The 69,169-nt window shown below is 51.2% G+C and overlaps 8 protein-coding genes across 11 annotated transcripts in view; 5 read left to right on the top strand and 3 right to left on the bottom strand.

Moving 5' to 3' along the window:
* Positions 1-1,439, top strand: part of LOC122378384 — an 18,441-nt gene extending 17,002 nt beyond the window's left edge. For all 3 annotated transcript variants that reach the window (XM_043359391.1, XM_043359390.1, XM_043359392.1), the window contains one exon: positions 1-1,439. This exon is cut by the window's left edge and continues 1,916 nt beyond it. The gene's annotated coding sequence lies outside the window, so the exon portion shown is untranslated.
* Positions 1,440-16,774: 15,335 nt separating this feature from the next.
* Positions 16,775-20,140, bottom strand: LOC122378386 (DNA-binding protein inhibitor ID-4-like). Its single transcript, XM_043359394.1, has 2 exons — positions 19,795-20,140; positions 16,775-17,820 (listed from the first exon to the last, which is right to left on the bottom strand). Exons 1-2 carry the CDS (start codon positions 20,062-20,064, stop codon positions 17,797-17,799), a joined length of 294 nt encoding a protein of 97 aa, XP_043215329.1. The 5' UTR covers positions 20,065-20,140; the 3' UTR covers positions 16,775-17,796.
* Positions 20,141-32,227: 12,087 nt separating this feature from the next.
* On the top strand, positions 32,228-33,670 carry LOC122378337 (hornerin-like). Its single transcript, XM_043359293.1, has 2 exons — positions 32,228-32,623; positions 32,936-33,670. Exons 1-2 carry the CDS (start codon positions 32,228-32,230, stop codon positions 33,668-33,670), a joined length of 1,131 nt encoding a protein of 376 aa, XP_043215228.1.
* Positions 33,671-38,515: 4,845 nt separating this feature from the next.
* Positions 38,516-43,457, bottom strand: LOC122378336 (uncharacterized protein K02A2.6-like). The gene is made up of 4 exons (XM_043359292.1): positions 42,703-43,457; positions 41,888-42,483; positions 38,924-41,596; positions 38,516-38,541 (listed from the first exon to the last, which is right to left on the bottom strand). The coding sequence occupies exons 1-4, from the start codon at positions 43,455-43,457 to the stop codon at positions 38,516-38,518; spliced, it is 4,050 nt and encodes a 1,349-aa protein (XP_043215227.1).
* Positions 43,458-46,721: 3,264 nt separating this feature from the next.
* LOC122378385 lies at positions 46,722-48,769 on the top strand. The gene is made up of 3 exons (XM_043359393.1): positions 46,722-46,790; positions 48,013-48,162; positions 48,362-48,769. Exons 1-3 carry the CDS (start codon positions 46,730-46,732, stop codon positions 48,592-48,594), a joined length of 444 nt encoding a protein of 147 aa, XP_043215328.1. The 5' UTR covers positions 46,722-46,729; the 3' UTR covers positions 48,595-48,769.
* A 1,225-nt stretch (positions 48,770-49,994) lies between these two features.
* On the bottom strand, positions 49,995-57,165 carry LOC122378383. The gene is made up of 4 exons (XM_043359389.1): positions 54,283-57,165; positions 52,763-52,902; positions 51,215-51,394; positions 49,995-50,815 (listed from the first exon to the last, which is right to left on the bottom strand). The coding sequence occupies exons 1-4, from the start codon at positions 56,864-56,866 to the stop codon at positions 50,636-50,638; spliced, it is 3,084 nt and encodes a 1,027-aa protein (XP_043215324.1). The 5' UTR covers positions 56,867-57,165; the 3' UTR covers positions 49,995-50,635.
* An 876-nt stretch (positions 57,166-58,041) lies between these two features.
* On the top strand, positions 58,042-65,910 carry LOC122378382 (phospholipid scramblase 2-like). 2 transcript variants are annotated; one of them, XM_043359387.1, is made up of 4 exons: positions 58,042-58,363; positions 63,567-63,802; positions 64,108-64,374; positions 64,719-65,910. In XM_043359387.1, exons 3-4 carry the CDS (start codon positions 64,111-64,113, stop codon positions 65,184-65,186), a joined length of 732 nt encoding a protein of 243 aa, XP_043215322.1. In that variant the 5' UTR covers positions 58,042-58,363; positions 63,567-63,802; positions 64,108-64,110; the 3' UTR covers positions 65,187-65,910. The 2 variants fall into 2 exon arrangements, with proteins under 2 accessions (XP_043215322.1, XP_043215323.1); XM_043359388.1 differs by having other exon boundaries at positions 58,064-58,363; positions 63,548-64,374.
* Positions 65,911-67,387: 1,477 nt separating this feature from the next.
* On the top strand, positions 67,388-68,833 carry LOC122378381 (blastula protease 10-like). Its single transcript, XM_043359386.1, has one exon. It carries the CDS (start codon positions 67,431-67,433, stop codon positions 68,745-68,747), a length of 1,317 nt encoding a protein of 438 aa, XP_043215321.1. The 5' UTR covers positions 67,388-67,430; the 3' UTR covers positions 68,748-68,833.
* The last annotated feature ends 336 nt before the right edge of the window (positions 68,834-69,169 follow it).

Raw genomic sequence — 69,169 nt, 5'->3', positions numbered from 1 at the left:
TACTTTGTGTAGGTATTTAGCCTGTACAGTGTACAGGTAAGCAACAGTTTAGCGTAAGGATTCTGTCAAATGTTTAAGAAGTGATGTTTTGTGAGATATTCAGCTGATAAGGTAAATGTAAATAAATTATTCCATCATTGTTTGTAATGAATTCGAGAAACGGCACTAGTTTGCTTCAGTGGAATTTGCCGCAGTGTTAACCCTCGCCCTGGCAGGGGGGGTCGATGCGACCCCCCCTAAGGTTTTTCGAAGATAGCGTAAAAACGGCGGCGCGCAGCGCCGCCAAATTTGACACAGTCTATGGGGCAGCCTTTTTACATATGACCTGAAAATTTCAGATCCAGGTGACCTTGGGTCAGGTCACCAAATCAGAAAAACCGGTACAAGGTCATGGTCAAATTTCAATTTTCTTTTTGCACCTGTCCAACTCACAGTTTTGCACTGATTTCCTTCAAACTTTCAGGATGTGCTAAGTTAACCGAGTTGTATGACATATAGTTCGGGTTTTTTGAGGTCACTGACCTGAGGTCAGTTAGAGGTCATTATGTCGTAATGTTAAGCCTATGGGAAAATACTAAATTCGGAAAATACTGGCGATATCCGCTTCGTTCTATCACTTTTTTGCTTTGAAACCACAGTACTTAACAGCAGGTCACTTGGTGCTTCTTTGTTTGGTGTACTTATCCATGGATCAGGTCAAATGAGGTCAACTGAGGTCAAATGACGTTTTTGCCAATAACTTGGCACATAATGACGCTAGAGCTTAAAAAATGGTATCATTGTGTTTCTGGTGATCAGCCGAATCGAATGATATGCAATATGCTGCAATTTGGTTAACTTGAACTTAATTAATTAATTAAAGGTTACTTAAAATTTAAGAAAAACTTTAAGTACACTTAAGCAAGCTAAAAAGTATATCATTCGACGCGCCTTGACGTGCTGAGTTCACTGGTGCTTTTCTTTTTGCTCTATCTTAATTAGATCAAAAGTTATAAGCGAAAAAAAACTTTTGACCTGTTTTTAGCGAAATTTTTACATTTATACCCCCCGAAACCCCCTAAATATTGACCTAGAGCAACCAAATTGGCACAGGGGAGAGAACATCAGGGGACCCACCTACCTACCAAATTTGGTGTTTCTAGCTTAAGAAGTTGCGTAGCGAATTCAAGAACCTTAATTAACCCGCGCATGACTGGGGTATTTTTTCATAACGCGAGTGACTGGTGGGGGGGGGGGGGGCTCTACAGAGCCCCCCTGCCTATCTCCGAAACTAACTGGGCCGGTCGTCAAAATTCAAACGGCGTCTGTTCGTGAGAATCGTTCAGTTCACCCGTTCGATGCGGAAATGTTCGTGCGTGCTCGTGATCGTTCACTCGTTTTCGTACTCGTTCTCTCTCGTCACCCGGAGGACCATAAAGTTATTGTTCATATATGAAAAAGTCTATTCTTGAATGAAACGGAAACGATTAAAATGCACAAAATACGGCGGTCACAAATGCGGTTCACTGAATCGTTCTCGTAGGGCCACGTCGGCCGCGTCGTACGTAAGGCCACGTCGGCCACGTCGTGCACCGGGCCGTCGCGCACCGGTGGAGTCCCGTCGAAGACTGTCAGGCCCCCGTCCCGTCTCAGCCCTCGTGGTACGCACAACACGTGGGCATGAGAACCAGGACAGGGGCCAGATGACACATATGTGAGCGGCGTGGCGCGGCGGACCGACCGCCGCGCTCCGAGCGCCGGCCGTCTTTGCGAAGGTATACAAAATGCCTATTTGCTCGCTAACATAGCCGGCCCGGTTTTTCGCGATCATCCGCGGAAAATCCAACCCCTAGCGAGCAATCGTTCAAGCGCCCCGTACGCACGCACACACTCGTAACGATCCGTTCAACATGCGCGATATACATACACTCACATACAATGCACATTACGCACTACACAATGTCTGACTGAGGCAGGCATTATCCCCGCCAACAATCACCCAGTCATAATACTGGTGACGGCGCGGTTTCGGCAGCCGGGTGCCGTCACACACTGACGCATGTCGTAAACTACACACGCTGGGCCGAGAGGCATTGGCGGCAGTGACATTGCCGTCACATGGCCGACACACAACAAACACCCATCACACAATGTACAACACGACACACATTACGTTACCGAAGCGGCGAAGCGAACAAACGCGGACGTACAATAGCCGGCTAACACGGTGCGTATCATAAACGAATCTACCACTGCTATGTTATACTCTAAGGTCGTAAACTACTAGCGCGTCCAAGAACTGTCACACGGCTCACAGCTGATAGCTAATGGCTGAACACTCAACACAAATGACCATTCGCAGCGGACAGAATGAGCGGCTCACTCTCTCACGCACACACACACGTTAACACCGCGAATGGCGGGCGCAGGAAGCATTAATAAACGCTCCGATCTCCACACTGCTCGCCGGCGGCACAGTGCGGTCGTAGACGACTCACTTTAGCCGTCCCCCGTGCCGCACATTATCTCTCCGAGTCCGTTTACTGTTCGTCGCCGTCGCACTCGAGACGGCAGAGACGAGAGACAGGCCGCCTGTATTGGCCGGTATCAGTCGTCACGTCAACGGCGGGAATAAGACCGCCCACACCAGGGTCACACACTCCGCTCATCTCACCGACCAATGTCCACGTGCGTTTACATCGGTCAGTCGCACTAGTTCGCCAACCCTGACCTCGGTCGTGTCCATGATCGACATGCAGTGTGCGGTCAGCGTGCGCTGGGAGACACTCTCGCCGCCGGCGTCGCCAGGAGCGATCCTGCGGCTGCGTGTTCTTCCGCTTCCAGCGACGGCCAACGACTCTGAGCAGGCCGCCGGAGTCCATGAGGCAGGACGAGAAGTCACTGCCGTTTACGACCGGCTCCGCTCGCTCGGTGACGCACGCTGTCACCCTCGTCTCGTCGTCGGAGAGGGCGGCCGGGCCGGACCGCGCAGCTGGACCTCGTATCCACAGTCCGCCGGGGGCGAGGTCCGTCCCCGGGTCGCCTCTGCTGAAGATGTCGGCCGGGCCCTGCGGCTCGGCTGCGTGACACCACTGGGTCGTCTCTGATGATTCCTGGGTGTGAAAGTCAGCGACTGCACTCGTTTTATCACTGACACGAACGTGATTGACAACGTGTTCACCATCGAGCACCGAGCGTTCCGACGCCCGCCCGGTCACCGTCCATCCCAACAGCGTCCTCACGGCGCACAGCGTTCCCGTCGGTCCCTCGATCACTTCCCGCGGCACAATAAGTTCGATGACGTCGGTTCCCAGGAGCACCTCCACTGGGCCGTGGGTGGCGCTGGGGAGATCCAGGTCGGCAAGGTGCGGCCATTTTTCCTTTGCTACTGTGCAGTCCATGGCCTTGGCTGACACGTTTAACGTCGGCGTCGTTTGGGCGTTTCGTATACGGTGTGCCCTGCCGTCGCCGCCCACAGCCTCGACGGCGAAGGATACGCGTCGTGACGTCGTCGTTTGGGTCCCACTCAGCGTACTCAGCACCAATTTGTCGGTGGGCCCCGAGATGCCGAGCCGGTCACACAGGTCGTCGGTGATCAGTGTGACCTGACTGCCCAGGTCGAAGAGTGCGTTCGTGGTGCGGCTACCTGCCGGCCCATTTACGGTGATGGGCACCACCTGCAGGAGAATATCACTGCGAGGCTCGGCCGATGCGGTGCCGACATGTTTGGCAGATGACGGCGTACCATCATCGGAATCGCGCAGCGGAAACACTCGTCCTCCATTGTGTAACAGCGTGTGATGACGCCTGCCGCAGTGCTCCGCGTCACATCGTGCATCACTGGGACACGTGGCGCTGATGTGATCGCGACCCAGGCAAGCACAGTCCGTTTCTGCCGACGAACTCTGCCTTCTCACTCACAGTCAGCGCGAGAAATTCGTCACAGTGCTGGAGCTCGTGTGTTTGCTGACACATGGTACACCAGTCACTGTGTCCGTCCGCTGATGACTTTATGGCAGCTGTCCTCTCCCGCTTTACAGCCGCCGGCGTGGGCCGCGCCGACGCGGTGGTAAACACGCGTCTCGGGAGGCACTCAGCGTCATTAGCCTCGACCTTCATCAGCTGCTTGGTGGTCACGTTCAAGGCCAACCGACCAGCTGACACATGACGGCGAAGCCATTCGTCGAGATCGACGAGCGTCGGACGAGTGATGCCGTTTTCCACCATGTGCTCGCCCCACCTCCAGGCGAGGGAGGCTGGTAGCTTCCCAGTCACAGCGGTGACGTTCGTGGCGGCAGCGAGGTCGTGCTCGTAGTGCAGACACTGTAGGACGCTCACCGCGGTGTGGAGCTCACGAGACAGCTCTGTCAGCGCTGACAGGTCGCCATCTTTCACCGGCCGCGCTGTGAGCAGTCTTTTCATCGTGGCGTGTATCACACGGGACGGGTCACCAAACTCTCGCTCCAGCTCACACAGGGCGGTGCTGTAGAGACTGGCGTCGCAGAGCATGCCGCGCACAGACTCTCTCGCCGGTCCCGTCAGGTGAGTCTGCAGGTAGGTCAGCCGTTCTACGTCGGTGAGGTCGGCGCGGTCGTGTATGTACAGTCGTGTACAGGTTGATGGTCCCCTACTCTTTATCCACCGGGTTCCTATGGCTCAGCATTGGCAGCAGCCGCCTGGTACCGGTAGGCTGTGCCGCATGACCCGAGAGTGAAGCGGCACAGTCTACCTACGCCGTTTGACATCGGCTCGGGTCGCCGGGTGGAGCGCTTTGTAGACCAGCTGTCGCGTCAGACCAGCGCGGGGGAGGGGCTCGTCTCGGTGGTTGGCGTGGGCTGGCGAGTGGTGTGGGGCGTGTTGGTGGACCATGGGGGCTGGGCGGGTGTGTCTGGTTACTTGCTGCATTGCACATTTTGCGTCGCTTAACAATTGCATTCCTGTTTTTGCTAAGCACAATGCACGGAAGACCCAGCGAATATAATTTAATTTTGCATTGTGCGAAACGTGATTTGGCACGGTATCGAGGCAACCATAGGTCTTGTGCCACATATATGCATGATATTTAGGCAATACGCTTATGAAAATGGTAGATTGATCGGATTGATCCTGGATGTCAATTCGTATGCTAAATGTCGACATGTATTAAATGAGCGAATGAATGAATGAATCAATCAATCAACAATCGACATGTAGATATAAAACCGTGTAAATGGCTCGCAACCACTAAAATCAAACCAGATCCTAACTGGGAAAAGTAGCCGGTGCCCCGATGAGGCTCGAACCGGGACACCACGTTGAAAGTTTTGCCAATGATTCATCATCATTCCACCTAGCTAGAGTGACCGGCACCCGAAACCACAAAAAAAAACATTCATTGACTTTGCTGCCGACCAGGGGCGGATCCAGCCGATCCGTTTGGGGAGGGCAAAAGTTTAGCCGACCATCGGCGACCCCAACCCACCACCGCGCCAGTGACCAAGTTACTTCACAACACCAGTTACACTTTCTTACCGTAAGATGGTGTAAAATGTCTTATGTTAACCCGTGCCAGCCGCGCTGGGGCTCCTGGATTTTCACGCCCCTGGGGGATGTTTGAACACCCATATCCCTTCTAACTCGGCTCCTGGACCACGTAGCAACACGCGGTAGGCGGCGTTTGAAAGAGTGTCAAACATAATGACCAAATTACCCCAGTCACTTTTAAGGTCAGGTCAGATGTCAGATCACCAGAGCCCATCAAAGGCCAAATCCCGATAATATTTAGGTCCAGTTTCACTCAAAACTCAAATGATTCCTTTTTTGGTGTAAATGGGGTGTGGTCTAAAACGATACCCACTTTACGCCCTACTTAGACCAGAAGAACACCATCTTAACCCTCTCGAAACACCAAACATACACCCTGTACACCTGTCGAACACCGTTCATACACCCCTCTTGCACCCTTTTAACACCACCAGTAAGCCTATATGACACCCGTATCATACCCACTTGCACCGGGTTTACACCCCCTGAACCAGCTTTATGCCACCTTTGCACCTTATGTGCACTCTTTTTACTCTTGTGCTACACCACCTTGCACCCATTTTACTCCTGTTCTACACCCCCTTTGCACCCATTTACTCCTGTTGTACACCCCCTTTGCACCCATTTTACTCCTGTTCTACACCCCCTTTGCACCCATTTTACTCCTGTTCTACACCCTCTTTGCACCCATTCTACTCCTGTTCTACACCCTCTTTGCACCCATTTTACTCCTGTTCTACACTCCCCTAGCACCCACGGTACACCCGGCTAGCACCATCCATGCACCGCTCCCCAACACCACCGCTCCCCACCTTTTTCATTCGCAGACCCGTCACCAAAGTCAGCCAGCTGGTGCAACATTTATTACAACGAAACTTAAAACGAAACGCATAACGGAACTTAGCGCATGATGATCTGCTCTTCCTCTAGGATTCTCATGAGCGAGAACACCGCTTGCCCTAAAAAGAAGGAGATGAAGCGTCACTAAAATGCATGCCGCGATAATGGGTTTGATTACCGAGCGAGCGAGTTCATACTGAATTAAGGGAAAATCCTGAGTATGAGCGGCCGGCCATACTTTAGGTTGTAATCATAGTGTCTTTTCTACTTTCAATATCGGCTGCACGTTGGGGTAAATTTTCTCATCTTTTTGGTAAAAAATCGGTTAAAATTTTGTGGTAAAATTTTTACAAATTTTTCAATCGATTCTTGTACAGAACCCAACCCTATGTTATAAATTTTATCGAAAAATTTCGACGCTTTGTGTGCTTGGGCACAAATGGGTTAATGAAATTACGGGAAAACTTTTAGAACTACAAGTTTGAACCATTTACGGAAATGGTTGCCAGGGACTGGCGATCATTTCCGTAATTTGGTTTAACCCTCGCATGTGTAGGGGGGGTCGGATGGACCCCCCCATGGTTTTTCGCGAATAACTCGCGTAAAAAGCGGCCGATCGCGACGAAACTTTCAGTACCCTCGCATTAATCAATTCTACACCTACCCTGAAAATTTCATGACCCTGACCCAAATGACCTTTGACCTGTGACCTCTTTTCCGAGACCATGTTTGGCCGGAATCGCGATTTCGCGTATGTCGGCTCGCACTAGCCGCGTGTTTGCCAGCTTTTCGTGGTTTCAAACGTTCAAACATGTGATTTGATGTTACTCCCGTGTGTGCAAGGTCACCTGAAGGTCAGGTCAGGTCATTGACCTTTGGTGACCTCGGGTGACCTCGGGTCACTTTTTCGAGTTTTACATGTTTCTAGGCTAGTTTTTGGAGCTGAATTCGAATTTAGCAACCATTTGAACATTTACGAAGTAGTTTTGGTGACTTCGTAACATGTTACGAAGCTGTCAGAGGCGGTTGACACGTACTACGAATACCCGTCACGACGCCTACTGGTTGACCTGACCTGACCTGACCCGACCTGGTCTAAATGCTTCAAGACATCATCTGTGATCAAAACTAACACGATATTCGTGATCAGCACCCCGAAAAACCCCTTAGCAGCCACACTTTACGACTTTCTAACAGGTCCCGATTTTCCCGACTTTGGGTCATTGACCTGACCTGGAAGGTCAACCAATGACCTAGGACCTTAAAATTGGGTATCATCGGCTTCCTCTCGTCACGGGCAACACGCTCGTTTTTTCCGCGAAGCTCTAGCTCGATCAGGGGCCAAACGGCAAGGGGGGGGGGTCCAACCGACCCCCCCCCCCCTACACATTAGAAGCTGGCAAACGCCGCACACATGCGAGGGTTAAACTTGTAAGTTGTAGCTCTTACAGTTTTCCCGTAATTTGAGTTGAGTCAGGGCTGAGTAAATCAAGAAAATTTCAGTGGTTTATCGAGTCAGAGCTGAGTCACCTATGTTTACACATGAGTCAGAGTCGATACAGCCCGAAAAGAATGAGCCAAGCACAGCCCTATTCCTTAGTCCTACATACATTATTAACCCTCGCGGGCCCGGGGGGGCGTTTTTCGCCCCCCCCCCTGGCGAATATTTGCGATAGCTCCCGAACGCTTAGGGATAGGAAGGCGAAACTTTCAGTACCTTTTCTCCCATCAATTTGACATCTTCTGAAGTAAAAAATTTGGACCTAGCTCCCTTGATGACGTCACAAGGTCCATTTTTCTAGACCCCTGCACGGCAAACTTCGGCGTCACAGACGCAAACTTCAAATAGCTGCTAAAAATAGAGTTTTAGAGATAAAGACAAATTACGAGCACGGTTGTGTAGCGTTTGTCCTAGAGAAAAATAGAAAAATAGTTTTGGTGACCTGAGGTCAGAGGTCAGGTCAACGACCCCGAAATGTGGTTTTAGTTTTCCGCAAATAACTTCGATAAAAATGGTCCTAGAGCTACGGCAGTGGTACCATCGCATTCGCCTTGTCAAGCCGCGTCGAATGATATATATATTTTGTTCGGAAAAGGTCAAATTTTATGTTGACCTCATGTGACCTCGAATGACCTCTGGTTGACCTTGACACATGAAAGGTCGTTTATGATGGATTTGTACCCGCTGATCACGAATCTGGCATCTATTTTCCTCTAAGCCTTCAGTTAGAGCTTCCGGATGGCAAAATTGTCTTATTTATTATTACTAACTTGAATCAGTGAAATAGCCTCTAGCAGGGATACTCTTCTGTGACCTTGACCTTTGAGCAGCCTTGTATCGTAAGATGAACCACAAATATGGAATATTGATAAGCCTCAAAACATTTCAAAACATCTTGGAAGTTAGCACGCAAGATATGCCAAAAAGTGCCAAGTTTGAGGTCAATTTTGAGCGTGACCTTGACTTTGACCTTTCATTTTGAGCACATTTTCAGAATCCTCAGATTCTCTTCTTTCGTTTGACATCCAATTTTGCCGGTTTGATGCAGCCTGCCGTCCTCTAGAAGGCTTACTTTGAGATCACTACACATGTGGCGGTTTTTGCCTTTGACCTTGACCTCTGACCTTGAAAATTGACATGAGGTCAAAAATTCTAGGTGCATTAGAATCGTCTCGTAAGGACCTTTCGTTTGGTATCGCTTTTGTTTCCGTAGCTCCCTTATTTACGGAGTTAGACAGGGGGCGAAAAACGCCCCCCCCGGGCTGCGGTGGTTGGGATTACCCCCCGGGCCCGGCCGGGTTAAGAACACTCACCTCTTTTGCATTTGGCGTGTTCACAGACTTTTTCGAGGATTTCATTCAGCCGGCGCTTGTAGTCTGTTTTCAGCTCTGGCTTGTCAGCCATCAGGGCCATCTCCATCCACAGCTGAGGAATATTTGAAGAACATTTTAGGCATATATACTAACGATGAACCATTATCATGGGCATATAAGCATTTAATTTTCGAACGTGAACAGCACTCTTTTAACCCGGGCCGGGCCGGGTGACGGTTTTACGCCCTCCCCCCTCAGGTTTTTCGCAGGTAGCGAAAAAAATGGCTCCGCTGATACACAAATAACATTAAAACACTTTTCCACAGATCATAAACAAATAAACAATCTTTCAACATCATAAATTCATATAACAGTATGGTACTTACCAGTGCAGACTTCAACGTTCGGCACGCCTTGGCACGAATGGTTGCAAAATGGCGTTGCTTCCTTGTTCAATGAGAGTAAAAGAGGTGTTTCCAGAAAGTTCTTATCCCGATCTATTCCCTTATTACACCCCGATCTGGGCATCGCCATATGGTGTACAGATGGTGTTTCAACGATGGTGTTCGTATAGTGTAAAAGGGTGTTTCCAGAAAGTTCTTATCCCGATCTATTCCCTTATTACACCCGGATCTGGGCATCGCCGCCCTAGGTGTACAGATGGTGTTTCAACGATGGTGTTCGTATAGTGTAAATGGAGTGTTTCCAGAAAGTTCTTATTCCGATATATTCCCTTATTACACCCCGATCAGGGCATCGCCATATGGTGTACAGATGGTGTTTCAACGATGGTGTTCGTATAGTGTAAAAATGGTGTTTCCAGAAAGTTCTTATCCCGATCTATTCCCTTATTACATCCCGATCTGGGCATCACCTAGGTGTACAGATGGTGTTTCAACGAGGGTGTTCGCCTGGTGTGTTGATGGTATATTTAGCGGATCGGTGTATGAGCGGTGTTAAAAAGGTTCATGGGTGCAAACAGGGACTAACAACGGTGTATAATGGGCATCAGGTTGGCGTACTTCTGGTGCATATCTGGTGTAAAGTGGGTGCAATCCCAACTTAAGGTGTCGATGGGGTGTAAATCGTGTTTTCAGTGTTCGGCAATTTTTGAAGAACTGGCGTATAACTCGGAAACGAATAATATAGAGCGCCCCAGAAAAGCTAATTTGATAGCACTGTTACTGCTCTTTCTGGATAATTCGCTCAGATTGGACCTAAGATCAACGGTTTAGCCTCCAGGGGAAACTGCCATAACATATACTATTTTTACGGGAACGGATTTTCTGCGATAACTTCTGAATCAAAGTCAAACCTTGTGCGATCTTACTTTTACCGGCATCGTGTTCCTCTCGCGAAGACGCGTCGAATGAGTTATAATTTGATCTTAAAAAGTGAACTTACAACTTTGACATTTGGTCAAGTCATGACCATGGAAAAGGTCGTGTTGCATATCAGTCGATCCGTATCGTAAAGCTGAACACATCAAAGGTGTTTCTATTGCTCTAGAATGCCTCCAGCAGAAGTTATCAGCGAATTGCTGCAAACTATTGCATATCTTTCGAGACCTGAGATGATCTCAGGGACATAAGGAGGGGTCACGGGTGCTATTTTCCGGTTCACTGTGTGCTGTTTAGGTTGTAACTCGGTATTGTTACGAGGGACGTTTCTTATATGTAAATTTAGCACTCGAATGTTTGAAAGGGCGGATTGACGGGAGCCGGAGCCTACGCTAAGCAGAGCTTGTTGCGTAGAGCCCGACCCCTACCGTCCGATCGCGTAATTCCGGGTGACAGGAGAATTTAGTTGAACGTTTAACAATGCCAATGTTTAACGTGCCCTTCAAAGCCGGACACGGCCTGTCCCACTCCTGACTTTGACTGGCTGCGGCTGCTCCCACCAACCTCAGACCATCCCCGTCAGGAGTCTCAAATATCGAGCGCCGGAGCGACTCAAACCCGGGCTCTCACTACCGGGAGTCCCATGCATTGCTTTACCAACTGAGCTACCGGACAGGAGGTTTGCCCCCAAAAAAGGTGCCTTTCAATTTTCTCTTATTGACTTATAGTGGAGAGGTTGCAAAAATGACCTAGCCATAGGTCATCGATATAAAAATCATGTGACTAACATTTTGTACACAGGTACTGTTACCCTTATTAACTGCTGAAAGTTTCAAAGCGATCCGTCACTCGGTTTAGCTATGGCAAGCATTGGAAATGTTTTTAGGTTATGTCACTTGACGTGCAGCTATAGTGACTTCGTGACCTTGAGAGACCTTGGTCTGACATTTTCAGAACATATGCAAAAAATAGGTATAAAATGGCGGCTAGGCACGTCGCCGTTTTTTTACGCGGAACGCTCCACAGCAATGAGGCTCCCAACAAATGACAATTGAACTGTGGATTGCTTAGGTAATTTCGAATATAGGGTGGTGGGCGTCTTACCCGACTGGGCATCTTGCCCCGTGTTACCCCACACCATGGCCATTGGCCACACTGCATATGCTTATGCATGCATTCAGTTCAGGGGGTTCAATCTAATATCAGCATATCGACCCAAAATATCAGCAGCAAGTGGTCAGCTCCTTCCTTCGGAATGGCCGTCACGGACAGAAGCCCTGCTTTTGTCCATATAGGCATCGACGCCGTATTAGATTTGCTCATCGCTACATGCTTTGGGAGGGGCAAAAAGATAGTCTTGCCCACACGATTTGGCTTTGGGGAGGGCAAATGCCCATTTTGCCCTCCCCTGGATCCGCCACTGCTGCCGACCTCCCGGCCCCGCCGCCCGCCCGGCCAGACTTTGCCCCGGCCACGGCCACCATCCGGTGTAGCTCAGCGTAGGAGTGCTAGACTGTCAAACTGACCGGTAGTGAGAGGCCCGGTTCGAGACGCTTCGCGTGCTGGATGTTTATTTCTGCGTCCGAGGCTATGCGATCAGTCCACTTTTCAGAAAGATTATTTGACAGGTGACAGGTCTGTTTTCTTTCTTTGCTGCAATTCATGAGGAGACCGTATGGACCCTTACCTGTCCTTCTGCACCCCACTTGGGAGGTGGGTGTTTGAACCCCCTGGGTTTTGTGAATATCTCTAAAGCGAATTTTTGGAGGGTGGATTACGATCGGTTCTATGCGACAAGTCACCACACACACCCAGCCCCAGGTCCGCTCACTCCCTCCCCACATCACCCCCGCCCCACACCACACTCCAGCCCGCCTCATCCACCGAGCCGAGCCAAATAGACAGGCCTGACCCTTATCCCCCCTCCCCCCAGCCGGTGTAACGCAGCGTCCGGTCAAATCGCTCTACCAGGCGACCCGAGCCGGTGTCATACAGTGTGGGTAGGCTGTGCCGCTTCACTCTCGGGTCATGCGGCACAGCCTACCGGCCACCAGGCGGCTGCTGCCAATGCTGAGCCATAGGAACCCGGTGGATAAAGAGTAGTGGACCATCAACCTGTACACGACTGTACCAGAGCTTTGAAAAGGGCTATCCACCGCGGCCACTCGATGGCAGAGCCGCCGAACTTCTCCAGCGTGATGCGCGGCAGATGTGGGACCGCTCTGGTGTCGTCACGGGACGGGCGCTGCAGACGCATTGCAGGTGGAGGCACGGCGCTGACGGGAGCCGTATCCACTGGTGGCACGTGTAGCTGAGACTGAGTCAGCCACTGTCGGGTACGCGTGACCGACTCGTCCGTCTGTCGAGACACGCATACCTGCGCCGGTGGCTCTGTTGCAACCACCGGGAGGCCGGCGCCGGATGGTGCAGCGTAAGAACGAGCGAGCTGCGAACCTCGCTCCTCCTGCTCCAGCAGCTCCAACTCCAGCTGGCGGCATTCTGCTTCATCCTTCGCCGCCTGAGCTTCCAGTGCTGCCTGCGCCTCCGCCTGCCGCCGGGCCAGCTCAGCCTGCCGCCGGGCCAGCTCAGCCTTGGCGGCGGCGGCGCGCTGGGCCTGTTCCGCCTGGAGCTGGCTAAGTGCAGCTCGGCGGCGGCCTTCACTCAGACCGGAGGACGCCGTGCTGAAGCTCGCCTCGCTCCTCGTGTGATACGAGCTTCGGCGGCTTTGATGTGATTTCGCATCACTGGCATGTCGTGACCGTTTGTCAGACATTGCACTCACAGTTCACACTACCGCGTCGTCACTGTAAATCCATTCGCACACTAGTTCACTGATATCCGGCCCGGAGGACCAGAATGTTCGTGAGAATCGTTCAGTTCACCCGTTCGATGCGGAAATGTTCGTGCGTGCTCGTGATCGTTCACTCGTTTTCGTACTCGTTCTCTCTCGTCACCCGGAGGACCATAAAGTTATTGTTCATATATGAAAAAGTCTATTCTTGAATGAAACGGAAACGATTAAAATGCACAAAATACGGCGGTCACAAATGCGGTTCACTGAATCGTTCTCGTAGGGCCACGTCGGCCGCGTCGTACGTAAGGCCACGTCGGCCACGTCGTGCACCGGGCCGTCGCGCACCGGTGGAGTCCCGTCGAAGACTGTCAGGCCCCCGTCCCGTCTCAGCCCTCGTGGTACGCACAACACGTGGGCATGAGAACCAGGACAGGGGCCAGATGACACATATGTGAGCGGCGTGGCGCGGCGGACCGACCGCCGCGCTCCGAGCGCCGGCCGTCTTTGCGAAGGTATACAAAATGCCTATTTGCTCGCTAACAGCGTCTTATATCCCGGGAAAAACTGTCGAACAAAACCTAATTTCATTTACCTCGATGCTACTGATGACGTCACAGATCAGGTCAAAGTAAAAATTATCAGCCATTTGGCTTGTTCACAATTTAGGTTCTGGCCACCGGCTTAAGTCCGATCAGGCTCATTTTTGATTAACGCACTTCTTGATTAATGCCTTACATACCATGAGGGTATCGAACCTGTACTACGAATTTTTAAGGTCAAGGCCAGTTCATCCTAGGTCACGGAAATTTTATACCACGTATCGGTCACGTGACGCGTGTTTTATTGTTCATTTCACTCAAATATTTCGAAAACAATGTCGCCTGTGCCATTTGAGGTCATTTGTAGCTGAATTTACCTGAGGTCAGGTCACTTCAGGTAAAACGGTCAAATTTTGAAAATGATTTTTTTCAACAAAAAATGTGCCTATCAGGTACAGTTTGAGCTCAGGAACACGATGCTGCTATCTATGTTCGTGTATGATGTCAACAACACACTGAAAAATGGATTTGAAAAATCTATAATTATGAAATTTTTAATTTAATGCGTAGTTATAACTTGGCTATTTTTGAAGACATTGGTCTAAAACTTACTATAGCAAGTCATCTATGGGTTTTCTATTACATATATGCCTTATTTCGAACTTTAAATAAAATCGAAAAAATCAAAATATATTTTTATAATTGCATGTGTATATTTTTCGACATTTTCAGGATTTTGAAAATCTGAGATAAAAGTTTGATAGGCACGTTTATTTCAAGCCCATTCATTCAAAGAAATTAGATCTAGTTTAAAAACTGAGCTCTTGAGAGGGCTTGCCGTAGTCCAATCTTTTCCATAAAAATCGGCCGACATGACGTCACTCTGACGTCATTTTCGGACGACCTATGGTAGCTAGAAAGCTGAAGTTTGGACACAAGGTGTCAAATTGATGCTGGTGAAGGTACCGCAAGTTTTGTGTCGCTATGTTAAACGGTTTGGAAGATATGGCCGAAAAACGGGAGGGGGCCCTGTAGAGCCTCCCCCCAGTCATGCGCGGGTTTAACTGCAGGCTGCCTTGAGTCGTCAAAGACTTTGCCTGTAGGATGGTCAGCGACCATCTGAGACGAATGGCGCGGCACATCCGGCGCCGGGCCGAGCGCTGCTGCGCGGAGAGGGGAGGGCACTTGGAGCACCTTTTTGACTTTCGTGCGTGTGATGTCAAATGACCAAGATTTGTCAAATGACCAAGGTTTGCAACTATTGGCCATCAGATTTTATTAACAATACCGAACAGATTTTATAAATTTGTCATTCTAACAATGTGCTGTTTATATGTAAAAAATATATATGTTACGGGTCATATGCTAACTTGGGCAGTATGCAAACTACCCGGGCAGTATGCAAACTACCCAACAGCCCGGGCAGTATGCATACCGCCCGGGTAGTATGCATACTACCCGACCCCTTGGGCAGTATGCATACCGCCCAAAAGCTCGGGCAGTTTGCATACTACCCGCTTTTTGTCTTTAAGTTATGCATTCCATGTCCATTTTAGAAATATTAATGGCTGTCTGAGTAACGTAGTTTAACCGCGAAGCCTTATTTGCGTCAAACGTGATCTTTGAGGGGTGGAATAAGGATTGGAACATGACAACTTAAAATCATTTTCCCCAGAAATTCATTGTTAACCCGCGCCCTGCTCTGGGGGGGGGGGGGGGGGTTGAACACTGTTTTTAAACACAAACACAAGGCTGTGTTTTTTCGCGAATATCTCAAAAACGGCGACGCGGAGTGCCGCCGTTTTTGGCACACCTAATCATACATCTTCTACCTATCTTGTAAAAAGTTCAGACCAAGTTCATTCAAGGTCAGGTCACCAGTCACCTGAAGTGACCTCACCTCATAAAAAGTTGCAATGTCTGCCATAGCTACACCGAGTGACTGATCGCTTTGAAACTTTCAGCGATTGCTAAGAGTAAGAGCAAATACAAAATGCTTATCTCAGGATTTTGATATCAATGACCTGTGACCTGGTGATGACCTATGACGAAAAATGACTGGAGTACTTTTGTCATTATTTTTGACGCTTTTTAACGCTGCTTGCCGCATCTTACATGCCGCTTAGTTCTGTGCCGCTAAGTGACACAGGAACCGAGTTAGGGGTTTCTACCCCCCCCCCCCCTTCAGCCCGGCCCGGCTAGCGCCGAGCATCGGCCCGGCGCGAGTTAAAGTGTCTCATTGACATATACAGCGAGCTATTGCATTAACTAGTCTCACGAGCCGCGGTCAGCATATTGCCCGAGTAAGCATCTTGCCCGTGAGCTGAAAGGTGGGTAGTATGCATACTACCCGGGCAGTAAGCAAACTGCCCGGGTAGTTAGCATACTGCCCAAGTTAGCATATGACCCGTAACATATATATATTAAAATATATATTAAAAATATTATATGCCTTTCGCGGAAGCTAACTTTATGTCATCTGCTAATTAAAACCCTGTATATTGTGGCTTGGAAGTGCAGTTGGCAGCTGATGTCGAGAGCCGAGAGGCGCTACGTTTTGGTAATTTGGTGCTCGAAAGCGTTGGAATGCATGCTCTTTTAGAGATCGGCCGTGGTATGTATGTACTCATGTTTTGGACACCGTTTTTTGTGCTGGTCTTGGCGACAGAGTGCATTGCTGCTGAGGTGCATTGTACAGAATGTACACACTGAAATAAGTGCATTTTGTCCAGCGTCGAGAGGCTGTGATTTTGAAGATCAAAGGCTGGAAGTGGTGCGTTGCTGAATGTGCATCGCAAATTCCTAAATTAAGCATAATGTGTTCCGATTGAGGTCTGGGGGTCTCTTTATCTCTCAATAACATATGTTCAACTTCTCTGAAATGATGATACCTCGTTAAAAAAAAACATCGCGAGATTGGTACAAAGGCCAGCAGATAATATTGATCAGCTCTTTGGTATATTTGCACAGATATGACTACAAAGTCAGATCCAAGTGTAACCAGTTCAAAAAACAATGCAAACAAGCGTTGTAAGTTACCTCCCTGCACTACCTGGCAACCTACTCACAAGTATCTACTTTCTCGTGGGTGCTTTGAGATTCATTTCATATGCACTGACACATCACTCCGAGAACAATCTAAGCTCATTGTAACAAAGAGGGGACTGATCGAAACTCCAGTGTGCCCGAGGACTGAAGTCGAACAACTTAGCTTCTTCGGCTTGGTACATAGCACAACTAAGGATTAGCATCTACACCTCTAGCACGTTTAATGCACGTGACAAACACATATACGCTGAGCGTGCGCTCTCCGTTAAACACGTGTTTGTGACGTTGTGGAATGTAGCGCTAGCATTAACGGTGACTTCCGCACAAAACAGGGCTGGTGCTGACCGGCAGCACGATGCAACAAAGCCAACCATCGCTGCTAAGTCAACACTAAGAACACGCACAAATACGGGCACAACATACAGTGGGAATATCACATACAGCAGGCCCCTGTCTGCTGGCTTCGCTGTGACCTCGTGGTCATTAGCACGGGCCGTCGGTCCAGGGCGGCGGGTCTACGGCTCACAGGAGGTGGGGGCCTGAAGAGGTCGGCGTTGCGGCGCCACACTCCGAGCCGGGGCTAACGATGCAGTCCGCTCTGCGATCGCCGACGGACCAGGGACGTCGTCGGCACCTGCGTGACCTCATCGCGGCGGGCTCGAGATTCTGCAACGCGTCGCTTGGAGCTCCTCACGCGGGGAATGCCATTATTAATGTTACCGGCGGAATTTTTCATTGAGCCCGACTCCTTCTCTCTCGTCAGCTTTTTCTGATGGCCGTATTCGAGACGTGGCACCATCCTGTGCCGCCGGGTGACCTCGGGTCGCGGCCCTGACCTGTCAGCCTGGCTCAGACTGGCCGATGCCCGGTCACACCTCCCCCGGCCTGTGACTAGTGGGAGCAACACGAACCGGCCGCTTTACACCAAACCTCTAGGCGGCACCTGAAACAGCAGAGAGTAGAGTTAGTCGGGTAAATAAAGAGAGCGCTTTATTATCTATCCAGCCAAAACATCCGGATGGTGTTTTATATGCAGCAGAAAGTGTGAGACTACAGCTAGCGATCTGTATGTTTTCTTTATCACCACGGGGCCGCGGGGGCAAGAGTGAAATGTGACCACTGCCCTCCACTGTACTCTGAGGGCAGGACCACCTCTGTAACCCTGCTTTCCTGACGTCTTTGGTACCGGGAGTACGGCTGGCATTCTTTCTTTCTATACCATCATCACCGATAGTCTGCCGCTCCATGCAGTTCCGATTGCGTTTTGTGCTCGTTTAATTTCGACCAGCTCCCCTCCGCCAAAAGCTCCGTGTGAAATCTGGTCCTCTCTTTATAGGATATGTTTATTCATGCTATTAGCCAGAGGGACAAAAGACCCATTTGGTGATTGCCGCGAAGCCCAGCGAGGGGAGCAAATGAGAGCCGCTCCTCGATATTAGATTACATGAGCGCTGACCGTGGCCGAGCTAAATGAGCTTCCTCGCCCCTGACGTAATGAAACCGGACAGGTACTGGGATACGAACTGATCATTGACGAAGATAAACAGAATTTGCATGATAAAGATGATGCGTCAACACGAAATAACAGGTGAACATTACCTAATACCGGTTCGTTAGTTTGTTTGCCTAAATGAATCAAAACGAACAAATCGTTGCTTGGTTCGCAAGGAGAAGAAGCTTAGGCATCTACCGTCTGACCTGTCTCTCTGATACAGATCCACCCCCTGATCTGCATCTATCCCTGAGACAGACTTACTGCAGGACTGCGCCCCCTTTCAGGCACCCCATGCAGAAGCCTTCAGGCACCGCATCAGGCAAACACGCTGCAATGGCTACACGACTGCATGGCAGCTCGAAATGAGTAGTCCAGAGGAATCAGCCTGAAACTCATTGGCGCACTTTGGGCCAAGTGGTGCGAAGGACAGGTATGAATGGTGGCATCAAAGGACGAGTATCAGCGACACCAAGGACAGCGTTTCCCAGTGGAGGGGAGGGACGGTTATACTCGGCGTCAATGACGAGTGAGGCGGACGGCGCGGACGGGTTCCGGCGCCGCGGCAGATGGCTCGGCCGGCCGGAATGCCGCGAGGTAATCATATCAGGGCGTCCGGAGCGGGCCGGGCATCTGGCGCCCCCGGTCCGGAGGGGCGACAGGTGGGCCACCGGGCGACAGATGGCGACCGGCCGGCCCCGGCGGCACCACCGGGGGACCGGCACCGCCACCGCCGGCGGAACGGGGACCGCAGACCGGAACGGGGACCCGTGACTAGAGACCAAAGACCAGGCCCGAGACCAGAGACCAAAGACTGAGACTGGAAGCCAGGGCCGGACACTGGAGACCAAGCCCGGGGCCAGAGACCCGGGACCAGGACCGAGAAGACTGGTGGAAGCTGTCATCAGGGAGCCTCACTTTGGGCATCGGGCAGTCTGTGCTACCCTGCCGTGAACGACTATTCCGTGCTTACCCAGTAGCCATACACATTCATTCATTCATTCATTCATTCATTCATTCTTCATTTTTTTTTCTTTCGTTCATTCGTTCATTCATTCACTCATTCAATCATTCATTCATTCATTCAGTTTTTGACCAGATTTCCTAAGTGTGACCCTAATTGCTTAGGTTCATTTGGCTTCAGCAATTTATCACCCACCGCCTTATGAGCTCATGAGGCAAATTATTCACTGAGCACAGATTGCCAAAAAACATTAGCCAATATAATGTTATTGCTGAAATTATTCCAGTCAGGCAACTGAGGCAAAACCTTCAGCCACGTAATTCATATTTCATATACATCTTGTGATGTTTAACAATCAAACAAACTCCATGGGTAGACATCGACAGACGGGGCCGCTCGAACCGACCGCGACTCCCCGACGTTAGGGGTCAGCTACCGTCGATGTCGGCGTAACCACTGACCTGTTTGAGCGGCAGACTGGCGGTCGTGTCGGTCGCCGTGTTTTCGGTGACCTCCCGGAGCGGCTGGCGGCGCTTGGCGGGCGGCGCCCTCGTCTCCAGCTGCCGCTCCAGCTGGCCGATGTAGTCGATGACGTGCCGGATCACCTCCAGCTGCGAGACGGGCCGGTCGGGGGGCACCAGCGGCACCAGCTGGCGCAGCTGGGCCAGGTAGGAGGCCACGCGCCGGCCGCGCCGGCCGCTCTCCCCTGCGCGCACACCGTCAGACTTCATGGCAGCTGGGTCGGTACGGACAGCAGACACCGCCGGACTCACAGGGGCCGCCGCCGGTCCTGGACTGCCGCCGTGCCGACCCGTTCCAGGGGAGACTCCAGGCAGACGCTGGCTCCGCCCACCGGCGCCGAGTCGCACGCCGATTGGCTGCTGCGCGACCGGCCGCGTCGCCCGGCAAAATGAGCGAGCAATGTGTGCGGGTCTCGGCTGGCAGACGACCGACCTCCATTACTCTGCAACGGGACTGAGGCCGGCAGATAACGCTTCACCAACAACATTTCGCCATATTCTCCCGCTTTAAGATATTTTGAAAATGTGGGAACGCCGTACGGGTCTCGTATCTACCTCAATGTTTGGTACTCTGTTATTCATCTGAGAATGTAAAGACAGCATGTTTTCAGCATGTATAAGCATAACAGTAGGTACTTTTTTACATGCACCGGGAAAACAAGTCGTCCCTTGTTGAAGCGATGACGTTTCTTTCTCGATTATACCGTTAAGTAGCCCTAATCGATGTCAGGTGACCACAAAAGCAGGTTGGTGTGTTCTGGCCTGGGAAATATTGTGTTCCAGAAATATTGGAAATATTTTGAGGGAAGCTTAAACACAGCTTTCTATCTTCTCTGGCTGTACCCGTCCCAAAGTAACCAGCCTCTAAAATGTTGCTAAGAGTGACCGCGGGTGGAATCTTCCCTCGTCCAAGAAGGCCACGAGTGACGCTTTTGATCAAGAGAGTTGGTAAGTGACTGGCCCTTGAACTCAATGTGCATGGTAGGATAATGGTTGTGAAAGCAGCATCTTGGTCAAAATGCCCATTTTTTTATCGACGCCGAGGACATCAGTTATACGGTTGGGCATACAGCTTCAATGGATAATGGCGTTTTTATGAATTATTATAAGCTTGTGGAGCTGAGCTTAGAAGGGTAACACACAACAAGCAGCCACCAAAAACCCTAGGCAAAACTGCAACCAGTGCAACGCGCTGGCTGCAAACAAAACAAAACGAGCCTGGCGTTTGTACAGCTCGTTGCAACGACACAAAATTCAATCAAACTCGAAAAACTCAAGTCACGAGGCGAATAGCGATAAATCGAAAAATCGAAAAACCGACGCGAAAAAGCGATAAATCGAACCGAAAAAGCGAAAAACCGAAAAATCAAAAACCGAAAAAGTGTCCCGTGTAGCTTGACCATAAGGGCGAAACGACCTATTTCATTAAAGACGAGATTTCCTACGGAACTTGCGTTACAGTCCTGGCATGACAAACAAAATTTAGGCATCATATTGGCGTGAACGGCTCCATATCATAAAACGTTTTTTTTTCAATTTTGAATGGGTCAACCCATCCGACAAGGCCAGCAAGAGCGAATTTCACTTATTGGGGATAAGAGTTACACGCATCTCAAGAGCATTCCACAGATTGCGAGAGAGAATTTCACTTATTGGACTAAGGATTTCCTATTGCATTCAGTGTTGTCACAACCATCGCCTATCATTATTCAGAAGCTGCCGGCAGTTCAAGCACAGCAGTAGACCGGCGGCGGTGCAGGCTTGTATCAAATTATGTGATACGACGATATGTCGGCAACACATGGCAGTGAGTCAGGTGCAGACAAGTGGCAAAGCATGCCGATAGTGGATGTTGTATGTACGAGTAGGTCCACTGAATATGCTGTGCAAACAAGTATTGCTATGCGATAGCTGATAATGTCTCTGATACTGAGTGAAGTGAAGGCCAGCCGACCACACCCTAGCGGTGGAAGAGACGTGATCATTGATTTGTAGGACAACACTGACGTCCTAAACATTGAACAGATTATGTTTTTTTCTGACAGGCTAGGTGATAAACTGTGAGTAGACCGTAGACGTTCCATGATGAATAAAGTAGCAAAGAAACTGAAGATAGGCACCCACTTTCGGATTGCTTAATTTTATGCAGAAACAGGGAAGACGAGAAACTGAGAAACAGTGACGCTGATCTTATACTTTTCCCAACAATCACATATGTAAGTACATAAAATAGGAGTTCTGATGTCTGCATTCGCATTGTGAGGAAAGTAGTAAGTACTAGAGATGTCAATCGCATACCAACTTTTTGGTATACCGATACCAAACCGATACCGCCCTGGTATTTGGTATTTCAGTCCTAATGTGTTTGGTATTTTGTTGGTATTATGAATTATCGCTAATGTAACGCTAGCTAACGGTTCTAGACGATCCGAGAACTGTATTGACATTTCCATTGCAATCCATAGATAGTATCGTTGAGCGAGCCATGTTACTAGATTCATACCCACAGCAGTGTACAGTAGACCAAATATCGCACGCAAGCCGGTACACATTAACTCCATCGATGAGGAGAGAGCCAGAGCAGCACTACCCGACCCTGTTCTGTGGTGGCGCAGCATGTGCGAGAGCGCCGCAAATAGTGAACCCCAGTCGGCAGATGACCTGTGTAACGCATTGACTGAATTACTGTATGAGGTATGCCGCACCGCGCAGCGAAGTGACCGTTCGGCCCCATCTGGTGTTGCTCAGGTGGCTTATGATGCACAGTCACGATGGCAGATTCTGTTACATAAGCGAGATCCGAAGCTTATTTGGTCTTCAATTAACTGGAATGGTAAAATAGAAACACGCAGTCCAGGCGAGAATGCGCCCAGTGACGATCATTTCTGCCGACATTTCGAAGGCCTATTAAACCCCTCGCCCGGTGAGACTAAAATAGTTGTGCCTAATAGTGACATGTACGTACCGGTTCTAGACGATCCGATCACCACCCGCGAAGTGAGAGACGTTATAATGAGGTTACGTCGTGATAAAGCCGCAGGAGTTGATAGTGTGCCGCCAGGTATTGTTAAACTTCTTGATGGAGAATGGTTGAATATCGTAACCTATATGTTTAACATGGTTTTTAACGGAGCTTTTCCAGAACAGTGGTCTTTCGCGAAAGTTTTTACGATTTTCAAAAAAGGCGACACTTCAGACGCCAACAATTATCGCTGAATCAGCATTCAGAGTGCCCTTGCTAAGGTGTATGACGGAATTCTAAACGATAGATTCGTTCAGTGGTACAGTCGTGTACAGGTTGATGGTCCCCCACTCTTTATCCACCGGGTTCCATATGGCTCAGCATTGGCAGCAGCCGCCTGGTACTGGTAGGCTGTGCCGCATGACCCGAGAGTGAAGCGGCACAGTCTACCCACGCCGTTTGACATCGGCTCGGGTCGCCGGGTGGAGCGCTTTGTAGACCAGCTGTCGCGTCAGACCAGCGCGGGGGAGGGGCTCGTCTCGGTGGTTGGCGTGGGCTGGCGTGTGGTGTGGGGCGTGTTGGTGGACCATGGGGGCTGGGCGGGTGTGTGTGGTCACTTGCACTCACTGAACTCTATAATGTGGAATGCGCATCGGCCGCCAAATGGTGTCCAACGGTGCCGCCATGTTGCGCAGACCAGAAAGCGGCCGCCGCCTGTGCTGGGGAATAGGGAATTCGGGACCTCGATTTACGTTTGCGGTCGCTGCATCCGTTACGCTCAAGCTATGTGGACACGGAACCCGGCATCTTACGCAGAATTGAGTGGAGAACAAGATGAAATCATAAAAAAATTCTCAGCTACAAGGAACTAATACGTTAAACCCTTATAAGTCAATGGGGAAATATGAAAATTGCTATTTTGGCGCCGAGAATGATCTGAAACTATCTCAAGCATATAGAATCATGATTTCATGCACTTTTTGCAAGGTTCTATGCTTCATATTTGCATTGTTGCCCTTGCGTGACGTCATCTGTGACGTCACAAGGGTCACATTTTTTCTTCAATAACTCCCGATCAAATTGAGCTAGCGAGTCGGGAAAGCCACCAATGGACTCAGGAAGACCTGCCGAATCGAATGATATGCGACATGACCTCTTTCGACCAACTTCGTGACCTGGGGGTGCTGACCTGACCTTGACCTGAGGTCAACACCCTAAGTTGACCTGACCCGAACAAAAAGTATATCACTCGATGCGCCTGAGCTAGCTGAACACGATGATGCCAAAATCGCGGCTCTACGGCCATTTTTGGCGAAGCTATTTACCAAAAACCGAACCCGTGCCTTAGATCACTTGACCTGACCTCAGAGGTCACCGGTTGACCTGAGACCCTTACAGCGGGTTCCTACCATTCACTCTGCATTATACTTTGCCGCATACGACCACTTAACCGCTTAATTCTAGTTTAATTAGCGGTGCATTAGCGAGGAGGGTTCAATCAACCCCCTCGGCCGGGGCAAATGTAGGTCAGGCGAGTGAATTTGAGGAATTCTGAAGATACGATCGTGTTCCCCACTCAATTCTGCGTAAGATGCCGGGTTCCGTATCTACGTAACTTGAACGTAACGGATACGGCGGCCGCAAACGTAAATCGAGGTCCCGAATTCCCTATTCCTCAACGCAGGCGGCAGCCGGTTTCTGGTCTGCGCAATATGGCCGCCACCGTTAGACACTACGGCCAATAGGGTTGAAGCGGCATTGCTCCCCTGTGCTTGCACTGCATTGCACATTTTGCGTCGCTTAACAATTGCATTCCTGTTTTTGCTAAGCACAATGCACGGAAGACCCAGCGAATATAATTTACTTGTGCATTGTGCAAAACGTGATTTGGCACGGTATCGAGGCAACCATAGGTCTTGTGCCACATATATGCATGATATTTAGGCAATACGCTTATGAAAATGGTAGATTGATGAGATCGGATTGATCCTGGACGTCAATTCGTATGCTTATGTCGACATGTATTAAATGAACGAATGAATCAATCAATCAATCAATCGACAATCGACATGTAGATATAAAACCGTATAAATGGCTCGCAACCACTAAAATCAAATCAGATCCTAACTCGGAAAAGTAGCCGGAGCCCCGATGAGGCTCGAACCGGGACTCCACGTTGAAAGTTCTGCCAATGATCCATCATCATTCCACCAAGCTAGAGCAACCGGCACCCGAAACCACCAAAACATTCATTAACTTTGCTGCCGACCTCCCGGCCCCGCCGCCCGCCCGGCCAGACTTTGCCCCAGCCGTGGCCACCATCCGGTGTAGCTCAACGTAGGAGTGCTAGACTGTCAAACTGACCGGCAGTGAGAGGTCCGGTTCGAGACGCTTCGCGTGCTGGATGTTTATTTCTGTGTCCGAGGCTATGCGATTAGTCCACTTTTCAGAAAGATGATTTGGTGACAGGTCTGTTTTCTTTCTTTGCTGCAATTCATGAGGAGACCGTATGGACCCTTACCTGTCCTTCCGCACCCCACTTGGGAGATGGGTGTTTGAACCCCCCTGGGTTTTGTGAATATCTCTAAAGCGAATTTTTGGAGGGTGGATTACGATCGGTTCTATGCGACAAGTGACCAGTGACCACACACACCCAGCCCCAGGTCCGCTCACTCCCTCCCCACATCACCCCCGCCACACACCACACTCCAGCCCGCCTCATCCACCGAGCCGAGCCAAATAGACAGGCCTGACCCTTACCCCCCCCCCCCCCCCCAGCCGGTGTAACGCAGCGTCTGGTCAAATCGCTCTACCAGGCGACCCGAGCCGGTGTCATACAGTGTGGGTAGGCTGTGCCGCTTCACTCTCGGGTCATGCGGCACAGCCTACCGGTACCAGGCGGCTGCTGCCAATGCTGAGCCATAGGAACCCGGTAGATAAAGAGTAGCGGACCATCAACCTGTACACGACTGTACAAGCCTGACGACGAGCAGGCGGGTGGTAGACCGGGCAGAAGCTGTGCGGAGCATTTATTCACGCTGAGGCTACTGATCGATTACGCTCAGAAAACGAAACAAACGCTGTATATCGCGTACATCGATTATATCAAGGCATATGATAAGTTGAATCGTAGCATTCTATTGCAGAAACTGGCTGAACAGGGGTGCGGCATGAAATATCTAACAGCAGTGGCTAACAGTCTGCAGGCTAGCAAAAATGCCTTAGGGCAAGGTTTATTTACGTCTTCGGTTGGGGTAAAACAAGGCGCAGCAAACAGCTGTTCCCTTTTCACTTTCTATATCAACAGTACGGTCAGAGCCATAAAGACGTTTGGACCTGACGGTTTTCTCAGTAACACCCATTCGCTGCTATTCATGGACGATACAGTTGTCTTAGCCACATCCAGAGATGCCATGAAACAAAAGCTAGCACTATTGCACCGCGAAGTTGGCACCATTAGAATGGAAATACACCCGCAGAAGTCAAAGTTTATGGCGATTAACGCAGGGGACACTGTTCCTTTTGTTTTCGATAACGTATCCATCAGTCACACAGATGAGTACATTTATCTTGGAACACCAATCAGCAATGCAACTTTGCGTAATCAAGTCAAAGCCCACATAGATTTTAAGCGCAGTCATTTAGTGAAATTTTCCGCGTTTTTAAAGAAAAACAAAGACGCGCCATTTCCTGTCAAGGAGATGGTATTCAAAAGTGCTCTCTGTAGTGCAATACTGTATGGTTGTGAAAGTTGGCTTTGCAACGATTTTAAGCATGCCTCGACGGCGGTATTGTCCGCGGAAAAACAGCTATTGTCAGTCAGGAATCAGACAAGCAGTGACCTTGTTCACGCAGAGTTGGGATACCCAGACTTAAAGACAGTGATTAAAGAGAACCAAATTAAATTTCTAGGAAAGCTGACATCACGAGATGATTTCGAGGGCAGTCCCGCCCAGTTAGCCATGCATCTATCAGTGCAGTCGGGCTCACAAGCTGGCCGTTATGTCAACTCCCTACAAACGGAAGCAATCGGGTCACTCAGAGAAAGAAGCATGGAAACCTTACGCTGTAAAATTTTAGAATCAACATCGACGCGAATGACAACATACCGTGAGTTTAATCAGAATGTCGCGCGACACCGTATGTATGAGGCAAATGTACCTGAAAACGAGCGCATCGCTTTTACAAGAATCCGTTTAGGTTCACACAGGTTAAAAATAGAAACGGGGAGGTGGTCGCGCATACCAGAGACAGAAAGGCTGTGCACGTGCGGGTCAGTGCAAACAGAGAAACATGTACTTTTAGACTGCCCAGAATCAAATTCACTTCGAGAACATTTCCCCAGATTAAATTTTTCCGGTCTAACTGTCCTTATGGATGCACACCCTTTAGATCTCGCAAGGCTATGTAAGAACATTCTTGAAAAGTATGATTCATAATATGTATTTAGATTGTGTTTCGCCATGTCCGCGGTGCTCATATTGTATTTTGTTATTTTAATGGACACGTTTTCACTCGAGTTTTATCCTTTTTATGTATATTTTTAGTGTATTGCATTATGTATAGAATTTTGTATTTTATGTATTGTGTGTATTTTATCAAGAGTGCAGTGTCAATAAACTATCTATCTATCTATCTACAAGAGGCTGTGAATTTGGATAAAAGTTGGTATTAGCCGTTTTCACGACGGCCATCTGGTAAACATTTGGTGCACATCTGGTACAGATTACGTGCAGATTTGGTCAAATCAGGTTCAGTGCGTCTCTTAGCAGCTATCAGCTAGGGCTGCACTAATTGCTTATATGCCTGCTTTGTCATATTATCAGAGAGCATCATCGATTTAAACACTGAAATAAATTCATAAAATGAAGATATTTGCTGTAAAAGAAATTAGGTGCAGATTTGGTCAAATCAGGTGCATTCGCCGGATAGCCCGTCGTGAAAACGGCTATTTCCTATCATATTCCCTAGTTGGTTTGATTTCGGTATTTTCCCATGATATTGGTTGGTATTTGGTTTTGGTATCGGTATTCACTATTCCGATTTTATGTAACTGACATCACTAGTAAGTACTAATGTAACATTTAATTTTTATGGCAAACTGGCAAACTGCTACGGTACACTTCCTTTTGCTATTGATCAGCATCAACCTTGTCGTTATGAAGTAGGTAAACGCCAAACATTCGCAGCATTAGAGCATCGTCGAATGCTTATCAGTGTGTGGCGTATTCGGATTCATCGAATCAGTTGTGAAAGTAGCGCGGTGCCTCTTCTCGTTGCATCACTGCGACCTGCCAGCACTTGTACTGACCACCGATAATGTCAAGTGGATCCCTTCAACGCTCTGCAAATCTTCGGTAGCTTCAGGGACTTGGCGGTAATCACCCAAAGTTCCCCACGTAATGAACTGTGAACTGGTGTTTGTACGTACCTACACCCAATGGAGTGATAAATGAAAAAAAAACTGATAAATAGCGTCTAGCGTTGTCGCGGTGCATGGCGGGACTTTTTGAGGATTGTGAGGCACTGAATGGTTTTATTTTTGTATTTGTTGCTATGATACAAGCTTTACAACTCTAAGTTCGTTGCCCTTATCATTTCATCTCAATCATCCTGCACAAAAATGACAAAAGATCCGCTAGGAAGACGCAAAAATTACCTATTAGGTTTTTGTCTTCCGTGTTTCATCCTTAACCCGGCAGTTGCTGGGGTATTTCGCCACCCACCGTTTGCTGGGGGGGGGGGGGCGTTAAACGCCCCCAGCCGATAACTCGAGAACCAATAGGCGCAGCGAAACGCACGAGGCGGCAAACGAAAGAACGCGACGAGACGCTTCAGATGAGTACTTTAAAGTTGAATTTTGAGGTCACAGGTCGGGTCAAGGTCAGGTCAAACACCTAAAATCGGGCTTTCAGTAGCATGGACTTCAGGACTTCGCAATGGGCGCCTCTCGTCATAAACTCTGTCAAAACGGTGCACAATCCATCATATAAGGTCTACAAGAGTGTCAGCTGCATGTAGGGGTCAGTCAAGCATAGGTCAGGGTCAAGGTCAGGTCAACCGGGTAGGCACATATCCCCGAAAATCAAAACTGATATTCGCAGCCTGTGACACATGTTTTATGGGTAATTTGGGGCGTAGAACACGATGGTGTCATTCATTTTGTCATATGTGTACGTGTTTGGCTCAAAAAGTTCAATTTAAGAAATGCATGTATCATGGTCGTGAAGTAGTCACGAGAAATTGCCAAGGTTCAGTTCAAGATTTTGGAAAATGCGGAACGAAAATCAATAATCGAAGATAGCTATTTCATTGTTCAAGGTATTGGCAGTCTAAAGGCGTTTACGGCATGTCTGTATATCTATTTTGTGATTTTATATGATTTTTTGAACATATGCCGTTTTTGCTTGAAAACTCAGAAATAATGACGTCACTAAAACCTCGATATCTCAAAAATTGTCCGACCGATTTTTTTGAAACTTAATCACAATAAACTTCAATTAATTTCCTACAGGTATCCAAAATTAGGCGCGCCTGCGGCGCGCCGTTTTTATGCTATGGCCCGGCGAAAAAAGTGGGGGCGTTTAACGCCCGCCCCCCCCCCAGCAACTCGCGGGTTAAGACAGTTCGTGACCAGCTAGTTTCTATCTCGATCTCAGTCTTGGTCTATGTCGTGGCTCGTGCCTCATACTGCATCCAGCCATCTCATACTTGTGCGCTTTCCTGTGTCACACTGTCTCAGTTTCCGTTCAATTCACAGTCTCACGGTATCAGTCCCGGTTACAGTGGTGGTTTCAGTCCCAGTCTCAAGTTCCTCCTCCGTTTCAGTCTCAGTCCCAGTTCCTCTCTCCGTGCCCAGATCCAGTCCACTCCGTCCTATCGGCGCCCACCTGCCGCTCCTGTCCTCCCTGTCCTCCCCGGCCGCGTGTCCCGTTCCCGTGTGTCCGTGTCCGGTGTGTGCCGTGTCCGGTCGGCCGTGTCCGGTCGGACAGCAGACAGCTGACCGCCCAGGAAGACGGGGCAGGTGTGGACCGCCTCCCCCGTCTGGGCAGATGGCCGGCCGCCCGGCAGACGGCCAGATTTACGCCTGAGGTGCCACGGGGAGGGTCACGGTAGGCGGCGGCGGGTGGCACCTGCCACCCTGCCCCCGTCCCCTCCCCCCCCCCGGCCGGACGCACGCGCCACGCGCCGCTCTGCCAGATGGCTGTCCATCCTCGGGGGAGACACCTGGACGGCAGCGGGAGGTTCCGGCCCGCCGTCAGAGAATTTATCATGTACACCATCGCTATTCACTGTTTCGTCTTAAGACGAAACAGTGAATGATTAAATAAATTGTACCAGAGGCTCTGCCACGTGCTGGTTTTTAACTAGGAAATGCGCGTTCTATCCAGTCATTCATTAGTAATTGTTGGCACCAATCGGATAGGGAGGCCTTATAGTTATGTCAGCAGGCTTAAGCAGGCGGTATTTAAAAGCTGTCCTGTATCGTCGTTAATTCAGTCTCGTCCAGTCCATTCTAGTCTGTTCCGCCCCCAGCCACCTCCGTTAACTACTGTGCACCCCTCCCCTCCCCTCCCCCGGCCCGCCTCCCCAACACCCCACCCCTTCATTCAAGGCCCGCTGGCGGCGCCGCAGCTCGCACGTCCGGTCTCCATTTTATGAATAGGATCGCCCTGCGCTTCCGCCACCCCCGCCCCCGCCGTACTGGCCAACATATTGCACCTGCCCCCGCCGCCACGCCGGTCCTCAGGCTCGACTTTGGTCTATGCGCCTCAGCGCACACAAAGTCGAGCCGCCGCCCCGCTCGGCGGTCGGCGGCAACAGGTGCAAATCTGGAGCGGCGCTCGGCAGCTGGCCGGCGGCGGTTCTGCTTGGGGGAATTCTCTCAATGCTGGCGGCTCCGGCGCCCTGTGACCTAGAGGAATAATTGTCTTCATTCATGGCGGCTGGGGACGCGTGTCGCCTGCACGCGGCCGGCATCTGGCGTCGCCACTGGCCCTGCAGCGGAACGGCCGCCACCCCGGCCCGGCTAATTGGTCTGTTTGTTTCCAGCGGAGACCCTCGCGGGTTCAAACGGACTATCTATATGCCGGAGTCGGAATTAGCTTTCAGTCATGCTGTGACGTCTTGCACGGATTATCGTTATGAGCATGGGTGGAGAATTGTCTTCAAAGTTGGTATGGCGCCAGCTGCTTCAAACAATGTTGTATAGCAGAAACGTTGACAAGGAAAATCTGGGCACATACTCACTCAGTAGGTATAACAGTGCACTTTCTATACATCTACATGACTGTTTCATATATCAAAATATTAAAGCGCATTGAGGTCGTGCATCTTTAATTAAGCCAAGTATGCACTATGCAGTGAATCACTTGTCTTGTTCCCATAGGCGGCGGAACGGGGAGGGCACCGGGGCACCGTGCCCCCCCCCTTGATTTTGGCATTTTAACATTAGCCCTATGGGCGTTACATGGAAAGAATGGGACCAAAAGTCGGCAGTGCCCCCCCCCCCCTTAATTGAAAGTGTTTCGCCGCTACTGCTTGTTCCCTGAAACTTCTTGCTCATGAAACAAAACATTTTTGCCTCATATTTTAAATTTTTACAAGCTGTAATCCTCAAATTTCATAAGTTTTACCCTGAAAAGTTGGTATGGCATTGCCATACCATTTTTTAAGTTGGTGTGGCACATGCCATACCTTAAACCTGCCATACCACATTCTCCACCCATGGTTATGAGTTTCTATGAAGTACTTTGTAAGCTCAATTGCGTTTCAACCTAAATACATATACTTACCAGAACATAAAAAATACAGATTTTAGCATAAAACTGGCAATTTTATTTACACGCATATGCACACCTTTTCAGGTGAGTAAAGTATAAACGGGTACTTTCATTTGGGGTCATTTCGACTTCGTCTTTCAATGTGCACAGCCTGTTGGCGATATTGTGAAGTAAGCAAATAAACAAAACAAACACTGAAAGCTTTCCTTAGACACGACTCGCGATGAGTTTTAAGCTAATGTTAATGAAATCATCAAGCTAATGCTAATGAAATGACATAACCTGCTAACCTGCCTAATGGCAGTAGTGCCGCATCCTCGCTCCCCACCAGCACACAAACAATAAGAACAAGCTCTAGGTCGCGGCCCGGCCTGCGTCCCTGTCGCATGTTACACTGCTGCGCGAGGCACGCGGAGCGGGACGCGCGTATCGCATCTCTGCGACCTGTCGGCGACCTCAGACAGGTCCGGCGCCGGTGCAGCCCCATCGGGCGGTCAGCACTGCGCCGGTCAGCCAGTTTTTACCCCCCACAACCCGGAGAGACCGGCCGACCGGCGAAAGGGGCCCGAACCGAGCTGATAAGTGGGGGTGGCCGCTGCGCGCGACCAGTGGCCACCCGTGACCCACGATGGCGCTGTGTCGGGACCGTCTGCTGCCGGTGCTGCTGCTGCTGGCGCCGCTGCTGCTCGACTCGGCCTCGGCCACCTTCGGCTACGGCAAGTTCGGCAACAAGCAGCACTGCGGCGACTACGGAGGCAAGGGGTGGGTGTTCGGCTACGGAAAGAGGGGCGGCAAGGCCTTTAGGGATAAGGGCCGATACCGCCACTTTGGCAGCCACAGCTTCGGCTACGGCGAAGGGCCGCACGACTTCGAGTACGGCCATGGTTGCGACATCTATTTTGACTTTGCACCAGACCACGGTTATGACTACAAAGGCTCAAAAGGTGGCTACAGCACCTCAAAGAGCGGCTACGATATCTCGGACAGTGCCTATGGTCTATCGACAAGTGATTACACCACATCGGCGAGTGGGTATTCTCACCTGAGCAGCGGGTATGGGAAGGGCCACAAGTCTGGATACGGTGCCAGCAAGCTCCCTTACACTGGAAGCTACGGAGACTACACGCTGTACGCCGACTATCACGATGACTACTACGGCGACCACAAGGGCGGGTACAAAGGCGGCTATGGTCATGATCATGGCCACGGTTATGGCTATGTCGACCACTTTGGTCCCCACTACGGTCACAGCAGCTACGGCGGCTACGGCGGCTACGGCGGCTACGGCGGCTACGGAGGCTACGGCGGCTACGGCTACGGCGGCTACGGCGGGAAGAAGAAAGGCCTCTTCGGCGGCATCTTCAAGAAGAACAAAAACGGCGGCGGCTTCTTCGGAGGCATCTTCGGCAAAAACAAGAAAAAGGGCGGCTACGGATCGGATGAATACTACGGCCTGCTGGCGTACGGCGGCCACGGCCACGGGCACGGCTACGGTCACGGCTACGGCCACAACGGGTACGGCTACGGCCACCACTCCTACGGCCACGGCTACGGCCACCACGACCACAGCTACGGCCAGGCCGGCTACGGCGGTGATCAGTACCTGCACGACTACAACGCTCACGGAGCCTTCTCCGGCAAGTACGGCCACTCGCTGAGCGGCTACAGCAGCTACGGTGGTGTCAAGCTCGACGGCGCGGAGAGCATCGGCGAGCTGGATGGACTGGATGTCGTGGAGGGCTATGAGGGTGCCACCAGCCTGGAGGGCATCGAAGGCTTGGACGGACTGGAGGGCCTGGATGGGCTCGAAGGCCTGGACGGCTTGGAGGGCCTGGAAGGTTTGGAGGGCTACTCCAACCTGGAGAGTGCCACTGCTAAAGAGAGCAGCGACACCTCCTCGGCGGGGTCAGAGGAGAGCGGCGTGCGTAAAAGGAAGGTGATGTCCCCGCCGCCGACCGGCCACAAGACGCGGTACGTGCCGGCGCCGGCGGCGAGCGGCAGCCCTCGGTCGGCAGTGAAGAGCAGCCGGCCGATCGTCGCCCGGTCAAACGCCGGCAAGGGCTCGACGTGAATACTCGGAACAGCGGCAGCGAACTTAGTATGATCGGCAGCGAACAGCCGCGCCCCAGTGTAAACGAGCTACCCAGCGGCCGCACGGGGCCGCTCCAGTAGTCGTCAGCTCTCGGTACACCAGGCTGTGTTCTAAGCACCATGCGTGGTTATGTTGTCCGCGTGGTGAAATACATTACCCAGTAGGCCTATGTGTAGATGCCAATTCGTGACACTGGCGATGGTCGCCACAATATGCCAGATCTGCAGGCAATGCCAGTTGCGATATATGTTCTCAGTTTTAGAGACAGTTTTTTTTTCGCACATGGTTCAATGCTTGGACAGTACTTGCTAGGGAAGTATTATTTATCTATGAGAAAGAAACGCGTATGTAGACAAACGTGAAAACATTTTCGCACTAGTAAAACGACGTTGCATAGCAGTGACTAAAATTGAATTGCCTTAGTTGTCGTTGTATATTTATTGAATGAAGGCCGATTTGTCGCTTGCTTTCATGTTATGTAATGTTTAATGAAAATACCCGTGTCATTGATGATGTATTAGCTTAGCATGTTATCTGTTAGATGATAATAAACAGCATTCTGTGGCTTTTTCGGTTTTAGCTGAAAACTTACTGTTTTGCGACGTTTTACAGCGCCATACGCAGTTTTCCTTCTAATGAGTTTATTGGTCACCGCTCATGTAATGGAAAAACAAAATTATTTTCTTTTTGAATAAAAATTACGTAAGTCAGTACCGTCAAAAAGAGGTCTGATATTGTTACCTTTTCGTTTTAAACTCCAAAATCTTTCCTTTTTTAAGATTGCTTGGCCATTAAACCCGCGCAAGGCCGAAGAGGGAAGTTTTTGGCTCCATTCAAGTTTTTCGCGAATATCCATTTAAATACACCTTTTTTTGCACACAATATCATGCATCTTTTCGGCATTTTATGAAAAACAGACGCAGTTTGATCATGGTCAGATAACCAGAGCACCTGAAGAAACCTAGCCTCCAGAAAAATATAGGTAAATGCTCACCACAGCTGACTGAACGATTAATTTAAAGCTTCAACGATTAATGTAGCTGAAAGAATAAACAAAACATATTTCTCGAAATTTCAATATCGGTGACCATAAACAAAAGCAAACGGGACCGGCAAAATATTTCGTTCAGGACGGAGGGATTTGTTGAGCTTACCGCGCTACATAGACCGAGGGTCGAGGGCAAAAAAAAACAACAACAACAAAGCACGAGGTCCTGGATGCAGCATTCCGGAACAAGCGTGGCATTTATCTTACTATGGCCGTTTAGTTTGAGCATTTAAGCTTATTCATTAATGTAATAAACCTGAAAGAAGTGAAAAACGAAACTGAAGACCCAGATGTAAAAAAGCGCACCTTCCCTGACCCAGACACTAACAAGCCGTTCAAGATCGATGGGTGCCATCCAGGCGTCTGGTCCCGAGTTTGATTAATATAAAAGCAATAACATCAATTTTAATCTCTGTCGCAGGAGAAGCAGGGGTAACTAGCTGGATGTAGCTACACCGATTAACCCGGCACCGCCTGGGCTATTTCCGTACCCACGACAGCCTGGGGGGGTCGGATCCGACCCCCCCCTGTTATCTTGAGAACCAATGGTCGCATCGAGCCCCGCGAGGCGGCGTTCTAAAGCTCTCTACGAGACCTTCCCAAAGCACTCTTAAGATTTTAAGATTGAGGTCAACTTTCGGGTCAAGGTCAGGTCAAAGGTCAAATTCTGGGGTTTTGCATGATTAGGCTTACGGACAGCGGAATCGATAGCTGCTGCTCGAAACTCACCAAAAATAACCTCAAAGGCCTAGTGAAGGTACCATGTGCGTATAGGGGTCATACTAAGTACGGGTCAAGGTCAGGTCAGGTCACGAAAGGTCACGGTTTTCACTTTCTGCTTTATGGGCGTGCGACACATGTTTTATGGCTTATTTTTCACGCCGAATCCGATGGTAATGGTTATATGTGACCCCAAGTCACTGTGCTGGTGATAAGTGTGCATTGAAAGCATAAAAAATCGTTTATACCATACATAACTAAACGAGGGCTGAGAAAAAAGGTCAATTTTTCAACTTTTTATTTTTGACATAAAAATGCATTTTTCTAGACGGACTTTAACCCAGGAATCTAGTGGTGCCATTTGTTTTCACATGCGATGTTCAGAAGTGCCTCTAATTCACGAAAATGCTTATGACGTCACCATGCCCTATGCATGTTGGAGCTATTTTTACAATTTGGGGGTCAAAAATCAAGATAGAAAGTTGAAATTTGGGACATCTAATGTTCTAATAGAGCTCTATAACATATATTCCGTTTTTTTGGAAATTCTCAAAATTTTGGATTTTATTAGCTGTTTTCCAAAAAATGTAGTTTTTTGAATTTTTAGGGGTGAAAAACGCATTTTATGGAAAATCCGAGATAGCCATTTTAAAGAAGTCGTTAAGCTGCGTCTCTTCATGTCCTTAATTTGCAATTTGCTTTAAAGCCTGATTTTTGGCGATTTTTTAAACATTTACCACTTTTTGACTAAAAACGCCATGTAGTTACATCACTAAAATCGATATATCTCAAAACTTTTTGGAAATTTTTTCTTAAAAATTGCACAGAAGACGTCAAATTGATAAGGAAAAAGGCATGCTAAGTTGTAAGTTGATAACGTAAGCGGTTCTTGAGTTATTCAAGAAAAACGGAGGGGGGGGGGTCGGATCCGACCCCCCAGGCGGTCGCGGGTTAACCCTCGCCGGACCTATTGGTTTTCTACATACGCGCCGGCCGAGGGGGGGGGCGGGTACGACCCCCCCCTCGCCGTTTCGCCCCTGGTGGAGCTAGCGCGTCGCGGAAAAAACGAGCGTGTGCGCCGTTACGAGACGCAGAGATTGGTACCCGATTTTAATGTCCTAGGTCAACCGGTGACCTCTGAGGTCAGGTCAAGTGCCCCAGGGTACGGTTCAGTTTTTGGTGAATAACTTCGCAAAAAACGGCCGCAGAGCCGCGATTTTGGCAGCATCGTGTTCGCCTCGCTCAGGCGCGTCGAATGATATACTTTTTGTCCGGGTCAGGTCAACTTGGGGTGTTGACCTCAGGTCAAGGTCAGGTCAGCACCCCCAGGTCACGAAGTTGGTCGAAAGGGGTCATGTCGCATATCATTCGATTCGGCAGGTCTTCCTGAGTCCATTGGTGGCCTTCTCGACTCGCTAGCTCAATTTGATCAAGAGTTATTGACGAAAAACTAATATGACCTTGATGACGTCATAAATGACGTCACGCAAGGTCAACATTGCAAAAGTGACGCATCTAACGTTGCAAGGAGTGCATCAAATCACGATTCTGTGTGCTTGAGATAGTTGGAGATCGTTCCCGGCGCCAGAATAGCAGTTTGAATTTTTCCCCATTGACTTAGGGGAAGTTGGGGCAATGCCGGAGTTAGGGCAAAGCCGAAATTCGAGATATTTCGAAAACCGTAAGACATGGATGCCACCTGTCAGTGATGCTCTGAAGCCTAAGTGACTACAATTATCGCATGTTTGTTACGAGTCGTCATTCGGAATACTTCGGCTGTGAGGGCGCCAAGAGCGTTTTCAAGGTACGCGTTCCTTGTACTACATGCGCCTTTGAAGCTGCATTTCTTACTCTTTATCCTACCGTTTGTCTGGCCAATTCGGTCAAGTAATCTTCAGCATGTCTTTGCATAAGTGTGCTGCCTATTTGAAATTTATACGGCACGTTGAAAAGTTATGGGCCTGCAAATGAAAGTATGGCTGGCTGGGGTAATGCCGAAAACGTGCAATTACGCACGTTAAAGCACGCTACGTGGACTTTACTGCTGTAGAATAGCAACGCGAATTTTTAGTCACACAAATTACACTTTCAACCGACACAACGGCCTGTTACCTATAAGGAATTATTTACCTGGCAATTTCTTATTATATCACACAATTATAACTTCCAGTGTGCACCAAGCGTCCTCAAGCTCTTAAAACGCGTGTCAGCTTTGATAAATTCTGGATAAAGTTTGAGATAAAGTGGCAAAACATCAATGTCGGCATTCCCCGTAGATCATTTCTCCCATTTTCGGCTTTCCCCGCAGTCCGGGGCAACGCCGAAAAAATCACTTCTTTGATATTTTTAGTTTGTGCGCTTAACGGTATGCGAATTCATCAAATGCGCCTGGTATGTTTGAAAGGCAAAAGACTGGCCTCTCGAATGACGCCAACAAGAATAGCTTATGTTGTCTACCTTGCGTGCTACGGGCGTCAGAAAAAAAGTATTCGGCGTTCCCCCAACTTCCCCTATAATGGTGAGGTCACGAAAATGACCTGACCTCATATGACCTTTAGGAAAAATCCGAGATATACAAGTTGTGAGACTCATAATGGATACTAGATCCTGCAAGTTTCATTTCCCTGTGACATCTCCTCTGGCAGTGAGGGCGTTGCGAAGTTGCGACATCTGAAGACCGTGCAGAGGTTCACTTATGACGTCATAGGTCAGTGACCTGACCTGACCCAAAAATGCGGTTGGTGTCAAAAGATGCGGCTTGGATCAAAGGTCAGGTATGCCAAGTTTCAGCTCTCTATCGCCAGCGTGTTCGGAGCTATCTCGAAAAAACCCTATGGGGGGGGGGGGCGGCACCCGCCCCCCCCCCTCGGCCGGCGAGGGTTAAACAATTACTTTGAAACTTTCAGCAATTGATAATGTTATGTTCGTGATTCACGGTTCGAGTGAGAGAGAGCTTAAGAGAAACGCGATTTATTTACTGCCGGTGCGAATGGGCCGAGAGAGTCCTCCAAAACTAAACAAGTATGGCCAGCGCCACGCCTAGTCGCCCGCGCCAGTCATGCCGCTTGGCGCGCACGATCAGCTGAGCGTCGGCAGGGGCGCTCCCAGGCACACAGAGGTGGGGCCGCAGAGGCGGTCCAAGTACACACCCCCTATACCCGAACACAACATCCCCCCTCGAGACAACAGTCGTCAAAAACACACAAAAACACAACAATGCACGACGTTGTCTCACAGTCACTCCGCATACGAGGTCGCACCCCATTGAACTCGGAGCCGACCAGGAGCGCGGCGCTGCCGTCGAGAACGACGCGGGAGAGCGGCGGCGGCCGTCTCCACCTGGGGTGACCGCACCGGCGACGAGCGGCACACGGCCGGCGCACTAGCGGCGGGTCGGACCGCCCTCTCGGCGGCGACCGCGGTGCGCGCTGGCGGCGGCGGCGGCGGCGGCGGCTGAGGCGCACCCGCAGCGGGCGGGCGCGGGGCGGACGGAGCCACAGGCGGGGTGGGTTCCGTCAGAAGCGGCCGGTATGGGCGCAGGTAGCGGCGGTTACGCCACAGGACCTTGCCACTGGCCGTCTTGACGAGGTACGTGCGCCGCTGACCGACGCCCACGATCACTCCGATCCGGTTCCATCGGCCGGTGGCGGGGTCTTGAAGGTCGACCCGACTGCCGATCTTGAGCGGTGACAGCCGGCGCGTGCTCTTGTTGTAGCACCTGACGGCCTGCTCCTGGAGCTCGGCAGCCTTTTCCTCGCAGACATCGGCCGCCCGCTGCCACTCAGGAGCGAAGGCGCGGTGGTGCGTGGGAACACCAGAGCGAAGCGGGTGACCAAACAGCACCTGTGCCGGCGACCGCCCGTCTGCTCGGGGCGTGTTACGGAGTTCGAGCAGACTTCGGTCCAGTTGGTCCTGGTCGAGCCGGCCCGATGAGGACGCAGCCAGCACCAGCTTCTTCGCTGTCTTCACGCAGGCCTCCGCGTGCCCGTTAGCGCGCGGGTAGTGCGGTGACGACATCTCATGTCGTACGTCCCAGCGCTGGAGGAACCGGCGGAGCGTGCCTGATGCAAACTGGGGTCCGCCGTCTGACCGGAACACGGTCGGGACGCCCGTCTGCGAGAACATCAGTCGGAGCTGCCGCGTCAGATGGTCTGCCGAGGCCGTGCGGGGACACACTGTGACATACGGCCACCCGGACAGCCGGTCCACGTACACCAGGTACGTGTGTCCTCCAGCGGAGAAGTAGTCGGCCGAGACCGACTCGAAGACGCGTGTCGGTGCGCCGTCCTCCTGCCACATCGGCTCCCGGGCGTGGCTGGGCAGGCGCTGACGGCACTGAGCGCAGGCGGCGACAGTGTCAGCAATCTGCTTGTCGATGCCCGGCCAGTACACACTGAGCCGAGCACGGCGCTTGGTCCTATCAACGCCCTGGTGTGACTCGTGGAGTTTCTCCAGCACACCGCGTCGGAGGGCGGACGGGATGACCAGTCGAGCGCCGTAGACCACCAGTCCGTCGTCGATGGCCAGCTGATGGCGCACGCCCCAGTACGCTCGTACTGCAGGGGGCGTCTCGTGCCGGTTCTCTGGGAATCCGGCCAGGATCAGCTCGCTGAGAGTCTGGTACTCGGTGTCGCGCTCCGCGGCGGCGCGGACTCTCTCCAGTGTGGAGTCGACCAGCGGAGCCAGCTGGGCGCCCTCCTCCGATCGGGTGGAGGCCTGCAGCGCGGCAATGACGCTGGCGTGCAGCGGGTCGTCCTCGGTGTCCACCGCTCCGTCGTCATCAGCGGCGGGGTCGCTGGTGGGCGCTCGCGAGAGCGCGTCTGGGATCACGTGACTCGATCCCTTCTGCCAGCTGGTGGTGAAGCTGTAGGCCAACAACTTCTCTCTCATCCGCTGCAGACGCGGGTTGTCGATCGAGTTGAGCTGCTTGTAGTTTAGGATGGTCACCAGCGGTCGGTGGTCGACCACCAGGTCGAAGTGGGGCATGCCAGCCAGGTAGACATGGCACTTCTTGCAGGCCCAGAGTACAGCAGCCAGCTCCAGCTCGATTACAGCATATCGGCTCTCGGTATCGGTCAGGAACCGTGAACCATACTGGACCACACGCCAGTCCTCGCCGTGCCTCTGGAGCAGTGCAAAACCCAGTCCTCGGGTTTTAGCAGCGTCCGTCTGTAGCACGGTCGGCAGCTGGGGGTCGAAGAATGCCATCACCGGCGGTGACGACAGCACAATCTTGGTGTGCAGAAACGCTGCCTCGTGCTGCTCAGTCCAGCGCCAGACCCGGCGCGACTTGAGGAGGTCTCTGAAGGCCTGAGTCGAGTCAGCCAGCTCCGGTGTGAGGCCGTTCAGCTGATTTACCAGACCCATGAAGGACCGCAGGTCGGTGACGTTCTCCGGTCTCGGGAAATCAGCGATGGCGCGCGCCTTTTCATTGTCGGTGGTGTAGCCGGCCGGGGTGATCTTGTAGCCGCAGAATTTGACCTCATTCTGGGCGAACTTGAACTTCAGCGGGTTCAGCGTGATTCCTCGGTCGTCACAGCGCCGGAGGATGTCGATCACCTGCTGCAGGTGCTGCCGGTACGTCTGTGCCACGGCCAGGATGTCGTCGACAATCTTGACACAGTTTGGGATGTCGCCGAGCGCGGCATCGCCGCGCCGGTTGTACTCGTCTCCAGACGCACTGCATCCCATCGGACAGCGGACGAACTTGAACCTGCCCCACGGCGTGATGAAGCAGGTGAGGTCCTGACTTGACTCAGCGAGCGGCACCTGGAAGTAGCCCATCTTGGCGTCCAGAGTCGACATCCACCGGTGCCCGGCGGGCAGACTCGTCACGGCATCGTGAGGAGACCGGCAGGGGTACGTGGGTCGATTCACGTACCGGTTGAGTCCCGTCAGGTCCACGCAGAGTCGAAACCCGGACGGGTTCTTCGGCACGCACGAAATGGGATGGCACCATTCCGTCGGGTAGTCCACAGGGACGATGACGCCGCGGTCCAGCAGGTCGTCCAGCTGCGCCTTTACCTCGGCACGCCAGGCGAAGGGGATCGGTCTCGCAGCGGTGACCGACGTCGGACACGCGTCGGGCCGGAGTTCGATCGTCATCAGACCGCCGTCCATGACTCGAAGAGTCGAATCTTGCCCGAACACACGCGGGAAACACTCCACCAGAGCGGCTGCATGAGCTGCACGGACCGCCTCCGGTGGGTCTGAGTCGCTGTCCCAGGCCGGCAGCGGACCGCTGAGGCCGGCGGCCGGCCCGGGTCCATCGGCCGGCGGCGCCGGCGCGCCCGTCTCGGTCCCGGTGGCCGGACAGGGCCTGTCACGCGGCTCCTCATACGGGGCCGAGCGGCCGCTGGCGCTACGAGCGGAGCCGGCAGCGGCCGGCGGTGCAGACGGTGTGACGTCATTAGAGGGTGTGACGTCACCAGCGGATGTGACGTCAACAGAGACCGTGACGTCATCAGCAGGGCGCGGTGCGTCCTCGACGGACCGGATCTGTGCCGGAAAATCCCTCGGCAGAATCCCCAGCGCCACACAGTCGAACCAGCTGAGTAGCAGGCCAGTCAGCTCCCTGATGACGAACACGGCAGCGGTGGTCGATCGGTCGCCCAGCTCCAGAGTAGCCCGGAACGACCCGACACAGGTGAGCGGCTGTTTCCCTACTGCTGAAAATGGCTGGCCGATGCAGGGCTCCAACTGCGCTGGTTCCACGCAGATGGAAGACAGGCTGTCTTCGCCGATGACTGTCGCCTCGGCGCCGGAGTCGGCCCGGGCCGGCACGGTGAACACACCAGCCGGCGTAGACAGTCGGACAGTCACAGTGGGAGTCGGCCGCGTCGAGATGCCGTTCACGTAGACGTCTCTGATGACACGGCAGATGCGCGGCTCTGACGGCTGCCCCACCGCGGGCCGCGCGCGCTCCGGTGCTGCGCGCTCGGCGGGGGCAGCGGCGCTCTCGCGCGCCACCTGGGCGCACACCACTGCAAAGTGGCCGCGCTGGCCACACGAGTTGCAGATGGCGCTAGTAGCGCGGCACGCCGCCGGGTCTGCGTGGGCGGCCCGCCCGCAGCGGCAGCAGCGCGCGCCGGCCGCGCCCGCGGAGCGCCCGCCAGGTTGGGCCGCGGGGCGCGCCTGGGGGCGGCGCACGCCGGCCGTACCCGCGGAACGCCCGCCGGGTTGGGCCGCGGGGCGCGCATCGCGCGACCTTGAACGGCGGTATGCCGACAGACGGCTCACTGACGCCGTCGGTGAGCGGAGGTCGGAGCAGGTAGCCCGGGCGTTCTCTGACGCACGGCAGATGTCCACCGTCTTCTTGAGGTCCAGCCCCGGATCCTCCAACAGACGCTTCACCGTCTCCTCGTCCCGCAGGCCACACACAATCTTGTCACGCAGGCGTGAGTCGTAACAGTGTGTGCAAAAGTCGCAAAATGCCGCGAGTTCCTTCACTTCGCACAGAAACTCCTCAAAATTCTCGCCCTGCTCCTGGACACGGGCGTAGAACGCACGGCGGTCGACCAGGACACTGCGCTGCTTACGGAGATGACTCTCCATGGCGTCTACCACCGCGGAGAGGGGAGAGTCGTCCGCTATCGTCAGTCCATAGCGCAGCACCCGGTGCCAATCTTCGTCGAGAAGACTGAGAAGGGCAGCTCTCTGGGCAGTGACGGGCAGCGCGGACGCGCCGGTCAGAAGCATGTACCCGTCCAGCTTCTCCCTCCATACAGCGAAGTCGCGCAGGGATGTGGAGGACGACAGATGAGGCGCCGGCGTTGCAGCAGCAGGCAGGCGCACGGGCGGGGCGGCAGCCGACGTCCGGGCGGCTGTCGCCGCCGAGGCATCGTCGGCAGCGACGGTAGCGGGTGGCTGTCGGTCGGCGACCAGTCGCTCCACCATCTGAGTGAGCCGCTCCTCGCGCTGCGCTGAGTCTCGCTCCCGCTGCGCCGACAGCTCCGCCTGCTGCAGGAGCAGCTGCGTCAGTTTCTCAATGTCACTCATCGTCACAGATCACGGCGCGCTATACACTAATTACTGATACACTGATACACCGATCACTGCGCGCACGCACGGAACCATCTACTGACCGCGCCATGTTATGTTCGTGATTCACGGTTCGAGTGAGAGAGAGCTTAAGAGAAACGCGATTTATTTACTGCCGGTGCGAATGGGCCGAGAGAGTCCTCCAAAACTAAACAAGTATGGCCAGCGCCACGCCTAGTCGCCCGCGCCAGTCATGCCGCTTGGCGCGCACGATCAGCTGAGCGTCGGCAGGGGCGCTCCCAGGCACACAGAGGTGGGGCCGCAGAGGCGGTCCAAGTACACACCCCCTATACCCGAACACAACAGATAAGAGTGAGTGATCTCCGCGAAATATCTGCATGGATAATCTATCTGTCTAGCACTGGTAGGATAATAAAGAATAAATAAACGACATGAAGTAGCCGCATTGAATTTGGAATGTGCTTATCTTCGACGTTTTTTGGATCAGGTGTCACCAGCCATTCGTACTCTGATCTGGTTTCTGCGCTCGGCCCGGCTCCCGGTTTTGAGGTCAGTGGGTGGGGACATACGCTGGGTCGGAGAAGTGCACCAATAGACGGACTATAGGGATCCACTTTCGCTCGGAGGTCGGTTTAGATACCAGGTACTGAGTGGTAATGGGGTCGCCACTTCTTCACCGGGCTGGCCTGGGGTCAGCCGCCGCCAGCTGTGGAGACAGACCCTCGACAGTGCAGCCTTCTAACCGCCTGCCCGTGCCACCGGTCTGAGTAGGCCTTACCTTGACACTGGCGTAATGGCTGAAAGCCACTTTCGATTCAGGAGGTAAAAAGCTGTCTTTGATGCAGCTTGTTACGAGCCAGCGGGTGTGCCACTCGGGCTGCGCCACATGAAACCGGCTGACATTGATATCCAACTAGTCTCAGATCAGCGCCAGAAAGAAAAACATGCGTGATGTTTGTTTGTACATACATAAGCTGTTCATTTTTAACATACTGTCTAGCTCGAAGAGCGAAATATATAGTCTACAGGGCCTGGAAGAAGTCTCCCGCGCATTGCTGATTATGTTTGGTTGATGTGATATCAAAGCAGACTTTTTCAGGGGACAGCCAACGTCAACACACTGAACTGTATATTGTATAATTTATAGAAGATCTGTATGTCGATTTCCACATGCCAGCTCAGCACCTTTCTGCTAATACCGCTTACATCGTTTTCTGTGGACGGAGTTTTGCCAATGATTAATACGATTGGTGGACCATAACGCCCGCCACCTGTCCTATATTCAGCAATTTAATGCAACACTGGCTATAGCTGGATGAGAGGGAGCCGGGACACGGGCTGAGTTCATCCACCCCTGCAGGTGCACACTGGAGAGCCATCTCCAGCGAGAGGTAAACGGAGCTTGATTAGTTAATTACCTACATTGCCATTTATCACGGTCGCACTAAAGAAAACCTCGGATGGACATAGATAGTTGCGTCGTAAATAGATTCGGGTTGTTTTCGTCGCTCCGTTTATTTGTAAGTTTTTTTTTTCTTCTATAGTTGATGTCGCCTGTACCGCAAGCTTATAGGTAATTATGTGACATATGGGTAACTCAAAGAAGCCGCCAAGGACTGTCTTATGCCCACATCCTCGCGTTGTAGTTGTAGTGAAATGTTTATAGGCACTAGAGCCAGTGTTGTGATGTTAAGTACGCAAATGTGTAACGGCCTTTTACAGTGATAATAGGCTCCGTATATGTCACCATCCCTGTTGAGTTAGCGGTGACACTGCAATGCACCACCCCCAGCCACTCTACCCTCCCCCTCCCCAAAGTCCGCCCGGTGTGCCGTGTCCCGCGAATGAATGAGTCTCGCATCGCGACACCGCGCGACGCACAGGTGGCTGGGGGCGGGGGCGGCGTCGGGGGCGGGGGCGGCGCGCTGCGCTCCAGTTGGTGCCGCCGGGCGCCGGCGGCCCAGGTGGTGACATGGCTGGCGGTTTCAACAGTTGGATTCACCTATGTGACCCCACACCTGCCCTTTGTTCGGCGCCGTCACACTCAAGGAGCCGCCGGCAGGAAGCCGGTCGCCGCCGGCGTCGGCAGCCTCCGGCCAGGTGAGGCCGGGGGGCAGGTGTGCCGCCGGGCTCCACTGCCTCCCTCCCCTCCCCCGCCTCCACTGCCAGCCCTCCTTCCTCCTCAACCCTCCTCCGTCGGCCCTCATAGAGGTACGCGCACCTGCAAATTCACGGCGCCAGTTAAAATTCATACAGGTGTGAGTCTGATAGTTATACCGTTCTGACAGAGGTTATAGTAATACCGAGTCACCGACCTTGTGGCAGCATTATCTCATATATTCCAAACCAAACAAAACAAAATGACCTTCGATTTAAAGCTCAGGACACGCTTAGTGTATCCTTTTGGCGATGTATTCGACATATTTTCCTATGAGTTTCTGCGTCAATATGGAGTATAGAGTTTAGCAACATGATAAAAATGCTTATATTCTTTACGATCGTCGAATTGAGACCTCTCGTTTGGCGCCGCTTTTGTTTCCGTAGCTTTCTTTGTTTACGGGGTAGGTACGGCAAGGGTTTGTGGTAAAGCACACTTCCACAAACACGAAAAACACTCGCAGACAAACCCTGGGGGTTGGGTAGGGGACAAACCCTAATCGGGCTTGACCCTAGGACTCAGCGAAATTAATTTACAGATTATGCCTGTGGCTCTGCAGGAAGCTCATCAAGAAGTTTTGATATTATTTTCTGTCGCCTTATCGCAGTTAATTGGGCTGAGTGCTTCGATCGCGACTACTTAGCTCGGACCACTGCACTGAAAAACACTCGAATGTCGATGCCGACGCGACCCGCCGACGGGGAAATAACGGCGTCGCTCAGCCGCCGCAGCTCCTAACGGCATGTCCAGCGGCCTGTGGCAGGACCGCTGCCAGTGCCGGCCATGCGAGCGAGTCTGTCTGCTCGCTTCACTCAGCGGCAGTGAGCTGTGAAATTTTCAGTCAGCTCTGAAGTCGCTTTGCTCGCTTTGTCCCTGATGATAGTTACAGCATCTGCTTCATGTGTTATGTCTAAACATTCGCTGTTTATTGTGTGCTAGAAGCGCTGCGTTGTCTTCATACACTTCTGTTTCGGGAAGCAAAGTTGCATCTCCACTCACCAGTCATGCAGACACGTTCTGCGCGTGCGGCCTCCGGTGGGGGAGGGGTGGAGGGGGGGGGGTCAGCCTTCGTCGGCCGGTGCTGACGACGGGGTCGACGCCAGCCGGCGAGATGGACCGTGGCGGCTCGGCCGCGCTGCTGCAGACGGTCGCCCTGCTGCTGGTCCTCACAGGTAAGCTGCGGCTACAACCTTTCATTCTGTGGGGGGGGGGGGCGTACTGCTGGTGACGGTCATTCTTCTCCTAGCCTCCGCAGGCAGGCAAGTGACCCTGCACTCCGGTGCCCTGCACTGCTGCCGGCGCTGGCGACGGTTGCCCTTCTGCTATAGCATTCGCAGGTAGGCAGAAATAATATGCAGATTGCTGTCTTCTAGCGCTGCATCCAATTTTAAATCGATAGGTACCTAGTTAGATTTAGATTTAATGTATATTTTCATATCACTTCAAAACTTACATAACGATTTCAATTGAATTTAAATGTCTTAAATTAGTGCTAAGATTTTGGTAGAGATGCGTGAATGCCATTTTATCAAGGCCATCTTACTTAAACCATTATCGGGAAGCATTATGCAGGCCAAAGGTCATTCGAGTCATATTTATAAAAAAAAAAAACTTCAAGAGTTCGCCTAAAATTTGTTATGACTAGGGCACTGAAAGTTTCGCCAATATCAGCCGTTTTTACGGACACCATTCGCCACATACCTATACGAGTGCAAGCGTTAAAACAACTGCACACATTGCAGCGAATGTGCGACTAAGCCTTTCATTTTAATCAGTTTCATATGTAAATTGAACAGTTTGTTGTTGAGTCACGCCAGCTCAGACTGAGCTGTACCATCTGCAGCTGCCATGATAATTGAGCTGCGCCAGCTCCGGCCGCTACTAACTGCGCTGCACCAGCTCCAGAGACCCCCCGACCGGGCTGCTCCAGCTCAGAGACCCCCGACCTGGTCGCTCCAGCTCCAGAGACCCCCGACCGGACCGCTCCAGCTCGGACCTCCGGTGACGACCGGTGCTATCGATCCCCGTCCCCACCCTCCGCCCGGGCGGAGTGGCAGCGCGCTCCTCCCGACGAATGACATTACCGACGGCCACGACACGCTCCCGTCACGATGCTCAGCACGGCAACACGGGTCACGGCACACCGTGGACATAATGCGTCCTAGTTATCCCTAATGGGAATCACGGGGCCTCGCTCTAATGGATGTAAAGTGTAAACGGTTTTGTTGTGGGGCTGGGTGGTAAACCGTGGGGTGGGCAGCCGCGCAATAAGAGGATGGTTTGAGCAAACTGACATTTTATTTCACATTGCTTGTTTATATTAAGGAGAGCAATAACATTGAGTAAAGCAATAACGACACGTTCGAAGTGACGTCATCGTTGACCTGCCGCCAGGTGGCGCCCGTGCCGCCGCCGCTGTGACGTCCGAGGCCGGCCTGTCCTGCTACCAGTGTAATGTGACCGAAAACAGCCAATGTGGCCCGCCACAGCCCTGTCCCACCGATCAGGCTTACGACCGATGTAGCACCACCCTACAAAAACAAGGTACCCAGTGTGCGCTCCAAATGAAACTAATTGTGCTTTTGGGCTGTTGATCTTACTCTGACTCACGGTCTTTATGGAATCATTTACCTCTGGAATTTGGAAAATGAATTTTATCTTATTGTATATCGTTAATGCATTTTACTTTTATTCGATAGTTGGGTGCCCCTCCCGACTCTCACTTTTCTCTCGCTGTCGGCAGATGACGGCCCTATGCGGATCATCAAGGGCTGCACTCTGGGCCGATGTTTCCTCGACAGTGGCGCCACCACGGCGCTGGGACTCGACCGCTGCGACACCTCTCGTCCAAAGTTCGACTGCTTCTTTTGCTGCACAGGCGACGCGTGTAATGTCTCATCGGCGCCCAGAGTCGACATCGCCGCTGCCAAGCTCATAGCTGTCGTTTTGGTGACTTCATTGTTGACGTTACTGTGATGTTACGATGTTGACGCACCAAGAAAAGCCACAAAGGTCGCGATGGCATTATGTCACTTATGTTATCTGCCAATCACATTTCGGCGTGCAGTGACTGATACCTATTGATATTTGTATTGGGCTGACATGCAGCACATGATCTCTTAGCTCAATAAAGCGTCTTTTTATGTGCTTATTCGCCTATTTCCAGTATGTAATTGATGGAAATACGTCTTGGTAGATTGTATGGAGATGTGCGTCCTACATTCTCGTCATCGTGCTTCGTAAGACATAAGTACCGTAAGTACCAGTAAAACGCCTTTTGGGCGAAGAACGAGCGAGCGAGATAGTGAGCCCTGCACGTGCAGAAGGGCGAGAGGGTACTTCCAACGGGCTTGTGCAAAGCACCCTTCTAACCGGTTGCTAGCGGTGTACCAAATTTGAACGCAATCGGCACAGCCGTTCCTGAGATCTGGAAGCGGCATTCTGCACGTGCGCACGTGCAAACGGGGTCCAAAATGACTTTTGCACGGCACCCTACTAACCGGTCCCCAACCGTGTACCAAATTTGAGCGCAATCGGCCCAGCCGTTCTCGAGATCTGGAAACGCCCCCTGCACGTGCGCACGTGCAGTAGCACCCTAACCGCAACACATGGGAATGCATTGCCTGGTGGGTGCCTATACCTGTATGCCAAGTTTCAGCGAAATCGCCCCAGTAATTACCGAGTTACTGAAATGGGAACAAATTTGGTACCTCTTATTGTTGTATTTTGCACGTGCAGTGGGGGTCACTCACATAGATGAAGAGCATCCGACCTTTGGTAGAAGGGATGCAGCTATCCCTATAAAAATGACCGCAAGACAATCGCTCAAGCCGCTGCTGAGATATGGGCCTCTCAAAATCATTACTTTTGCAAAACTGCTTGAACACCCTTGACTTTTCACGTGGCACCGGGCACGTGCCACGGCGGTCACTGAGATGTATCAAAAGTAGTCAATTACGGGGTAGAAGGGATGGGGCTACCCAGCAAAAAAGACCGCAGGCCATTCGGTCCAGCGGTTGCTGAGATATAAGCCTCTCAAAAGCGTTACAGGCCGGGCCGGGCCGGGCCGGTCCGCTCATACTGAGATTTTTCCGTTATATTGAAAAGACTTCGCTTCGCTCGCTGCGCTCGCTCACTCGTAATTATGCCAAATAACTTTTCATCTCGGATTGGTTTGGACGTTTAATCGAGCTGTGAAAATATCACTGCATCAAGAGTATTAATACATTTTTCGCTCTGCTTTTCTGAGTAGTGCGATCGTGATGCAAAGTGTTACTGCCGAATTGCAGCTCGCTCCGAAATTAAACGGCCCATTTATAAATGTTACCTTAGCATAGGTATGATGCAGAGGCTGTTATCATTTGAAAGGAAGAAAGTGCAAAATTAATTTTTATTACAGCCATCCGTGCTCTCAGTTTTCGCTTTAATTGAGTTGAAGCTCCCTACTTTCCATTATTTTAAATATGTATAACAGCACTTAATTGTTACTTTATAACAAACAAATGCTGCCAGTTCCAGGCAATATCTATCATTACATGTTATGACGCATCAATCAGCTGTACTCTTACCTCCTGTGTCTCAACTCACCGCTTGGATGACATATTTTGGGGCCGAAGTGGTCCTTTCAATCTAATAAATCGAATCAGACAATGACATGCACCAACGGCTGTGATATTCAGAGACAGCTTTTACCACAGTCTGTTTCCGACCCGTTTTGCCATCATTACCGTTCATATCATTATCATTATCCCAAAAATCTCTCTGGTCACGCTGGTTTCATGAAGATGATTTCCGTTACCCAGGTCATCTCCGACTCCAATTTCATTATAAACAACGAGAGCTCCCAATTTCCCCACTGATGACTTAACGTCTCCCGTCTCTGATCAGCATGCGAGGGCCTTGAGCACGTAACGATGTCAATATGGGTATTAGGCCCAGCTGAGAGGTGTCGGTTAGCGTCCGATCCACTGTGCGCTACTATCCACGGAAGGAGACGGACCGGTCCGTCTGCGCTCCCCTAGTGGAACTCCATCGGTGCACCGGGCGCCGGAAGGCCCCGGTAGTATTTGTCGGCAATTCTCAGTCGAATGCCGACGGTGACGGTGGGCCACGGACCCGGGGCCAGGCCGGGCACACCCTGCCAGTGGGTGACCAGGGCGGTGGGACGCAGCACGCCAGACGCCAGCGAACGGTTCCCCTGTGAGAGGTGAGGTCAGGTCAGACGAGCGGTCGACGGAGCTGGTAGGTAAACAGTCAACAGTTAAACAGTCAACAAGGGACTAGTCGGACAACAGATCGCAGACAAACAAGGCAAGAGAATATCAAACAGATGTCAAACGGAGCGGCGACAACACACTGTTGTTACAACGGTCTCGCTTGTTGGCAGCCAGGGCAGACACGGCAATCAATCACGGGTGCCGGCTAGTCGGAAATCCGGAACCGGAAATCGACGATGAGAAGTAAACATCTTACTTCCTCTTACTTCCCCACCGTACTCTCGCATGTAGGTAAGATGGGGAAACCCACTTCCACCTGAGGGCCGACTGAACACAGCCACTACAGGCCTGCATCTACGCCAGTGGTGACGGACACCCACCTGCACCACTGCAACTGGTGAAGGAGACGGCGGCACCAGGATATCCTTATTGTTGCGCCGCCACTCCAGCGGGTCGCTGACCTCCAGTCTGCCGGCGAACCGACCGCTCTCCCCGCGAGCCTGACCCAGCTCGTCCTCGTCATCAGTCATCTCGACGAAGTAGTTGAGCACCTCGATCACCTGGTAGACATTCAGGGGATGTTACCAAACGATAACTAACCGATTAACCCGCGCCCTGCTGGGGGGGGTGTTTGAACACCCCCCCTTGTGGTTTTTCGCGAATATCTCAAAAACGGCGGCGCGGAGCGCCGCCGTTTTTGGTACACCTTATCATACATCAATTCTACACATGTTGTGAAAATTTCAGACCAAGGTCATTCAAGGTCAGGTCACCAGGTCACTTGAAGTGACCTCACCTCATAAAAAGTTTCAATGTCTGTCATAGCTACACCGAGTGACCGACCGCTTTGAAACTTTCAGCGATTGCTGAGAGCAATAGCATGTACAAAATGTATATCTCAGAATTTTGATATCGATGACCTAAGGTCAGGTCAATTTTGCGACCTCCCCATTATAAGTCAATGGGAGAAAATTGAAATGCGCCTCTTTTGGACGAAAGACATTATAAACACTCCCAAACACCGAATTACAAGTGGTTTAGACACACTGAACATGAAAATGGTGTCCGTGACCCTTGTTTGTGCCCTGAGGTCATCTTAGGTCACGAATGGTATCTAACAGTTTTTCGCAAATAACTTTTGATAGAGGCATGCTAGAGCGATGAAAACGCCTTATATGTGTTCAGCTCGACTATACGGATCGACTGATATGCAACATGACCCTTTCCGGTCAGGTCATGACCTTGACCTGAGGTCAAATTTTCAAGTTGACCTTTCAAGGTCAAGTTATAGTTCATTCGATGCGTCTTGACGAGAGGAACACGATGCCGGTAAAAGTAAGCTCGTACAAGGCTTGGGTCAAAAGTTATTGCAGAAAAACTGTTTCCGAAAAAATCGGCTATTTTTGCAGTTTTTGCCCCCTGCAGGCAAAACCGTTGACGTTAGGTCAAATCTGAGAGAATTACTCAGAAAGGGCGTTAATAGGGCTATCGAATGCGCTTTTCCGCGGCGCTGTAGCTCTATTGGTTCCCGAGTTATGCGTTAGCTTCTTGGAAATTTTCGACATTCGACCTGGAAATCGGCGAAATTTTGCCTTCAATGACCTCTGGTGACCTGACCTTTGACCTGACCAAAAAATTGACCGAAGTGATTTCGTCATTATTTTTGACGCTCTTTCGAACGCCGCCTTCCGCGTATCGCTACGTGGCCCAGGAGCCGAGTTACAAGGGGGGTGTTCAAACACCCCCCCCCCCCCAGCAGGGCGTGGAAATCCAGGACCCCCAGCCGGGCGCGGGTTAACTAGTTAGCCGATGAGGACGAGGTCATACACTGATATAGCGAGAACGTAGGTGGATTGCCAGCAGACTTGACGGTAAACTTAAAGTGATGTTACAAAGAAAAACGTAATGCCCGTATTGCTAGCTCGAACCTCGGGATTTTTCAGCCGACTGGAGCTGGATGGTTCTCGGAGGTTGACATTGATGCCCTCATCAGTCTCTTCGATCGCGAGAGGTTCGTAGTTCTTCAGTATCTTGATGATGTTATATTTCACAACGGCGTCCATTTTTCCTGCAATGCAATGATGTCTAAAACAAAAATAAAGAATTGTCCATTGCAGCATCACATGGCTCCCACATGCATGGTTGATTAGGTAAGGACATGATTTTTTTAATTGCATTCTGCAGGCTTATTTATGGCGCAAGGTCCGATGCTATTTATTTATCTCTTAACCCTCGCACGACCAGGCCATTTCTCATAACACGAACGACCAGGGGGGGGGGGGTTGTTACGACCCCCCCCTGGCGTTTCGAAACGGAAGGTCGTAGAGCTTAGCGGAAAAGACCAACGGATTGCTCTCAACGAGATCTCGCGATTGGTGGTATATTTTTTGGTCCTAGGTCAACATTTGACCTACTTTTGACCGGTCAAAGGTCAAATTTTCGGAAAAATAGAATTTTTTCAACTTTCGGCGGCGATTGCGGTAACACGGTGGGAGATATCGACTTGAAACCTTCACTATCGTGTTCCTTGATCAATTCTCTATCGTTTGGTATGTATTTCGTTTCCCTAGCTCTAAAAATGGCGCGTTGGGAGCGCCGGAAGTCGGCAAGGTCACAGTCGGCGGCAGAAATTCGAAAAATCAAAATTTAAATTTTTGAAATCTGATTGTATTTTTGGATTTGGGAGGTCCATTTGCTCCCTATAGAAGCTAATATTGCTGCATATTCCCATTGAGGTGACAAGAATTAGCAAAATAGTGGTTCGGGCGCTTTTCAAAAATAGTACCGGACGCTGTTCCTCTTGTGACGTCATAGCTCCGTGACCTGACCTGACCCGGTCAAATTTCTTATACCATATGATAGCCAATACTTGCCCCAACATGCATGGGAAGTTTCATCACGATCCATCAACCGATGTCCGTACCACCGGCAGGAAACCTCGGGCGTTGGCACTCAGTTTGTGAAAATCCGGCCGGAGGCTGTACCTCTTATGACGTCATAACTCCGTGACCTGACATGACCCGATCAATTTTTTTTCGGCAAAAGATGCGCAAAGGTTGCCCCAGAGGGTATTGAAAATTTCAGCCCGCTACGACAAGCCGTTTAGCGTGCACTTCGAAAAAACCTCAGGGGGGGGGGGGTTGATACAACCCCCCCCCCCTAGGCGTTCTAGGGTTAATTCGAGTTAGGTTGGGAGGAATTAGCGTAAGACGTCGGCATCCAGGACTCCTCTAATCTCCGTGGTCTATGTATACCTACCTATAACCTACTCGCGCCGAAACGGAGAAGTTCAACATTAACAACGTAAACGTTTTTTCGTTTAATGTTGAAGAGTGGGCTGAAATAAACTTTATGCCTACCTTTCGCCCGCGAAGTAAGAACAGCAATCTGCGTGAAGATCTAAATCGTATCCGGAACATTTCTAAAGCGTGGAATAGCGAGTACTTACTTTTATTCACCTCTTCAGCGATGAGTTTCGTATGGGCCTCGAACGCCTGCATCCAGTTGCTGACGAAGCTTAGCGCCTTCCTGTTGATTTCCTTTAGGCACGTTTCACGATTCCTGTGTTTACCTCGCGGGGCCCACGAGAGCGCCTCTCTCAGTACCACCTTGTGAGGATCGACGAGACCCAGTCTCTCCAGCAGCGTCTCGATGCAGTCCCTGACGTCCAGTCTCTCCAGTGTCAGGAGGGTGAGAATGCTGGCCATCACGACATCCATCTGATCGGCCAGCAGTACCAGGGTGTCCGTGGCCATGATTAGTGTTGGGATGTCGTCCGTCGCCGTGTAGAGACTGGCCAAAATCCCAGTCGAAATCGGATGCAGGTGTTCGGGAGCAGGGAACGTCTCGTATATCGTTCGCACTTCGTGTAAAATATCTTGCTGTATTTCAAACGAATGCCTAGGAAGTCGTTTGACCATACGCTCTGCAGCCTCCCAGGGATCGAGAATATCAGGATTGGCACCGTGCAATAGGTCCTGCGCCCACTCGTGCTGCAACAAACTTTTGCTGTACTCAATGGCAAGTTCGTGTAAAGGACCTGATCCTGTGGGGCTCCGAGATTTCCAACTCGGAGAACCAGACCTTAGATGCCCAGAGAGATGTTCAATGTTGACCTTACTTCCTGTACCAGAAAGAGTTGATGCTTCATCCCCACCGTATTCATCATCGGAACCTGAATCGTAGAAAATGCCTGGTATTTTTGACGAAGACCACTTCTTGAATGTTGCTGCGTATTGATCGGCATCTGCATCGTCACCAGACCTCCTCCCCTGTCTACCCCTCCGCATGCACAATGCGCGCCTTGGTCCTTGGAAACTCATTCCTCTTTCGGTTGGACCCTTACCAGGCAATTTCGAGTCTTCACAGACATAATCCTTCACCTCGAACAGATGCGGCATTCTGAGCGCTTGTCTGCGCGGAGGCGGCGATCGACCTGATGTCTCGGAGTCGAACGCCGCATCCATGTCAGGTCTCACTCGGGACGTATTTAGCACCGTCTTCTCCCCACCGGAGGCCACGGAGGTCCGACCGCGACCGCTCGCGCTCGGGGACACCGACCCAGCGCGCCTCGACGGCCGCCGCAGCTGCTGCCTGTCCGCCTGTTGGTCGGCCTGCTGCCCAGCCCGTGCGCCTAAAGACGTCCCACCAGCAGGCGTAAAGTACTGTCTTCCAGCAGCAGCTGGCGACGTCTGGGGACCGGGGGTACCGGCTGGCCCGGTTGCAGAGGATGCCGGCGACGTACCGTACCCAGTCTGAGGCTGCCTGGCCGGGGTCGTCCCAGCAGCGGGATGTGCACCGCCTTCTCCTCCCGATCCGTCCCTCCTTGCACCTGCGGCATCAGCTGTTACATGCCCGGCATCATCACGCTTTTCCGTTGGCTCATCATCATATTCCCAGTCTTCGTCATCGTCAGAATACGAATACTCATTTTCAATGGTTGCTAATCTATTTTCGCCGGCACTTCCTTCCTCAATGTTCTTTCTTCTTCGTCTCCTAGGACGCTTTACTTCGTCCGCGCCGTCCTCTTTCACCTTCTTTCTTCTTTGTTTCTTTTCCGACGCTCGTGCTCCACACGTGAATCTTCCAAAGGCCGGCATGTAGGCGTCATCCTGGCTGGCGAGACTGCCATCCAGGTCGGAGCGTAGTTGACCTCGCCGGCTGAGACGCCGCTGACGTATCTTGGAGATGACCTCGTCCTCAGAGTCTGGCGCAGCGCCCACGCCGTCTACCCCCGAGGCAGCCAGCTGCAGCCAGTTCTCCACGTGATCGTGGTCCACCATCGATATCTTGAGCTTGTTTCTCCGACGAATGGCCACATTCTCCAGGTGAGTCATATACTGGGCAGAGTCCTGCGGATGCGCTTCCTCCTCGAGCTCATCCGAGTCGCTCCACTCGAAGTACTCCCAGTGCTGGCGGCGCCGCATGCGCCGGTTCTCCATGGCCCGGTAGTACTCGACATCGAGCAGCGTGCGAGTGGACCACAGCAGACGGATGATGACGGTGTTCGGCAGCCGGCAGCCGGGCACCAAGGACCGCAGACGCGGCTCGTTATAGGCCAGACGGGTGCGGCCTGCCGGCGGGAAGAAGCCCTGTGCGCAGGTGCGGTCTGGGGTGGGCAGCATCGGCTGCTCGCCAGTCAGTCTGGCCGTCAGCCGGCCGATGTCGACCTCCTGCGGCGGCGGCAGCTGGACGGGAGGAGCCACCATCAGGTAGCGCCTCTCGTACTCGCGCCACGCGACCTCGTCCGTGAGCAGCTTCTCGCAGCCGACCAGCTCGGGGGACCAGGGCGGCGGGTGCTTGACCTCAGCGGTCTCGCGCAGCCGGCTCAGTCGTTGCAGGTCCGCATTGGTGTGCCGCAGACGAGCTGTCTCCGCACGGAACAGTGCCACCTGCTGCTGCCGCTGCTGACCGACGATGTTCCGCAGCGATCCAACCTCCTGTGACCCATCGTCGTCTGCAGCAGCATCCGACGATGACGACTCTGTTGCTGGTGGCTGAGCCAGACGAACCGTTCGGCATTTCGCCACCATTTGCGGCTAGTTATTTGTTTGCCGGCAGTTATGACACCCTTATTTTTCAACATCGATATACACCGTTTCCGAGATTTACAAAGTGAAGAGCGAATTTAGTTTCATATGAACTACTGAAAGAAAACGTTTTTTTCTAACCGGCCTCGTTTCAAAATGTTAACTTTACCCAGTGGGACCCTTCCTCCCATACCTACTATACATTTATGTTAAAACGTCTAGGAAATTTATAAGTCACAGAAACTTTGAACGATTTTGGCTCATAATGGAAAACATCAAGCTAACAGCTAACGTAAATGACTGAATAGCGTGATCTGTTCGGAAGGCACTCCTATTTTTGTAATAATTAGCACGGTGAACAATATTTAGCAGTACAAACTTCTTTTTTTAAATGGATGAGATTTGTTAAATCTATGAGCATTTAGAACAGCTGCTTCGAACAGAGAGTGAGGAGGCCGCCTTAGTGACGCTTAGCATTCATCTAACCTGTATTGATCTGTCAAGGGAACGAAGCATTTCCTCCTTGACTAAGGCAACCAAACGATATAAAATGTACAGCTTGAGGACAAAACGACTGATAAGCGAACGCCGAAGTGTTTGAAGTTTGTGTTTGAAGTTTCGGCAGTACAAACTGTGCTATTAGGTTATTAACTGTGTGGCCATTACAATGAATTTCAGATAACATTCATTGAAAGTTGAAAATCAGAAACGAATCATTCGCGTATGCTCTTGGCTAGAAAAGCTGCAGAAGCGACTTGATGCTGTCCTTTGCCGATTTTTGACCCATGTGCCTTTTATGTCAGGCTGACAGTGATGCCAGCAAGTAAACTGGCATGTCAATACATGCGCTGCTGCTGATGTTCATGCAAGTGGCGAGTAGTGCTATCAAGATTGCGCCGAAGTGAAGAGCAGGCTGGGTGCAGGCTGCGCACCTCTGCGGGGTCATCGGCTGGCCCGGATCGCGTGTCCTATTTTAGAATCATTACGTCATCGGCGCGTTCCTTCCTTACACACATCCTGTTCAACGCAGCCAACCAAACACCCTCCAGTGTAAAGGCGTTTCTCAACAAGCATCGCCCGGATGCACCGGCTGCCCGAGGGTGCTTGTTACGGGTGCGCGCGTTGCAGCATCCAGCGCCCCTGGCGAAGGGGGAGGGGGTCCGGGGTCCGGGTGGCCTTGAGCAGACGTCGGTCCGCGTCAGAGACGGGTGCGCCGTCCGCCTGTCAGCTCGGCCCGGGCCGGCTGCGGTGCAGACCAAGTCGCCCCTGCCTGGAACCGGGAACGGTTAGCAGGCAGCGTCACCCCGCTGCGCCGGTAGGAAGGAAGGGGCGGCGCCGGACGCGGCAGTGAATAGTACGCCCGACGCCGGTCCACGTGGTGTGTGCAGTGTGCAGTGGGTAGTAGTCAGTGTGTAGTGGTCAGTCGTCAGTGGTCAGTGCAGCGTCTCCTGGGACAGACTGCTGAGGTGTTGGGACTCTTACTAGCGAAGGCGGCTTGAGGTGAGTTAGCTTTAGTATAACTATTCTATTTTTATACCTAAAGAGATAGGATGAAGGAACTTCGACTACAGCTGTGATGTGAGTTTCTCTGCTCGGACGGGTGAGAATGACAATTGACATGTGAAATGAGAATAGCGCTGCCGGTCGGTAAGCCAGGTGGGGCCATTTCACACTTCTCGACTTTGATCCCGCCAGATCAGCGATGAGGCCTCCCGGCTCCTCACATGCCAGTGTCAGGTGGCGACTGGCGACCACCCAGCAAAACGTTCGGATAGACCGGAAGTGCCGTCAGCTTTGTTAGAGATTATGCCAGTGTCAGCTCAGATCATTGATATATGATTACAGTACATGCATATTGCATATAGAGGTCAGGTCAGGTAAGGGCACCCTTCCGCCCCCCCCCCCCGTCTAACCTCGGAACCGATGGTCGTAGAAAGACGAGGAAAACGGCAATTGAAAGCTCTCAACAAGGCAGATCTAAAGAGGCCAATTTGTTTTTGCTTAAGTAGGTCAGAGGTCAGGTCAAGGTCAGGTCAAAGGTACAAAATGCAAGTTTCTACAGTATCGGCCTTGCACTGTAGTTGCCGAAGAATGGACTGAAACTGATTGCCCAAAACGTGTTCTTAGGCTACCAAGACAATATTCGTTGCATACAATGCCATGAAAATGTCAAGGTCAAGGTCAGGTCAGGTCAGGTCACCAAAAACGAAATATAGAAAAGGGCATGTGCGACATATGTTTTATGGGTCATTTTATTCATAGAATTCAATAGGCACACTCAATAAGTGATATGGACCACATCTGGATGAATTTCAGGTCGAGGTTAGGTCAAGTTCAGGTCAAGTGAGGTCAAATTTTGAAGTTGGTTGTGAAGGTCTAAAAATGTGTCTATCTGATGCAGTTTTTCACGGCGAATCGAATGGTGCTATTTTTGTTTCCGTACGAGGTCTAGAACTTCAACATATTATTTTTCAAAAATTTTGTTTGTCGTGACGTCATAAAATTTTGAATAACTCCCACATTTTTGAACCTATTCTTCTAAAAATTGGTATGTGGGTGCACATAGACCATTACTCTGACATTTATTCCGTTTTTTTTTATACACTCAAAATTTTGGATTTTATCATCATTCTCCCGAAAAAGTCAGTTTTTTTAGAAAAAAAAAATTGTGCCAAAATCCAAAATTTTCAACAAACCAAGATAACCATTTGGTAGACGAAGTAAAATCACGTGTACCTTACCTTTTTGTTACGTCTTGATTCCCTTAAAAATGAAAATGTTAGTGGCGTTTGAAATTTTGCCGTTTTTGAGGCGAACATGGCGGACATGACGTCACTAAAACGTCATTTTCTCAAAAATTTTGCGACGGATTTCGTTCCAATTTTCAGGGAACGTGTCCAATTGATGTATGATAAGGTAATGAAAGTTTGACATCGTTGGCGTAACGCATTTAGAAGTTATTGGCGAAAAACTGGAGGGGGCAGATTCTCCCCCCCCCCTCCAGCGGGGCGCGGGTTAAGGTTGTGTTGGAGTTTACGTAGGTAAAGTTCGAGATGCCTGGTCAGGTAGTTTCGGTGTAAGTACAGACGAAGTTGTAAATACTCGACAGTGGACTGGACCGTGTGACGAGTCACATAATGTCACGGTGACCGTTCGTTAGAACCATGCGGTCATATATCTAATTATCTAGTCATTTGCCGATGACTGGATTTGTACTGTGTTGATGATGTATGTATAAGAATCAAGTTATATTGATGGATGCCACACAGTTCTCCTTGGTCAAAACGAATCTAGTGATTTTATACTTAACCCGCGCACCGACGGGGGTCTGCGCCAACTTCGCACCGACGGGGGGGGGGGGCGGATGACCGCCCCCCCTGAGATCTCGAGAACGAAGCAAGATAGCGACAAGCGGTAAACGGCATCGGATACGCACGGCCAAGATCTACAATTTTTACTAAGGTCATTTTCAGGTCAGGTCAAAGATGACGTCACAGGGGTCGAAAAAGTCAAAATGGCGGCGCTAGATATGGAGAGAGTTTTTTCTCGAATAACTTTCAAATTAGTCAAGATAGGAACAAACTAAGGGCATCATCGTGATCCTCTCGTCAATCCGCATCGAATGATATATATGTTGACCTCGAAAGGTCAAGGTCAAAGGTTGACCTCAGGTCACGTGACCTCGAGGTCATCATGTATATCATTCGATGCGTCTTGACGAGCTGAACACAATGAGACCATCCATGCGTCTGTATCTTGTTCCTGTACGGAGTTATTGGCCAAAAACCTTTGGTGACCTTTGATGACGTCACATGACCTCACAGCTGCCCAACAGCAAAACAGACCTCAAGGTAGTGAAGGTTGATCGTATATGAAGTCATGTATGGTATATGGGGCCATTCCGACCCGTTTTAGTGGTAAAAACAGGGAGTTGATTTTTCCCCCATTGACTTATAATGGGGAGGTCGCGAAATTGACCTGACCTTAGGTCACCGATATCAAAATTCCGAGATATAAAAATTGTAGCTACTAATGACCTTATAATATCCTGCGAATTTCAAAGGCCTCCAACATCTACTGTAGCTCTGGCACGGTGACAAAGTTGCAAAAAAGTGACTTGAGGTTGGGTCATTCAAAGTGACCTGGTGACCTGACCTTAAAAGGTAGGAGATTCAAACTTGCACACCATGTGTAAAATTGATGAGGCTATAGTCATACCAAATTTCGCGGCGCTACGCGCCGCGGTTTTCCCGCTATTCGCGAAAAACCTCAGGGGGGCGGATATCCGCCCTCCCCCGTCGGTGCGCGGGTTAATTACTCGATAATGATCAGCAGGTTAAACATAAGTGCAGGAGGTGATTCGTCTGAATCATCACGCAGAAGTGCTGTCGCCAGGTGGTCGGAAGTATACGATTTAGTAAGGAAGCCACATGTCAGTCCGCTGGCTTTGCTGTTTCAGTAGTCAGTGATAAGACACGACTTTAGTGAATTGATATTTGATAAAGCACGAACCAGGGTGCGAACAGGAAGTGCAGTGACTAGCCACGGTGTCTAAATCAGGGCTCATACCAGGGGCGGATCCAGCATTTTGCCAAAGGAGGGGCTATTCCGAATCGGGGGCCCCCCATCGATGGGGGCCCTACCTACCCCCAAAAGTTTAAGCCTGGATTTCGTCCACTTTATTTTTGGGGGCCCCCTATCATGCTTTTTTTGCAAAAAAAAAAGAAAATGAGAAAGTCGCCCGGGGGGCGCTATAGTCCCTATCGCCCCCCTGGATCCGCCCCTGCTAGGAGGCCTTGTATGTGAACTAGGAAGCCCTCTGTGATAGCTAGGAGGCCCTCTGTGCAGATGCGAGCGCAGGCCCTCAGTACAGACTTGGAGACCCTTTGTGTGGATGCGAGTGGAGGCCCTCTGTGGAGATTAAGAGGTCCTGTGTTGGCGAAGAGGATATCTGTGCAGGCTTGGAGTCCCTCTGTGCAGGATAGGAGACCTTCTGTGTGAGTTAGGAGGCCCTCTGTGTTGGCTAGGAGGCCCTTTGTTCGGATGCGAGTGGAGGCCTCTGTGTAGGCTAAGAGATTTTGTGTTTGTTAGGACATCTGTGCAGGCTTGGAGGCCCTCTATGCAGGTTAGGAGGCCCTGTAAAAGTGGTCATCTCTGTGAGTATAAGAGACCTCCAAGTTATGAAAAGCTTTACCAATCTTCTAACAAAGAAGTCTTCTCAGCTAGTCTTCTAAGAAATAACTAAGTGGGTAGGTTAAAAAAAAAACTCATCGGATTTCGGCCACTTTATTTTCAGGAGGCCCCCTTTTCAGCTTTTTAACTTTTTATTTTATTTTTGAAAAAAATCGGCCAAGGGGGGGGCCATGGCCCCCATGGCCCCCCCCTTGTATCCGCGCCTGGCTCATACACCTGTGACCGGTAATCATTTTGGGCGAGGGTGTGCGAGTGAATAAATGCATTCATGCAATCGTTCACACGGAGCTTCGCACCACATTCTATTTGCCATCAAATGTTTGTTTTCCAACGAATTCCAACGTTTATTATGAGTGGTATTTAGACTCTACTGGGTGTGGGAAGGAGGCAGCTGAGGGGAGGATATAACTGACGTAAAGATTGTGTCGCCGTGACTGGTTGAAGGCATCCAGCTAACATCTGATAGGATTGAATGTCGCCTCACGGGGTCAGGTCGACTTCCGACGAGGAAATCATCCGTCAAGGTCTCAGTCTGATATATCAAATAATGTCAAACCCTGTGTCACTTGACCTCGGAGCTGCTGACGTCATGTGCCGCGCAGTCTCACTGATACAACAGACTACCAGAACCATTTCGCTCTCCTTCGGGAGCTCATTTACAATTTGCGTAAACAGAGACCAAACTGTGATAAACACGACCTATGTAGAACCCAGGTGCAGAAATTCATGGGCAGCGGCAGAGACGTAAGCAAAAGCTTACCACCCTATTTAGGTGCGACCGATGATATCTGAAAGGCAGGCGGCGAGTCGGAGCCTGAAGCATGTCATCAAAAATTGCCGATACAACTTACTGCAATCGTTACTCGTTAGTGACATTTTATAGCGTAATTAATGGTTGAGATTCTTTCGCTCCTTCAGCTAAGATGCTATATCCCCGCAGCCGCATGCATGTATGCTGGGAGATCAGCATGAATGTCTACATGTGATAATTTAATCATATTTTTATTGTAGTCAGTTTTATGTTTCGATACCTCCCTGCACGCTATATACCCCATGCACTACCTCAAGACACCCTCCACACGCCAGCTGGGGAGAGTGGACGATCTGGTATGTATGCAAACACGTGCGTCGTGCGCACTGTGTGTGAACAGTGATCTGGGTCAGGGACCGGCCGCTCCCCCCCCCCCCCCCTCGTATCAACCGCTCCGGGTATGTGCCGTCGGCGACACGGTTCATGGCTGGCAGAGTCCTTCTGCTAGAGTGGAACAATGTTTAGGGGCTCCATTCTCTGAAATACCGTATGGGTTTGCATGATATATCTAATAATGTGTGAGTAGGTGCGTGCTCTTAAATCTTCCAACTTAAACATTCATCACTAAATTCGCTAATCGTCGCTAATTTGGTTAAGCACTGTTATTATGTGGGAAAACAGTGCGATTGGTGTATGCGGTGAGTGGTAACTTCACGAGCAGCAGCTCGAACTATTCCAAGTCTGTTTGTTTCTTTTCAGGCGCGGCCTCTGGCTAATCTCAACGTTAATCGCCGCCCCAGTCGTCTACGAATCTCAAGAAGCACCGACGCCAGTCATCAGTGTATTAATCGGCTAGTCGGACCATTAGTCGCCTACCTCAACTGCCGGGATCATCGTTCTCACTCTTGGGGCCACCAGCGAACCTTGATGGCCTCTCAGGCCTTTTGGAGTCACCAGCCAAACCGCAGTGTGTGTTGTGTCAGCGTCACAGACTGGTGAGGGTGGTCCAGCTGATCTGAGTGATCATAGTGATCTGTTTTACTGATCTTTGAACCTTGTGAGCAACTTTACGAGCCTCTGGTGTGTGTCTGCTCCGTCTAGCTCGAGTCAAGTCACCCGTCCCGTCTCAGTCGGGCCAGATCACCTATACCTGTCTCGGTCCGGTCAGGTCACCTGCCCCGTCTCGGTCAGACTAAGTCACCCGCCTTTCTCGGTCAGGCCAGGTATCTGCTCGTCTCGCTCAGGTCAGGGCACCTGTCCGTGTAGCCCAGGTCAGGTCACCTGCCCGTCTCTGTGTCAGGTCATGTCAGCGGTGACAGAGCAGCCGGAGTCGGCAGCCGGCGGTGGCTCGAACGTTCCTCCCGGCCTCGAGTACCTCGTCTGTACCGACACGCTGATCGTATCGCAGAAGGTGGAGCTTGCAGAGGCCATAGTCGGCGTCGAAACAGCCAACAAGTACACAGTGAAAAACGGTGCCGGTCAGCACGTCTACTTTGCTGTGGAAGACAGTTCCGGCGCTCTGCCAACATGCTGTAGCTACCTCCGCGCCTTCAACATACGGGTCATGGTAAGGCAGCCCAGTATACCTCTGTCCAGCCTTTTCATCATGGGATGGGAGGAATGGGGCAAACTTTGAAGTATGTTTAGTTTACCCCTGTCATTTCTAAATATATATTTTCAACCTAACCGGTATGACCTCTGAAATGTGTGTTGCTTTGGCTATGTGGTATGCAGAAATGACACATGAGTGGCGTATGTTTTCGGGTCCAAAGTATCATGTTTACAGTTGATCACATTGCGTCCGTCAATGGTTTCATTTAACTACGTGGCCTCGGCGAGTTGCCTGTCTGGGCTCTGGCCTCGTTGCTGCCAGCCGTTGTAACTAACCAGAGTATGCCGTGCCCGTCCCAGGACAGCAGCAACCGGCACGAGGTGCTGCACCTGCGGCGGCCGCTGCGCTGCCAGAACTGCTGCTACCCGTGTTGGCAGCAGGAGCTGGAGGTGAGCGCCCAGGGCCGGCTGCTGGGCACCGTGCGCCAGCGCTGGTCCCTGCTGCGGCCGCTGCTGGTCGTCTGCCGGCCGGACGGCTCCGAGGCGCTGCACGTGCGCGGCCCGGCGCTCCGCTGGGCCGCCTGCTGCGGCTCCGACTTCAGCGTGCTCTCGGCCGACGACGGCGAGGAGCTCGGCTTCATCACCAAGACGTGGTCGGGCCTGGCGCGCGAGCTGTTCACCGACTCGGACCGCTACGGTATCGTTTTCCCGGAGGACCTGGAGGTGGACGTGAAGGCCACGCTGCTCGGCGCCGCCTTCCTCATCGACTTCATGTTCTTCGAGTCGAGTCTCTGTATCGGTGACTGCGGCTGCTGCATGGTCTGCTGAGACCGTGTGTGCCTGGGGTGCCGTGTGCGATATATGCGACGAATTCGTTGTTCCATGTGCCTTATTTTGTGTACTTACTCAGATAACACTGCCGCGATTTTCTTTAGCTTTGATGCTGCTTTAGAAGATGAATATGTCGAATGTCGATGTTCCAAGAACTGTCATGCATAGTGCTGAGTGTTCTTTCAGTGGTTTAGAGCATACTTGATAAGTATAGTCTGTCCCAAGGCATTTGACAAACATGATAAATTTGATAAAACTACATATGTGTGCATCGACTCGACAAACACACAGTTTTCAACAAAAAAAAAGAACTTCATTGAAACCGAAAGTCGATCTCATTAATGATAATTCTATGCGTGGTAAAGGTCGAATGCTACTGTCATGAGTTCCGGTACCTCTGCCAAGCGTTAGTGCTTGAAATTTAAGTTGATGCAACATACAAAATGATACCTATCTATAGAAAAGCAAAAGCATAAAACAGTACTGCATTTTTCGATTTCGCGAGAAAAAAAAACGTTGGTGAGGGAAGTTAAACCCGGCGGCGATAAAGAAGGCAGCGAAGTTCGTAGGTACGGAATGACCGATAGGCGGTTGAGTACAATGTAGTTACGTATATGCATTAGTGTATGCTTATAATGCTTCGTAGCTCCTGTTTGTGAAAAAATGTACTCGCATTGTATTATGCGATCGTTGATCGATGTAATAAAGCTTTGCTTCTTGACGCCTTGACGCATACATATATGTATCATCAGTTGAAGCTTGCGACATTCGGCAAGCCGAACAGTAACATATGCATACGAGTACCTAACTATCTGATAGCCCTGGATTGGGTGTTCCCAGTTCCCAGCCAAAGAGGTTCCACAAAGCACGATGGTATACACGTATATCGTGAGAATGCACGAGCGTCAAAGAAGGAATGGCGAACTTAGGCCTAGGCGCCAGCGCTCGACAATTCCACCGTTTATTAACTGTGTATCATTTTCTCGAAAGATATGGGTCGGAAGGGGTTCAATGTCTCGATAGGCACTATGATAATTAGATTGGACCATTATTGAACATTGATCAGACGTCTTGAGTACTAAGTACTAACACATTCGCACGCCCATACGACACACGGATGTTAGTTCCGACGGTCCTAGACGGTCATTTACAAAAACAATCTTCATGATGCATACATTACATACATACCAGCAAAGTTAATCTGCACATTGCACGCACAAATTCGAAAGCAAATGCGAAAAACTGATAAAAAACGATGCACTTTGAAACAAAAATGTTTTGTATCAAGCTGACACTGCTGTCATCAGAGGCACCAAAAGGATAAACAGTAGCCCTAATCCGAATAAGCATCAGCCAAAATAGGGAAATTAGCAGCGTCAGATCCAGCCATTTTCAAAGGGAGGGACCAAAACCGGCCACTTTTTGGTGCTCTATATTGGTTTCCGGGATGTAGGTACCTATCCCCCTCCCGCAAAAAAATCAAAGGCTTAAGTTTAATCCATGCCAGGGCTATTGTCCCATCGTAACATTCCCAAGACATTCATTCGACATTCAACATTCAAAAGAGCGCAAAAAAATCATGAGAGAAGCATTTTGTCTCAGGCCAAATGTCTCTCCTTCGAGGATTATCATTGATAAAATTTTTCCGATTTTCATATACTTTTACCAATGGGAATTGAAAATGAGGTTTTATTGATTTATCTTGCATGCAGGTCATCATCTTTTGTAAATTGCGGTCCAGAGGAGACTTTTCTATTTGGAAGGGGCGGACAAATCACATTTTGGCCGCCTCTAGTCCTGACTTTGCCCGATTGTTCCTCCCCCCCCCCCCTTGGATCCGCCTGTGGGAACTAACGAATGAGTGAATTACGATGACTGAAGGCGGTCTTTCCCGACCGTTACGGAAAACAGCACCAAGTTTGCTTTCATCTGACCACGCCCGGTCATGGTTTGGTAAAAGAGGACGACGCGCAAGAGTTTGATGATGACAGCATGGTGCTAAAGTAGCTCGAACAAACTTTCAAGCAGGGCAACAATTCATCTTCCTGCAAAGGTTTTGCAAATGTCATCAAACACTTGAGCAGGGGGCTCGACCTCAGGTGTGCACCAATTGGCGGCTAGACGGAGTGGGCGGTGCCCTGTCTGGGACGACGATGACAACGCGTTCAAATGGCGACAATAAAAAGGGCCGCCGCTGAGCAAAGCCAATACAGAGCTCGACGACTCAAGTCCGAAACAGCCATGAAGGGTATCCTGTCGTACGCTCTACTGACGCTGGCGACCGCCGCGCCGAAGGCCCATCGGCCTCAGGACCAATGGATTACTCCCAGTCCTGCACCAAGATCAGGATACGGGAAACCCTCGGCTCAGCTCGAGTCTCGCCTGCCCAAGATTCCCACCCACAGGCGTTTCGAGGACCTGAACCCGTCTGTGACCGAAGACGGCCGTGAGCTGTTCGAATCGGACATAGTTCTGACGGCCGAGCAGCGCGACGGCCGTCAGGCGGCCACCAACCTCTGGACCAGCCCCGTCAGCTTCGCCATCAGCTCCAATTCGTCCGCCGACCGGACCGCCATCCTGGCCGGAATCCAGCACTGGCGGGACCACACCTGCGTCGAGTTCAACGAGGTGGCCGAGGGCTCCAGCGTGCCGCACATCAACGTCATCAAGGCCGCCGGCTGCTGGTCGTACATTGGTAAGAGCACCAGCTCCGGGGGCCAGGATCTGAGCATCGGCGACGGCTGCACCGGCCTGGGCACGGTGGTCCACGAGTTCGGCCACGCCCTGGGATTGCGGCACCAGCAGGCGCGCCACGACCGTGACAACTACGTCACAATCCTCTTCGAGAATATCCAGGATGGAAAGGAGGGCAACTTCGGGAAGCGGTCCACACCGAACAACTACTCCGTACCGTACGATCTAACTTCAATCATGCATTACGGGAGCAGATATTTCTCCAAAAACGGGAAGGAAACTATTCGCGTCAACAACTTCCTCCAGCAAGGTCTGATTGGACGGGAGGGTGGTCTGTCACACCGCGACAAGCAGCTCGTCAACGCCATGTACAACTGCGCCGGTAGCTGCTCCAGCCCACCCACCTGCCAGAACGGCGGCTTCGTCGGCAAGAGCTGCACTTGCGTCTGTCCGCCCAACACCTCCGGCGCCAACTGCGAGACGCTCAACGGCAGCTACTACCCGGGGGTCGACTGCGGGAACATCGACATGACACAGTCGGGCACCATCACCACACCCAACTACCCCAGCAACTTCCCGACTAACGTGGTATGCTGGTGGGTTATCAAAGCACCCACCGGACAGCGTGTTAAGGTCACGTTCACTGACATGAAGATGTTGTATAGCGTCGATAATGTTTGCTACTGGGACTACGTGGCTCTTCGCTACTCGGGCGACGCTCATTCCGACGATAAGGTGGCTTGCGATACAGAACTCAAGGGAAAGAGCTTCACCTCTACGGGCAACCAGTTCATAGTCAAGTTCAAGTCGGGTAATTACGGATGGTACAAGGGTTTCTCAGCCAACGTTGAGTTTTTGGCGTGAGCGTGGCCGCTGCAAACAACGCACGTCGGCTGTCCGTCTGCGTTTGCGAGTGATTTGACATCGACCATTTTTGGGAATGTTATTATTTTACTGGAGTCTTATATTTGGAGCCTTATATTGCTTTGGTGCTTTTGTTTCTGATACCTACTCTGGCCTCATTGACGTACATTGGGATTCTTTTTTTCGTGAACTGAATGTTATTATTATGTCAATAAATTACCTTTGCAAAGTAGTTTCCATACCAGCAATTCGAGAAACTCAGGGTAGGGTGCTTACCAGTCGACAGTCTTAGCTCGTCTTTGTATTAGAACTTTGTTTTAACCCTCGCCGGCAGGGCCTCGTCTAACTATGGAGATTTTCACTGGGGGGGGGGGGGGCAGAGACTTAACCCGGCGGCCGCTGGGCCTCCGCGCCACCCGCCG

Source organism: Amphibalanus amphitrite, unplaced genomic scaffold (genome assembly GCF_019059575.1).
Source record: "Amphibalanus amphitrite isolate SeventyFive unplaced genomic scaffold, NRLGWU_Aamphi_draft 000058F_arrow, whole genome shotgun sequence".
NCBI classification, from domain to species: Eukaryota; Metazoa; Arthropoda; class Thecostraca; order Balanomorpha; family Balanidae; genus Amphibalanus; species Amphibalanus amphitrite.
Note: the sequence above shows the minus strand (reverse complement) of the source record. Positions and strands in the feature narration are given on the sequence as shown.

Coding starts and splice junctions, on each gene's coding strand:
- LOC122378381 (XM_043359386.1), top strand. CDS start 67,431: ATGAAGGGTATCCTGTCGTACGCTCTACTGACGCTGGCGACCGCCGCG.
- LOC122378336 (XM_043359292.1), bottom strand. CDS start 43,457: ATGAGTGACATTGAGAAACTGACGCAGCTGCTCCTGCAGCAGGCGGAG. Junction 41,597..41,887: donor TGTTGACGTCACATCCGCTG/GTGACGTCACAC, acceptor TGTTCGGGCAAG/ATTCGACTCTTCGAGTCATG. Junction 38,542..38,923: donor CCCGCGCCCGCCCGCTGCGG/GTGCGCCTCAGC, acceptor GCCGACGCTCAG/CTGATCGTGCGCGCCAAGCG.
- LOC122378383 (XM_043359389.1), bottom strand. CDS start 56,866: ATGGTGGCGAAATGCCGAACGGTTCGTCTGGCTCAGCCACCAGCAACA. Junction 52,903..54,282: donor CGCTGAAGAGGTGAATAAAA/GTAAGTACTCGC, acceptor ATTGCATTGCAG/GAAAAATGGACGCCGTTGTG. Junction 51,395..52,762: donor GTCGGCTGAAAAATCCCGAG/GTTCGAGCTAGC, acceptor AATGTCTACCAG/GTGATCGAGGTGCTCAACTA.
- LOC122378385 (XM_043359393.1), top strand. CDS start 46,730: ATGGACCGTGGCGGCTCGGCCGCGCTGCTGCAGACGGTCGCCCTGCTG. Junction 46,791..48,012: donor CCTGCTGCTGGTCCTCACAG/GTAAGCTGCGGC, acceptor ACCTGCCGCCAG/GTGGCGCCCGTGCCGCCGCC. Junction 48,163..48,361: donor CACCACCCTACAAAAACAAG/GTACCCAGTGTG, acceptor CGCTGTCGGCAG/ATGACGGCCCTATGCGGATC.
- LOC122378337 (XM_043359293.1), top strand. CDS start 32,228: ATGGCGCTGTGTCGGGACCGTCTGCTGCCGGTGCTGCTGCTGCTGGCG. Junction 32,624..32,935: donor CAAGTGATTACACCACATCG/GCGAGTGGGTAT, acceptor TACGGCGGGAAG/AAGAAAGGCCTCTTCGGCGG.
- LOC122378386 (XM_043359394.1), bottom strand. CDS start 20,064: ATGAAGTCTGACGGTGTGCGCGCAGGGGAGAGCGGCCGGCGCGGCCGG. Junction 17,821..19,794: donor CCAGTCTGCCGCTCAAACAG/GTCAGTGGTTAC, acceptor CTGCTGTTTCAG/GTGCCGCCTAGAGGTTTGGT.
- LOC122378382 (XM_043359387.1), top strand. CDS start 64,111: ATGTCAGCGGTGACAGAGCAGCCGGAGTCGGCAGCCGGCGGTGGCTCG. Junction 64,375..64,718: donor CCTTCAACATACGGGTCATG/GTAAGGCAGCCC, acceptor TGCCCGTCCCAG/GACAGCAGCAACCGGCACGA.